A 63,570-nucleotide genomic window follows, 5' to 3' on the forward strand; every position below is an offset into this window, starting at 1 on the left:
GCCCCCACCATTTGTTCGACACCAAAGCTTCGCTGTGAGTCTGGTTCGAATGACCCAGCGCTACAAGTGGTATCCAACCAAATGACAATGTTATGAAATTGAAACAAGCGATATTAGTAGTTCACTCGACTTGTTGCAAGACGTTTCTCATACACCTGGAACGTATTACTTACTTCGCGCTCCAGACTCAAATACTCCGACAAGAATATCATTCATAACAGTCCCCTTATTCGACTATACAGACTCTCCAAGACAAGTTTGTTTGTTTATTTGTTTAAGGCCACAATCAGCAATATTCCAGCTTTGTGACGGTGGTCTGTAAATAATCGAGTCTGGACCAGACAATTCAGTGATTAATATCATCAGCATCGATCCGAGCAATTGGGATACGATGACATGCATCAACCAAGTCAGCGAGCCTGACCACCCGATACCTTTAATCGCCTCGTACGACAAGCATAGTCGCCTTTTACGGCACGCATGGGTTGCAGAAGACCTATTCTACCCCGGAATCTTCACGAGGCTCCAAGTGGGGAACCATGAAATATAAATTGTTATGGACGGTCGTCAAACCTTTGAAAAATGACTGCCAGAGATAAAACTGCCCTGAAACAAAAACCTCGCAGCCCAATACATGCAAAATATTGCAATTCCTCCGTGCACGTGGGTAGGGGTCATTCTTGGTTTTGTTCGACTTCAGTGGATGGAGTGAATGTGTAATCGCTCTGAGCCATTGGTAATGTTGATTTCCATTACCTACAGTTACGTGTAAGCTCTCTACTTTTGCTACATTATTTGTGATCGATTTTGAATGTGTCGTCTACAACTCTGGGTACGGCACTGCAGTGGTTAGTCAATTTTACAGTCTACGATAGACAACCTACGAGTCTATTTAGTAAAAGTTTAGTAACATTTACTAACATGTTAGTGTATGTGTGGACAGTGAAATTCATTGACTAAGTTAGTGAACTCTACTATTTCTGTCAGTGTGTTAACTGCAAGAAAGAATGATTCATTCACCCGAACGTCACCTCAATGAAACTACCAAACATGCACGCAACGTTTAGGACTTTCTTCATTTCTCCATTTACTTTAAGGACAAATTAAAGCCATTTAGTTTTTTCATGTTTAAAGATTCAGGGATGCATGGATCGCAGCTGAGTGTGAAATATATGTGATGTGATATGCGCGTGATAAATACGTGAAACGTGATTTTGTAAACACTATTCAACATGGAAAAAATAACTTCCACTTTCGTGTCTGCAAACTTTCTGATTTTTTTAAACGAAATGATGGAGGACACCTAAGAAAAAAAACCAACTGATGTATTTTGTCTACATAGTCTGGGTTGAAGAGGAGGAATGTGCCTGTCACTGTGACAACCAGGGTTTAACGCTGCAATATTTCAACAATACCACCGTGGCAACGAGGGGGTTAACGCTGCAATATTTCAACAATACCACTGTGGCAACAAGGGGGTTAATGCTAGAATATTTCAACAATACCACTGTGGCAACCAGGGAGTTAACGCTGCAATATTTCAACAATACCACTGTGGCAACCAGGGGGTTAACACTGCAATATTTCAACAATACCACTGTGGCAACAAGGGGGTTAATGCTAGAATATTTCAACAATACCACTGTGGCAACCAGGGAGTTAACGCTGCAATATTTCAACAATACCACTGTGGCAACCAGGGGGTTAACACTGCAATATTTCAACAATACCACTGTGGCAACCAGGGGGTTAACGCTGCAATATTTCAACAATACCACTGTGGCAACCAGGGAGTTAACGCTGCAATATTTCAACAACACCACTGTGGCAACCAGGGGGTTAACGCTGCAGTATTTCTACAATACCACTGTGGCAACCAGGCTTTAACACTGCAATATTTCCACAACACCACTGTGGCAACCAGGGTTTAACACTGCAATATTTCAACAACACCACTGTGGCAACCAGGGTTTAACGCTGCAATATTTCAACAATACCACTGTGGCAACCAGGGTTTAATGCTGCGATATTTTAACAATACCACTGTGGCAACCAGGGGTTGAGCGCTGCAATTTTTTAACAATACCACTGTGGGAATCACAACTGGTTTGAGGATGTTAGGATTCGAAGCAGGATCTAAACGTATGAACACGAGTGAACAGAAAATATGAATAACATCATTTCTACTCACCCTAACACAAAACCAGGCCGGCGCTATTCCATACTTCTTAATGAAAAGCTCCATTTTTGTAATATGTCCTATGTCTTTGGTCCTGGTGAACTGGAAATAGATATCATCATAATTATAGACTAATATAGGGGTGTCGTTGTGCCAAGGCTAACACATAGACTCCAATATGAACATGTTTTAGTGTGTATTGTTGTTTACAGCCGCACTCAGGAAATATTCCAGCTCTGTGACGGCGTCTGTAAATAATCAAGTTTGGTCCATCAAGCCTCTTCACGCGATCAGTTTATTTACAGTTTGTTTGTTTGTTTGTTGTTTAACGCAGCACTCATGTGATAGCAGTCTGGAAGTAGATTAGTCTGGACCAGACAATCCAGTGATTGCCATCATGAGCAATTGAAAATGTTCCAGCTCTGTGACGGCGTCTTTCAATACGGATGCGGATGCTGTATGGCGACATACACGTGGATTACAACTCCGCTAACCAACACATCAACATCAACTTACGTTAAAGCTATCGATCTGTCCTGGTTGCATTTCAAATCCTTTTTTATTTAGGTACAGTTCTTCAAGGTCGTTGTTGTCACCGTGCACCCTCAGATACACGTAACAGTCAGTGCCACTCTCAATCGATTTCGCAGTCTCTGTCACAACCTTGTATATGATCCGGACGAATACCTCTGCTGGAACACAGAATTTCAATATTACAAAAAACGGTTGGGTCATTCGTGACCAGTCGTGTTGTCCCGGAGCAGGCACAATGACGACTCGTACCATTGTCATCACAGTTATGGTCTTCGCGCAATCGTGCACAGCGGACAACCTAGTCAATTTGTTAACAACATCCGCCATTGTTAGTTGTAAGACCAATCGGCCATTTTTGCTGAAAATAGACCTCTGAGGTGTCTCGTAGCCAATGTAAGCCGGAACTATTTTTGATCGAACTCGTTAGCACATGACCGTCACGTGATGTAAACATTCTAGCTTACTGTCGACAGCTAGGAACGCCTTGTCAGACGGAAATACCACAGATTACAGGTAATCTGGTGGTTGTGTGTGATTACCTGTGGCGATAGATCACCTGTTTACTGTTAATCCATTTCCAACATTCATGGCTGAGTCTTCTTTGCGTTTAGGAAAAGGGGACGATTTTTGCCGATGGCGTTGTTCATTGTGAAAATGCAATTGTGACTGTCGTGTTGGTATATTTGGACACCAAATATAACTAATAAAGTATTAAGGGGTGATTCCTCGACCAAAGTGCGTAGTCAAACGCGCATTCTGACTTGTTTGTCGTGTTGTTCGATCTGTACATGTGGGCGAGTCGTCTTGCGAGAGAGAGGGAGGTGCCGAATGAGTCAGTGTCATAACATTCCGATATATATACACATAAAAAAAGTTAATCACCCCCGAGTATTATGTAGGATAATACACTACCATAATGCTTAATTTTGATGGCAATACTAATTATGATATTAATGTTGTTTAGTCCGAATAATTTGACCGTTAATGCGTGATGGTGACGTCCCAATTTCCCGTGCGTGCACGTGCGTCATGCCTCCCTAGCACTCAGCAAAAGCATCAAATCCTGGTACTGAAAATGGTGTAAACTGATTTGTGTAGTCGTCAAGTATGAAAACGGCAAAGGAGTTTATGTGAAGTACTAAGATGGACCATATTTGGTATGCATGGTGATTGGACGTCAATTGGGTTACCATTACTCACTGATCAGCCGTTTAGTGCGACAACACGCACAAACCAATTCAGTTAAGGACATGCCACGTACAGGACACCCTCCTGTGACGTCAAGATGTGAAAACAGGATATTACTGCGATTAGTGCGAAGAAATCCATGTGCGACGAGCAGCTACCTGAGGCGTAATTTGTTACCCAATAGACGTCTGTCTTGTCAAACATTGCGGAATCGTTTAATAGCTGCTGGAATGAGTGCCGGAAGAGTCGTCAAACGCCCCCTACTGGTACAACGTCGTCGAAGACTGCGTGTTTGGCACACCAAGGGTGGAACCTCAGAACATGGAGACGTATCCATTGGTCAGATGAAAGCAGGTTTCATCTGCATGTGAATGATGGACGAACAAGAGTGTGGAGGCACCAAGGTACAGCATACACCCCCAAGAACATTAAACCAACTGCTCCGTTTGGTGGTGGCGCCGTGATGATATGAGGGTGCGTATCCCACGATTGCAAGTAAGACCTTGTGACAAAACGGGGCAATCTCAATGGTGAACGTTACATCCGGGAAGTTCTGGAACCAGTTGTTGTTCCCCATTTTGACAACCACCCTCTGGCATCAAGACCCCTGTTCATTGACGATAACGCTAGACCCCACCGTTCAAGAGTTGTGACTGTATATTTGGCAAACAACGCCATTGCAACTCTACCTTGGCCTGCAATGAATCCAGGTATTAACCCCATAAAGCACATTTGGGACATTCTTGGGTGTAGAGTGCAGGCAATAGATCCTCCTCCACACAATCTGGATGAATTGGCAGCAGCTTTGCATCATGAATGGGCGCTATTTCCCTTTGAGATGATCCGTCGTCTGACTGGAGGGATGAGGAGAAGGGTTGAGGCTGTCATCCGGGCACGCGGTGGCCCCACCCGTTATTAAACTTTTTGACACGTGAATATCATTAATGTACGTTAATAGACATTTTTATTCATTATGTGCAATAATTTATCGTTGTTCCAAATTAGCAGTGCTATACTTATAGTTGGTGTTATGTTGTGGTAAAAACAGTACCGGTGTTTGGGCAACCATATCTCAATTAAAATTTCATTTTGTTTTGTTTGTTCTCAGATGGTTGCTCTTTACAAACATAATGCTTTATCCAACTCCACTCTGTCAATTTTGTCATGTTCGTGATTCTTGTTTACTATACAGAAAATGTCTGGGAGGTGCTTAACTTTTTTTTATGTGTATACATTGTAGTGTATCCTGTTTATGAACCTACCCGCTTTTGCGATCTTTGTCTTCCTGAAAATCTTCGTCATTCTGTTTTTCCCCTCGTTTCTCAGTCCCTTACGTTTGAAAGGACCTACGTTTCCCGCAGGTTTCTCGTTCTGCAAGGTTGATGAGGCTTTGTCTTGGAGCACAGGAGATTTTTGGACATTATGTGTGGGTGGTGCAGATTTGTCGGTGTCCTGTGTGGGTGGTGGAGATTTGTTGATGTCCTGTGTGGGTGATGCAGATTTGTCGGTGTCCTGTGTGAGTGATGTTGATTTGTTGATGTTCTGTTTGGGTGATGCAGATTTGTCGGTGTCCTGTATGGGTGATGCAGAGTTGTCGGTGTCCTGTGTGGGTGGTGCAGATTTGTCGGTGTCCTGTGTGGGTGATGTTGATTTGTTGATGTTCTGTGTGGGTGATGAGGATTTGTCGGTGTCCTGTGTGGGTGGTGCATATTTGTCGGTGTCCTGTGTGGGTGATGCAGATTTGTCAGTGTCCTGTGTGGGTGATCTTGATTTGTTGATGTTCTGTGTGGGTGATGCAGTCTTGGCGATGTCCTGTGTGGATGATGCAGATTTGTCGGTGTCCTGTGTGGGTGATGCAGATTTGTCGGTGTCCTGTGTGGGTGATGTTGATTTGTTGATGTTCTGTGTGGGTGATGCAGATTTGTCGGTGTCCTGTGTGGGTGATGCAGATTTGTCGGTGTCCTGTGTGGGTGATGCAGATTTGTCGGTGTCCTGTGTGGGTGATGTTGATTTGTTGATGTTCTGTGTGGGTGATGCAGTCTTGGCGATGTCCTGTGTGGGTGATGCAGATTTGTCGGTGTCCTGTGTGGTTGGTGCAGATTTGTCGGTGTCCTGTGTGGGTGATGCAGATTTGTCGGTGTCCTGTGTGGGTGATGGAGATTTGTCGGTGTCCTGTGTGGGTGGTGCAGATTTGTCGGTGTCCTGTGTGGGTGGTGCTGATTTGTCGGTGTCCTGTGTGGGTGATGGAGATTTGTCGGTGTCCTGTGTGGGTGGTGCAGATTTGTCGGTGTACCATGTGGATACAAGAAACAACATTATGTAGTGACTGATCATCTTGAGATGGTAGGGGTTGGGATTTGTATTTTAAAAATATTTGTTTCAGAAAATACTGTATTTTGTATCTCAGGTGAGAAATAGATGATCGCTGGACAACCTGTATGTTATGTAAAATGTAAGTCTTAAAGCAGTGACCGAAAAAAGTATATTATGTTTTTCACATTAATCACAGATTTGAGTGTTAACGAGTGTGGCGTTACGCAAACAAACCATAAATAAACCTGTATGACTATCTCAAGGTCATTGTCAAAGATGCAAAGACAAAAGCAACATTAAGATGCGAAACACGTCGTATGCCAAGTACAATCGTCTCCTTTACCTTATAAACTATTGCCAAAAAACATATATGGGGAAGGCTACCGGTAAAGGGGCCACTTGGTCGGTATTGAGTTAAGAGTGGGATGAGTCCGCACCAATAATGGATCAATAGAAAATACTCTCAAGCAAGCCAACAAAACACTCTCATGCCCTCTATCTTGCAGACAAGTCGCAATTATCCAGTTGTCACTGTTACAAGTGAAGCTGTATTGACAAACGACCCCCAACAGTGCTCAAGATGAAGCAGACTCTCTAATGATCCTGCGTGGACTTTTCTGTGTACATTTCGTTATTCAGGATACCGATTGCCGGTACCCCTCTTTAGACGACTTGATGAACTGGGACCAAAGGTTTATGTCTTAACGGAACCAGGTGACAAGAGGAGAGAGACTTGTTCCATTCAAGCCCTCTTCGTAGTACTTGGAAAAGACAGGGCTGTCGTGCCCTACATGGTTCAGTTTGTGGAGTTTGTGGAGACGACCGTGCCAAAGCTGATCTGGGAAAAGATGAAGTTCCTTCTGCTGATGTGATAAAAAGGTGTCAACGGTTCCTGTGTAAATTCCTATCTGCAAGAGACGTCAGCAAAAGATGCAGCAACTTTGAGATGGAAAAGTTGAAGAAACTGTCTCAGACAAAGTGGGTAGACAAGCTACCTCCAACATCAGGGACACTGGCACAGCACATCAAGAAGGCACACTTACAAGGTCGGACACAGGATAATGCTGTACATCCTATGATACTTGACCCATGTGATCTTGGATGGCGAAAAACAGACGTAAAACTTATGCTGATTCTCACAGAGGAGCTTGCTGTATCAGCAATTTTTGAACTTACCAAATGCAACTGTCGTGTCAGGAAGTGATCAGCGTGATGCCGGTGCAAACAGCATACCATTGGGTGCACTGATCTGTGTAAATGTGAGGCCAATAAATATTGTTTGAATGTGTTGCAACATGACATTGCTGAAGTGTCTGGATTAACAGATGAAGAGTTATCACTTGAAAATGAAAGCTATCTTCATAAGAAACTTACTTGATTAACTTTAACATAATGAATTCTGAACACAAGAAGTGTTATTTGAAAGTACGTTTGGCTGTTAATGGTTTTTGAATATGCTTTTGTTTGTTTGTCTGTTGTTTAACGTCGCACTCAGCAATATTCCAACTATATGACGGCGGTCTGTAAAAAATCGAGTCTGGGCCAGACAATCCTTTGATTGACATCATAAGCATCGATCCACGCAATTGGGATCGATGACATGCATTAACCAAGTCAGAGAGCCCGACCACCCGATCCCGTTAGTCGCCTCTTACGACAAGCATAGTCGCGTGTTGCGGCAAGCCTGGTTTGCTGAAGACCTATTCTACACTGGTATCTTCACGGGTTTTTGAATATTTCGGCGATACTTGTATATCTTGACATACTTGAATGAGGATGATGTTGAGCAAATCGGACTTTGTATGTTAACCTATAACAACTTATAGAATACTGCAAAAAATAAATACAATGAAATCCTGTTGTATTTGCTGTTTACAGTCTTTTTTATTAAAACTGAAATAATAAGAATGATATATTTGAGATCTGATTAAATTACAGAATCGATGATTGTTGTGCATTTTGTGTGTCAGGCAATGCATTTTGTTATATTTTCTTAAATTCACTAAAATTGTTGGTAATATGTCATCTGACACAATAACTATGCATGTTTAATTGGCATTCCTGAAAATTAACTCTCTTAATTAATTTTAAGAATCCAGTTCCAACTCCACATTTCATTTGTATATAACGACAGCTTAATACAAATCAAAGGCAGAATGGCAGCCATTTTGACATTCAAGATGGCCGCGAAAATGGCGGAGAATTTTTTTTAGGCCCAATGGAATTTTTTTACCTGTTGATATAAAGGCGTGATCATAAACGTAAACGTAAAATCAGACTTGAGCAAAAATGACAGGTACTTTACATTTCGCCCCATACCAGTTACTGAGTGTGGCGTTAAACAGTAAACAAACAATCAAAATCACGTTGTCCCAGGCACCAGGCGCAATTGTCTTGCACGACAATATGCTCGTTCTCACAAAGTACAGGACTGTACTCATTTCCTGAAAGCTCACAAAATAAAAACAAACTGCTGTGGCCGTCTCGGTCACAGTAATCCAGCACAATTAAGCCAGACAGACGTTTACGTCAACATGACGCTCTTACAGTACACTTTTCTAAAAAGATCATATCATTTCCATTGAAAATATATTGTGTCCTCGTGCTTTGCCTTTATTAGGGTGACATTTGGTTGGGCTTCGGATTGCTTCGTGAGAAGTGTTTTCGTGAAGCTTGTTAACACAAATACCCTATACTTACAAATGTTAGTAAGTCTTTGAATGAAATTTAAAGTGAGTGAATGAGTGAGTTTGATTTTACGCCGCTTTTGGCAATATTCCAGCAATATCGCGGCGGGGTACACCAGAAATGGCCTTTACACTTTGTACCCATGTCGGGAATTGAACCCGGGTCTTCGGTGTGACGAGCGAACGCTTAAACCTCTAGTCTACCCGACCGCCCCGAATGACGTTTAGAAGTGATGTACATAAGGAAAAGAATTTATGGATGTCAACTTCTTTATTATGAGGGACACAACGTTTCGGAGTATATAATTACTTCTTGATCAGGTGAATAAATGCTATAGAAGAAACTGACATTCGTAAAGACTTGGCAGTTAGAAGATTTCAAACGGAAATCGCTCTTTTAGAGAAGAGACTGACAAGATATGAAAGTACAGTTCAAACCAAAGATGATCTTATGGCGTTAGCTTTTCATGATATACCTTCAACGGAAGTTAAAGAGTTTCTTAATAAACTATGGAAGGAAGATATATGTAAAGCAGAAATGAAGTCTGTTGAAATATGGAGTGGGAAAGAAGTATGGTTTAACTCGTATGCAGAGAAGTACTGCAAGGACCAAGTGTGTGTGAAGGAGAGAAAGTGTAAAACTAAGCCGTCAAACTCTAATTGCACAACACCAAGCACCCATCCGTCTAATCGGGCCACCCGAAGTTATGCTAGTGTTGTGAAAACTAACCAGCAAGCTACTTCAAACCACTCTACTCGATTGAAGCGAGGTCAGAGCGCAAGACGGAACGAGGCCGCGATGTCGACGAGATCAAAACATACAGAATATTTGAACCACTTTAAATCAAATCGCACATACTATCATGGGAACCAGGAAAAACGTTTCCTGCGTGGTACAGGACGCGGAAGAGGACGTGGCAGAGAACAAGGAAGAGTCAATAATATACAGCATGGTGATTACAGCAGACAAAATAATGCACAACGTGAGGATCACAACAGATATTTTTTTAGGGTACAGCCACCAAACAAGGCACAGATTCAAAGAAATGTGACTGCTGCAGAAGAAAAACAACGCGTTGACCAAAAAATAATTAACATTTCTAAAAGACAACTCACTACAGCTGAAATAACTTTACTAAAACGGGGTCTAAAGTTCACGCCAACTCCGTCACAGAATCACAAAGAGCTTAAAGTGGACATTCATGCATTCAGTAGAAGACTGAGACTCATGGAATATTTTGAATGCGATGATCAAGAGGATGATATATCCGTTTCCGATAAAAATTCGATCACAAATAGACCATCATTAAGGAACAAAAGCATGTTCAATCCAAAAAAGAACCGGGATAAATACCTTGATGACTACTTAAACAACCTGGAGAAATATCCTCTACGGAACATCAGGAAGTGCCATCCCAACTTATCACTGGAAGAACGTAAAGCTGTGGAGGATCTTAAAAATGACTAATCGATTGTTATTAAGGAAGCAGATAAAGGCGGCGCAGTCGTAATAATGGACTCGGAATATTATGAATAAAAATTTATGAATTATTGCAAGACAAGGAATTTTACATTGAAACAGATATTACTGAAAAAGCTGTAATTAAGAAGATTAAAAACATAGTGATGACTTCTCTGGAGATCTACACCCTAAAGAAAAAGACAACTTAATAAACAGTGACCCGCAGACGGCTAGTTTCTATGGACTACCCAAGATCCATAAAAGTAAATTGATAAATAATGCTTTTGCCGAACAGAATGCGGAGTATATCGAAATTACCAGCTGTCCTGATTTGACATTCAGGCTGATTGTCGGAGGACCGAACAGCCCGACTCATTGCCTAAGTAATCTCGTCGATATCATTTTAAAACCATTAACAAAGCATGTACCGAGTTTTGTAAGAGACGATATAGACTTTCTTTCCCAGCTCCCCGATGCCGTACCTATTGATGCTACTCTAGCCACCTTTGATGTGAAGAGTTTATTTACCAACATACCCCATGATCTGGGATTGGAAGCAGTTCAGTTTTGGCTGAGAAAACATCCTGAGGCTATCGACACTGAATTTTCGGAAAGTTTCATCGTGGAATCTTTAAGATTAGTCTTAGAAAATAATACCTTCTGTTTCAACGGAAAATTCTATCATCAAAGAAAGGGAACGGCCATGGGAACGAAAGTCGCCCCAACATACGCTACATCGTACAGTTGTGATGGGTTACATAGAGGATATTCTTTACAGGAAGGTACACGATTCCATGTCAGAATCCATTGCCAAACATGTGCGCGATACTTGGAAGCGATTCTTGGACGGCTGCTTTTTAGTTTGGCTCTCAACCCGTGAAAATTTAGACATTTTTCTGGATATTATTAATAAGCTCCATCCTTCCATCAGTTTTACTTTGGAGTCTAGCGAGAGCGAAATTCCATTTCTGGACGTCCTTGTAGTTAAGGAAGATACTAAATTGAAAACTGATATCTACTACAAACCAACAGACACCCATCAATACCTACAACTCGGTTCATGTCACCCCAGGCATACACGAACTAACATTCCTTATTCACTTGCGCGGAGAGTATGTACCATCGTGTCGGAAATGGATAAAAGAGATTTAAGATTGAAAGAATTGATGGGGTATCTCAGGAAGCTAGGATATCCGCTTCGCGTCATAAATGACGCAATAGAAAAGACTTTAAAAATTCCAAGATATACTCTCCTGAAACCTAATGAAAAATCTGTGGGTGATCAAATTATACCGTTTGTGTCCACCTTCAATCCTAATAATTGTGATATCATGCCAGTCATAAGGGACAACCTCCCAATTTTACAGCAAAGCGATAAAATGAAACAAGGACTGAATAAATTTAAAATTATAAAAAGTACCAGGCAACCAAAAAATTTCAAGCAAATTCTTTGTCCATCCAAATATTCTTGTACAGAGAGTGTACCATGTGTAAGTAGATGTAACACACCAAGATGCGGCACGTGTAACATCATAAGTGAAGGTACTACTTTCCGCAGCAAAGATGTGGTGTATGTTATGAGATGTTCGGGATGCGGCGAAAACTACATCGGTGAAACCGGCATGGAATTAAAAGATAGAGTCACTGTACACAAACAGCAGATTAGAGACCCTAATGTTCGATGCTTAGGTGTCAGCAAAAACATTGATGATTGCGGAAACGGGAAATTTACTATTTTTCCGTTTTATAAATTGTATCCAAGTAACAAGCAGCTGAGACTGGAAACAGAAAAAATGTTTATCCAATTGATGAAACCAAAATTGAACTCTAGAATGTATTAATAGATTTGTCATTTCAATCGTAAATGTTGCACTGTTACTTTACAAATACTGTATATTTAATTCAAATGTCTCCCTACAATTGTTAAATTACTTGGTGTCGTCGCTGGAGTGTGTAAATACATTATGACGTCACAGTTGTAATATATGACGTCATCATAAGTATGACGTCATTATATGTCATTGTCAGTTACACTGATGAGCTGTCATGAGACAGCGAAAGTACTATGTATGAAACTGATATAAAGAAGATGATAGACTAACGTGGACTTTATTATTTTATTATATATTACATGTACACCAAGTGAACATTTACCTCATTTTTGTATATATATCTATATATATACCTGTCAGAACAACAATAGTAATAAGATAAGAAACGTTGAAACCTAAAAAGGGAAGCCATCAGTTAATTGGCGCAGATAGGTGATTAGCAATGGACAATTGGAAGGCAACACTTAACAGTAAATTAGCGCTGCTAGTATGGTCTTATATATATATATATATATATATATATTACTAGCAGCGCTAATTATATATATATATATATACCTTACATTTCTTTTCTTGTTCTGATATATATATATATATATATATATATATATATATACCATCAGTTAATTGGCGCAGATAGGTGATTAGCAATTGACAATTGGAAGGCAACACTTACATATGGTTGAAGGAACACTTAACAGTTAATTAACGCTGAAAGGATGTTCTTAAATTATCACTGATTGGTAATAAGCAATGGGCAAACGGGAGGCAGTTTCCAATGAAAAACGAATCACGCAAATGTCAAGGGTCCAAACATTAACTCTCTGAAAGACATCAAAACCTTTATGTGACAGTATTAAACCAATCTTATCAGTAAACTGGAACATGTGGAACATGGAACACTTTCCTTCCACGATATGTACTCTTGAAAATAGTCAACACCTATGCGCCATTTGTTTTGAGAGAATATATAACAGTATACATCACTCGTGCAATTGTGTCCCTAAGTTTGGTCTATTCTGTTATCTGGCAGTAGAGATTGTTATATGTTTACTTGTTGTTGTAAGTGGCAGCAATTGACTTCAGGTAGGGAACCTGTCCACATTAAAATTAATTGCTAGATTTAAATTAATTTGATATTTTTGGAAGTGGGGATGGAAGCTTTTTTTTATTTCTTTATTTTTCTATTAAAGTCGTCAAGTTGATGACTGGACACCTTTGTATGAACAATATATGACTGAAATAACAAAGATAATAAATACACATTGATTTGAATGGTAGCAGTCGGATGTATCTGTGTCAAACCTGTTTTCGTTTTCCCTGACCCAACTTGTACTCGTGCGTTTAAGAATTTATCCTCAAATAACGTTAATTTGTCTAGTTACCCACGAGCAAAGTTGTTGAAGAGTCAGCCTGGCAAGGGACAGGCATACCAATCTTTAATGGTTTGCATACACCCTCGTATTTTCAAAATAGCCAACACCATCTTGACAGCTGACAGCTAGATGACGATAGGCAGGCAAGCACCGAGTGTCGGTTGTAGACCACTTCGCGGCATGTCGTTAACATGAAATGGCCGCTTGACAGCTGATGTCGTTACACTACACGGCGTGTCGTAAACATGAAATGGCCGCTTGACAGCTGATGTCGTTACTGTACTCTAAACATTTCACTCGGGCAAATAATACCCATTTGTCGGGGGTTTAGTCGTGAGTCCGGTGGGGATGATTATATAGCAATTAATTTATTGTGGTCTTATATAGTTGCAGACAGACTTCAAGAAAATGTTCCTTCCCGAAAATTCTCTAACGATTTGTCATCAACCAAGGGAGGTAACTTTAAATCACACTTACCGTTACAATCTGGCCACCACAACACTTCACATTTTACGAGCGTTTCAGTCAATTGCTGCCACTGACAATCAAGGCGAGAATACTTACATCAATTTCTACTGATACATAACAATGTGAAGTTGAATCAGAAATTCATTTTTCCCCTGGTCATGAACCATATCCACGAATTCAAATTTTGACCAATCAGGAAAGAATTTTGTTTTGAAAAACATGTCCGTCATTACAAACATGAACTTTTTTTAAAGTGAAAATAACTCTATCGTCATAGATGTGTGAAGAGTTTCTAGTAAAACTTTCATTTGTCCTGCATACACATACATGTTACTTGTTGATCTCACCTTGTGAGTGAAGGCTTTCGCCCGTCGTTTCGCCCGTGCGTTTACCTCTACCAAGTTAATTCATGTTAAATACGTTTTCGTCAGATTGTAAGGTATGTTGTAGGTAATTGAAACCGGCTCACGAGTCTCAGACGCGTTCTCCAGAAACCATCGGTTTAATGAAGAGTGATACATCTCAACTTGTGTGTGCCTCGAATATTGACGCTGCCGTTCTAGTTCCATCTGAAATGTGAACAAAGGTAAACATTGTCGTGAGCTTATAAATTCTCGAAATTGTAAACCATTATATTAAGGTACATACCCTGGACCCATTCGTCTCCATACTATATTGTTATTTATGGTGATATCTTTTTTATGGTTCAATACTAGTTTTAAAATATACATCTGTGATAATCTAGTTATTTTATTGCCCTTTGACGACAGGTTTTATAATAACATTGTATGTATTATTACTGTCTAACTTGATTTAGTCACGATATGGCTGAAATATTGCCGATGTGACTATAAATATGCACTCACTAACTCACTCATTCGTCGCCATAGCGACAATGTACGTGACTCAAACAAGCGATATCAGCAGTTCACGACTCGACTTGTTGCATGACGTTTCTCATACAACAGAAACATATTACTGACTTCACAGTCCTGACTCAAAAATCAGTATCCAGCGATGATATCATTTATAACAGTCGCCATATCCGACTATACAGACTCTCTAAGACAAGTGGGGAATCATGAAATATAAATGTTGTGGTCGGTCATCATAAAGCTTTGTTAAAAATACTGTCCTGGAACAAAAACTCTATCGCCCAAAGACATCCAAGGTATTGCACGTGGACCATGCAATTCATCCGTGCACGTGGGTAGGGCCCTTCTTGATTTTAAGGTTTCAGTGAAAGGACGTCAAATCGCTATCAGCAACCAGTTGCTGCTTTTCTTTATCAACAGTTACACGTAAGCTCTCTACTTTTGCTTTAATGCTGTATTTGTCAATCTCATTAAAATCTGATCTTAGTTCTCGCTACAAAGATCTGAGGACATCCCATTACGGATCACGTCAGAACGACCTTTCATCCGGCCAATCAAAGCGTCGCTTACCAGATCATGAAAGTGACAGTCGGAATGAGTGTTCTAATCATGCAACCTCGAAAACGTTAACACGGGGTATTCCGAACGACAGTTACGGCCCCTACAGTCGGAATGAGTGTTCTAATCATGCAACCTCGAAAACGTTAACACGGGGTATCCGTCAATATTATCGTTTATCCCTCGCTTCCGTGGGATAAACATTTGAACGGAGGAGCCGTTGCACAGTACGCGGGAAGCACTGACATACAATCTCAACCATATAAACTAGTGTCCAAAAGAAACGATACCAACTTATTTTCAAAATTGTTTTTAACTAAGTGAATTGTCAAGTATGAAAACATGCCAATTCGTATTGCACATCCCAAACACAGTCGATAAAAAATACCGGGAACACGTGATCACTTCCGGGAAAAAACGTAAATTTCGTGAAAGTGACATTTCCCTCTCTAGCATGTTCTGCACGTGCAGAAAAACTGTATAAAACGGCTGATCAGACACGTTGATATCACAGCAACAAAAAGAACACAAGATATACCACGTTTGAGAGCCATCGAGAGAGAGAGAGCCGTTGGAATGGTCCAACAAGGAGCGTCACACGTCGACGTCGCCAGAAGGCTGGGCTGCGCACGCATCACTATCACCAGGTTGATGCAGCGGTTACGTCAGACAGGTCAGACGTCAGACAGGCCCAGGAGTGGAAGACCACGAGTAACCACGCCCCGTGAAGATCGTTACATCCGGGTATTACACCTGAGGAACCGCACCGTAACAGCGACGTCCACGGCGGCTACAGCACTGGGACACAGGATCAGTCGACAGACCGTCTACAGGAGACTACGGCAGTATGGTATCCGGCCACGTCATCCCTACCGCGGACCGCTCCTGACGCCTCGACACCGGAACAACAGACTGATCTGGGCGGGCCGAGTTCGACGTTGGCAACGGCGGGACTGGGCACGTGTTATGTTCTCTGATGAGAGCAGATTCCTCATCTTCAGAAACGATGGACGGCAGCTTGTATACCGACGATTTGGTGAACGTTTTGCGCCTAACTGTATCCAACAGGTCCGGCCGTTTGGAGGTGGAGGGTTAATGGTTTGGGGTGGCATATGTGGTGACGTCAAAACGATGCTTGTCGTATTTCGTGGAAACCTGAATGCACAGCGTTATCTTGATGACATCCTACGGCCTGTTTTGGTGCCCTTTATTTAGCAACAGCCTCGTGGACTCCTTTTCCAACATGACAGTGCAAGGCCACACACAGCAAGATTGACACATAACTTCCTTGCCAACGCCAACGTACAGGTTTTGCCATGGCCCACATGTTCACCGGACATGAATCCCATCGAGCACTTATGGGACCACCTCGATCGGCAAATCCGACGTCGCCGTGTGCCTACAGTCAACGTCCAGGACTTGGAACGATGTCTCCTCGAGGAATGGCAACGCATCACTCCCAACGTCATCAGACGTTTGACGTCATCAGTCCGTAGGCGTGTTCTGGCATGTATTGATGCTCACGGTGGACATGCCCGCTACTGACTTGACTTTGAGACGTGTGGTGTGACATTTCCCGTTGTTTCTGGGATCAGTGCTCAAACGAAATGTTCATTTTTCGACCCCACCCATCTTTAAAGGCTTGTCATATTGGTTGTACAGATTTTATTGAAATGAAATTTATGTACAGATGTTGTGAAAGGATTTCTCAAAAGCATAAAACCAATCCTAAACTTCTGCATTGTTTAGTTTTTCCTTTATGTCGTTGCAAACAGGTGGTAACTTTTCTTTTGGACACTAGTTTATTAGACAGTTCGGAAGGTTCGTTTGATTAGTTTTCCAAAATTTTATCGAGAACTGTGTCAACAAATTTAACAAGCGTTGTCTGAAATGGAAGTCGCCAGGTTACGAGTGCCGTATAGCTCGAGAAAGCTGCTTTCTAACTGGCTGATGTTGACTTCTCGCTTGTAATTTCAGTGGTCGGTCAAAGCTCGCAAAAGGTCGTTCTGACCCGTAATTGGATGTCCTCAGATCTTTGTTTAGCGGCAGCTAACTTAGATCTGATTTTTTTAGATTGCAGTATTTGTGATTGGAAGGTGTCGTCTACATCGTGTTGAACGTGACAGGGCTATTGACATGCTATAAACTGATAGACCTCCGCGAGAGGTAGCACATATACCCAAAGAAAAAGGTTAAACACATCCCAATATTTGTAACAGTAATGAAAGATATAATTACGGGAAGAACTGTTTTCTCAAGATGATGTTATCAGTCATGCGTGACGAAAGCCATGCATGGTATGCCCTCGAGTATCTTCCAAAGCAGAATATCCAAACGTTAAAATTGCTTTCTTAAGCTCGGTGTTAAACAGTTCTTCCATGACATTGTGTGACCATGACACAGAGGCGTTTATCAAACGCCACAAAATGGCAAAAATTCGGCATGCATAACGCAGGAATGGCTTGTAATGACATTGGTCGGAATTTGGAGTATCATCACACTGTCGTAAGCCGTTTAGTCCAGAAACATACTCCAACCGGTGATGTACAGGACCGTTCCAGATCCGGAACACCTCCTGTGACGACACATCGCGAAGGCCTTCTACGTCTCATACGTCGAGAACCCTTTTTAGCAAGTACTCGTCTGAAACAGCTGTGGATGCCCAAAATCGCCGTTTCAGCACCAGAACCGTCAGGAACCGGCCAAAGAAGCAGCAGGACTGAGGGCTAGACGAGTCATAAAGCGTCCCTTGATGAGAGATAACCATAAAGCTGCTCGTTTGGCATGGAATATTGCGCGACAGAACTGAAATCTGAGAACTTGGAGAAGGATCCACTAGTGGCCATACGAAAGTCGTTTTCTGCTCCACGTCACTGATGGAAGAACGAGAGTTTGGCGGCACCCAGGAACATTAAACAGACTGTTGTATACGGCGGGGGCACGGTAATGTTTTGGGGGTGTATCTCTCATGATTGCAGGTTGGATTTGGTCACCATAAGGGGCAACTTAGCCCCTGTTGAGAGTACATCCAGGACGTTTTGAGGCCAGTCGTCGTTCCTCATTTTAACCACCACCCTCTTGCTACTCGTCAGTACATGGGTGACAATGCCAGGCCTCACTGTTCGCATGCAGTCGCATCCAGGCCCATCAACAGATCCAACGTCTGACTGGAGGCGCGAGACATAGGGTGGAATGCGTCATCCGATTATGCCCGTATAATTTAAGGAACAGTTTCACATGAAACGTCAAACGAAACTCGTTTACTTTATCCTGCAACTCCATACATTTTTAGGTATTGTCTAAGGCCAAAGACAGTACCTGTGTTACCATGATGTTTTTGTCATGGTTCAGAAATAGGGGTATGCTTAACTCTTTTTCTTTCTGTATATGTTCAACGTACCCCAGTCTGTGATTTGTAGACTTCGGAACGTGTTTCTGCAGTCACAGAAGTTAAGGATCAACCCAGCACAGGGTACAGGATCGATTCATGAGAAACCAGACTTTTAGAAAACAAGCCTAAACAGCCAATTAAATCGCCCCAGGAGTTCAAGATACGCCGACGTGAAAGGCCACACCGGGGCGGTCGTGTAGCTTAGAGGTTAAATCGTTGGCCCGTCACGCCTAAGACCCGAGTTCGATTCCTGACATGGGTACAATGTGTCAAGCCCATTTCTGGTGTACCCAGCCGTGATATTGCTTGAATATTGCTTAAAGCGGCGTAAGACCATACTCACTCACTCACTCAAAGGCCACCCACAATGTTCGCCGAAATGGGCCAGGCGCTGAAAGAGGAGAGGGCAAGACTGCCTCAAACAGGCGTTAAACCCAACTCACCCACAAGTGGTGGAGCATCCGCGCGGAGGGCGGAAGGTCCGGGGTTCAAACTGTATATTCGATCATGTAAAATTAATGGATATAACGAACACGCTTATAACGCAATAACGGATATAACGAGTATATATGAAATTACAATAATTGAATATGACATTTCAAAGTGTTTTACAGTTACATTAAAATTTCATCTCTAAAGGTAAGAAATACAATACATGGCACTGCATTTGTCATTTTCCTGTATGAAAAAAAATTCATGTAAACATGTTCCTAAATTGTTATGACAAAATCTACGCATGATATGATATCAAACATTGAATATAATCATCTGTCGTGTACTTCATTGCCTAAAAACATACGGAAGAATACGCAAGATTAACATCATGATTAAAACTGTAAACTGTAAAACTGTGAACTGTTATTCCCCCCGAACGACATATCAAAGAAAATACCAAGTATGTGCATAATATTTAGGACATTCTTGATTTCTCTATATAATTTAATGGAAAAACACAATTGATCATTTTATTTTTATTTTCTGAGTAAATATCCAATAATTAGATTTTAAATTGTTCACTGAAACATCAAAATTTGCAGATTACGATGTACCAAATGATCAGTGATCGTTTTCAGTATTTTATTTTTTTTCAAAAATGAAAGCGGACAATATTAAAACTTTTATTATTTAAACACAAATTCAAAACGGTGTTCATGATGTATCTAGAATTCAAAGTCTGGGTTAAAGAGGAGAAACACGCACGTCACTGCATTATCTCTACACTATTTCAACAATACCATTATGGCAACCAAGGGGTTAATGCTAGAATATTTCAACAATACCACTGTGACAACCAGGGTTTAATGCTGCAATATTGTAACAATACCACTGTGGCAACCAGGGGGTTACTGCTAGAATATTTCCACAATACCACTGTGACAACCAGGGTTTAACGCTGCCATATTTCAACAATACCACTGTGGCAACCAGGGGGTTAATGCTAGAATATTTCAACAATACCACTGTGACAACCAGAATTTAACGCTGCAATATTTCAACAATACCACTGTGGCAACCAGGGGGTTAATGCTAGAATTTTTCAACAATACCACTGTGACAACCAGGGGATTAACGCTATAATATTTTAACAATACCACAGTGGCAACCAGGGGTTTAACGCTGCAATATTTAAACAATACCACTGTGGAAAACACCACCGGTTTGAGGATGTTGGGATTCGAACAGGAGTACGTACACGAATGAAAAGAGAATACACCTTACATCATTTCTACTCACCCTAACACAAAACCAGGCCGGCCAAATCCCATACTTAACCAAGCGTAGCTCCATTTTTGTAATATGTCCTATGTCTTTGGTCCTGGTGAACTGGAAATAGATATCAGCATAATTATAGACTAATATAGGGGTGTCGTTGTGCCAAGGCTAACACATAGACTCCAATATGAACATGTTTTAGTGTGCATTGTTGTTTAAAGCCGTACTCAGAAAATATTCCAGCTCTGTCTGTAAATAATCAAGTTTGGTCCATCAAGCCTTTTCACGCGATCAGTTTATTTACAGTTTGTTTGTTTGTTGTTTAACGCAGCACTCATGTGATAGCAGTCTGGAAGTAGATTAGTCTGGACCAGACAATCCAGTGAATGCCATCATGAGCAATTGAAAATATTCCAGCTCTGTGACGGCGTCTTTCAATACGGATGCGGATGCTGTATGGCGACATAAACGTGAATTACAACTCCGCCAACCAACACATCAACATCAACTTACTTTAAAGCTATCGATCTGTCCTGGTTGCATTTCAAGTCCTTTTTTATTTAGGTACAGTTCTTCAAGGTCGTTGTTGTCACCGTGCACCCTCAGATACACGAAACAGTCAGTGCCACCGTCAATCGATTTCCCAGTCTCTGTCACAACCTTGTATATGATCCTGACCAATACCTCCGCTGGAACACAGAATTTCAATATTACAAAAAACGGTTGTGTCATTCGTGACCAGTCGTGTTGTCCCGGAGCAAGCACAATGACGACTCGTACCATTGTCATCTCGGTTATGGGGAGGGGCGGTCGGTTAGCCTAGTGGTTAAAGCGTTCGCTCGTCACGCCGAAGACACGGGTTCGATTCCCGACATGGGTACAATGTGTGAAGCCCATTTCTGGTGTCCCCAGCCGTGATATTGCTGGAATATCGCTAAAAGCGGCGTAAAACCATACTCACTCACTCACTCACTCTCGGTTATGGTCTTAGCGTCAATTTGTTGTACCACATTCACCATTGCAGTGTAAGTTGTAAGATTAATCGGCCATTTCCGCTGGAAATAGACCTGTGATTTGTTCCATAGCCATTGTAAACCGGACTATTTCTGACCCGTCGACACTCGACAGCTATGAACGCCTTGTCAGACGGATATACCGCAGAATACAGGTGATCTGGTAGTCGTATGCGATTACCTATGGCGATAGATCACAAACACTTTGTTTAGCAGATTCAATTAACTTTTGTGGTAGATGCTATATAACCACGGTCACTACTTGTGTATGTCGAATATCTGACAATCTAGTCAATTTGTTGTACAACATCCGCCATGGTGTTGTATATTTACATGGATATAGTATTAACATAACGCGGTTTACATATACGTTGTTGTTCACACTCCGAACACGATCGGCCATTTCCGCTGAAAATAGCCCTCTGAAGTTACTCGTAGCCATTGTAAGCCGGGACTACTTTTGACCCGTCGACCTCGCTAGCACGTGACCGTCACGTGATGTAAACATCCTACATGTGCAGCGTGCAGTCAACACACACTCCGTCGCAGTGGTGACTCAGCATACCGCGTTATGTTAATACTATATCCATGTAAATGGGCGCTATTTCCCTTTGAAATGATCCGTCGTCTGACTGGAGGGATGAGGAGAAGGGTTGAGGCTGTCATCCGTGCACGCGGTGGCCCCTACCGTTATTTAACTTTTTGACACGTGAATGTCATTAATGGACGTAAATAGACATTTTTATTCATTATGTGCAATAATTTATCGTTGTTCCAAATTAGCAGTGCTATACTTATAGTGGGTGTTATGCTGTGGTAAAAACATCACCGGTGTTTGGGCAACCATATCTCAATTAAAATTTCATTTTGTTTTGTTTGTTCTCAGATGGTTGCTCTTTACAAACATAATGCTTTATCCAACTCCACTCTGTCAATTTTGTCATGTTCGTGATTCTTGTTTACTATACAGAAAATGTCTGGGAGGTGCTTAACTATTTTTTATGTGTATACATTGTAGTGTATTCTGTTTATGAACCTACCTGCTTTTGCGATCTTTGTCTTCCTGAAAATCTTCGTCATTCTGTTTTTCCCCTCTTTTCTCAGTCCCTTACGTTTGGAAGGACCTAGGTTTCCCGCAGGTTTCTTGTTCTGCAAGGTTGATGAGGCTTTGTCTTGGAGCACAGGAGATTTTTGGACATTATGTGTGGGTGGTGCAGATTTGTCGGTGTCCTGTGTGGGTGGTGGAGATTTGTTGATGTCCTGTGTGGGTGATGCAGATTTGTCGGTGTCCTGTGTGGGTGATGTTGATTTGTTGATGTTCTGTGTGGGTGATGCAGATTTGTCGGTGTCCTGTGTGGTTGGTGCAGATTTGTCGGTGTCCTGTGTGGGTGATGCAGATTTGTCGGTGTCCTGTGTGGGTGGTGCAGATTTGTCGGTGTCCTGTGTGGGTGATGCAGATTTGTTGATGTTCTGTGTGGGTGATGCAGATTTGTCGGTGTCCCGTGTGGGTGATGCAGATTTGTCGATGTCCTGTGTGGGTGATGGAGATTTGTTGATGTTCTGTGTGGGTGATGGAGATTTGTTGATGTCCTGTGTGGGTGGTGCAGATTTGTCGGTGTACCCTGTGGATACAAGAAACAACATTATGTAGTGACTGATCATCTTGAGATGGTAGGGGTTGGGATTTGTATTTTAAAAATATTTGTTTCAGAAAATACTGTATTTTTTTGTCTCAGGTGAGAAATAGATGATCGCTGGACAACCTGTATGTTATGTAAAATGTAAGTCTTAAAGCAGTGACCGAAAAAGTATATTATGTTTTTCACATTAATCACAGATCTGAGTGTTAACGAGTGTGGCGTTACACAAACAAACCATAAATAAACCTGTATGACTATCTCAAGGTCATTGTCAAAGATGCAAAGACAAAAGCAACATTAAGATGCGAAACACGTCGTATGCCAAGTACAATCGTCTCCTTTACCTTATAAACTATTGCCAAAAAACAAATATGGGGAAGGCTACCGGTAAAGGGGCCACGTGGTCGATTTTGAGTTAAGAGTGGAATCTTAATATACAATTAGATCCATCCAAAATAAAACAAATGAACTGAATATCTTTACAACTGACGGTGTAGTGTCTTGTCAAAGAATGGTATGATTACAATTTAAGAAATCGTGTGTTAACATTGTAACGTGTGTTGCCTTTTTATCATAAAACAATAATTATGAGGACGTTACCGTGTGCTCATCTGCATGTATCTTGTTATTAGCAAAGGTATAACCCTGCTAAATTGAAAAGAGTATAACATTGCTCAGACAACGCGCGCATGCGTAATGTTGGAAGTGGTCCTTTTATACCTATGACCGTCAGGTTTGCATTAAACATAATCAACTCTCAATAATAGACCATTATACTCGCAGTTGAACCATGGACTGTACAAATTGAATTTGTTAATTACATAATTCAGTTGTCCATAAAATGGATGCATTTAATAGGAATATGCAATTAAAAGGACAAACATTCACGTTTTATCATTTTATTATCAAGCTGACGTCAGGAACCTGGACTTCAATTATCCATCGTCAGTCTGGAATACCATCAGTATCAGTATTGAAAATTAGACGTTTCTCATACAAGCTGATACAATGTACTTATTTAATGTTTCTTTGTAATGATGCATGACTTTGCCGTTTGTGAGATACATAGGTAACTTTGAAATAATTATGAAAACAGCTTTCGCATCTTAAACATGTATCATTGACAGAAACTGCATGTATCTGGTATAAAAATTGTGTTATTTTGAATATTTATTGAAGAGGAGCTTTCTATACGACAAAATTATTTTTTTAGACAAGAATGCCTGAGACAAATACATCTTTTAATTTGAATGGACCAGTTGGTCGCTTTCTCTGCTTGTTCTGCAGCGTCTCTGCGTTCACTTCATGCTGCATAAAAGTGCGTCCGACTTTGTGTTACCTTTATAATTCCTCTAAACAATTTCAATTCTTAAGGCTTTAATGGACAGATTTTAAAATTATTACAGTCCATATGTGACAATTAAGCTTTATTTTCACTCATAAAGCACACTAAAAAGCACCGCCTTTTTTACATTCTCTTCTTTTTAGCTGATTCCTCCTAAACGGTGATTGACCCCTTGGTCCTTTACCGGTAGCCAATTAGTTCTTGACAAAGCTGTCCTGAACAAGATACACTGACCTAGATCTGCGACCGCCTTTCTTGACGTGTATAATATTTTATTTATCAACTAAGGTACCAAACAATCTGATATCCCAAAAATGCCTTCATAGATGGGACCTAGATATTGCCCTGAACATGACGGAATAGGCTTGACAAAAATTGTTCAAAAACAGTATTATTAATAGAATTATGCCAACAAACGTGTTGCTGTACAAAATGGGATATACAGAATATATATTTGCTATTTTTGTAAAGGAAAAAAAACAACCTTAATACACATGTTCTTTAATTGTGAAATTGTAAAACATGTCTGTAACAACCTTGCAAAAAGGATCAAAGACAAACCTGGAATAGAACTAGATGTTTCAAAATTGACAATTTTATTAGGATATCAAGACTGTCAAGGATATCAAAATGTTATTACACACAGATCATAAAATTATGGCCACTCTGTCAACAGCCATGCAAGTAAATCCTAGAACGTACACAATTCCAACAAAGATGTCTTTCCATCCAGACACAGGAATAGTTTTATTTGTTATTATTCATAGATATACTTTGTAGCTTGTAAGTACTTACGATTGTATGTGAACTATATTCTGTAAACTTGTTGTTTGTGTACACCAAAAACAAATAAAAAATAATTTTAAAAAAAACATTAAAAAAAGAACAAACTTCATGATATCCAAATCATAGACATATGTAGGCATTGGATCCTCTAATAAAAAAAATATAGAAAAAAGATACGATATTCATCAGACCCCATGAGATTTGACGAACAGATCATGAAAATTAGACCCATGTAGGCACAGTGTCTGTCTGATGCGATCGTCAAGTCATGAGCTTTCAGGGGCGGTCGGGTAGCCTAATGGTTAAAGCGTTCGCTCGTCACGCCGAAGACCCGGGTTCGATTCCCGACATGGGTACAATGTGTGAAGCCCATTTCTGGTGACCCCCGCCGTGATATTGCTGGAATATTGCTAATAGCGGCGTAAAACCATACTCACTCACTCACTCACATGAGCTTTCATGATAGATTAACTTACTGTATTTACCTCGGATGGAACAGACAGCCACATATCAACTTACCACATTTAAGAACATACTCGTCCGCATGATGTTGCCTTCCTCTTAACACCTTAAAAGCTGCTTCATCCGTTCCATCATTGTCGCACTTGGAACAGTTGGGGTCACGGGCGCACATAGCGAAACAGTGAAGTCTTGAGGACGGGTGGGCAATTTCAACTCTGCCCTCGTCATCAATCTTTCCTGGACTAACATTCCTTCCAAAATGCACCAGAATACCATCGTACATGTCTGCGCCTACTGTGAGATCACAGAACACCAGAAGCTGATAGAACAGACATATGATGTTGCTAAATTCCATCATCACAGAGACAAACACGCAGCATTGACATTCAACGCCTACTGGATGAAACGCAACGGCCCTATGAACATAACTTGTTCAGATGTTCTATTGCTGTACCCCTACAGGATGACGTTGTGTACTGGGTGTCACTTGCAACCGCTAATATTATAAGACGATTACCTGAGTGTTATCTGTTATAGGAGTTAACGTACCTTGAACTTTTCTAAATAACAGTCGATTACATTTCAGCTACAGAAGTAGATTCAGTGTATGATAGATAAGGGATCATCAAAACTTGAAGTGTCTCATTTAGAGATAAACTTGATACTCATGTACCGATGCTATCTCATTTTCTCGACATACTTAGGTGATTCTGTAGTTGGATCTAGATTTATCGCTCCAGTTGCATTATTGTATAGACAACAATATTCTTATGATATAGGATTTAATATCATGTAAGTAGATGTAATAAATAATGCATAATTTCTATGTATTGTCTATTGTATTTCCGTTTCATATGGTGTTTATGTAACGTGTATATACCAGAATATAACTAAAGTGTGATGCAGAAACAATGTCTGTATGGACAGTTCGGTGTCAGTGAATGTTTTAACTACAAAAACATAAATTGTTCAGCAGTACACGTAATGTATGTGAGAAATTGCTATTTAAATACGAAATATACCAGAAACAATGCATTTCAGTAAAAAACGTATTATGCCTACTAAAGTTGAAAAACATAAACATTTGGGGTAAGTTTTAAAAAAAATGCAAGTTGGAATGTCGCATTGTAGAAAGTGTCCTTGGTTAATTGTCTGAGGATATTTAAATAGACTCTTCAAAAAAAAGAAACACACAGGTAGTATTATTAGTGTTTTATCCTACACCACAAGATCTGACTTGGTTGTGATGCAGGGAAATCGCTACATGAATCTAATTCTTCAACCTCATCTTCTTCTAATTGTTGACCGTCTGAGGGAGCTGTTTCAACGGGACAACGCTTCACCGCACACAGCTCATGACACGGTTGACTACCTTCATAATGCCAACATCAACGTCTTGCCCTGGCCGTCGAGATCTACAGATCTCAACCCAATCGAACACCTCTGCGATGAACTCGATCGACGTGTACGTCAACGTCAGAACACGTCAGACACTCCCACAACTGACCAACGCGTTACAAGCAGAATGGCGCAAAATTCCGCAGGACAGAATTCGTACACTTATCCAGTCAGTGCCGCGGAGATGAGGTCTCAGTTGCAGGATGTATATGTGTTGGTTGGTTGGTTTGTTGTTTAACGCTGCACTCAGCAATCTTCCAGCTATATGACGGCGGTCTGTAAATAATCGAGTCTGGACCAGAAAATCCAGTGATTGATATCATGAGCATCAATCCACGCATTTCGGATCGATGACATGCATCAACCAAGTCAGCAAACCTGACCACCCGATCCCGTTAGTCGACTTTTACGACAAGCATAGTCGCCTTTAACGGCAAGCATGGCTTGCTGAAGACCTATTCTACCCCGGACCTTCACGGGTCTGTATATGTGTATAGACCACACTAAACAAACGTAGCACTACCAAATGAAGGATGTGAATGTATATAGACCACAATAAACAGACGTAGCACTACCATAACACTGACAATGAAGAAAAACGGACAACACTATGACAACAATTAACAACACCAACATTAAACTGACAATGAAAACACGAACAACACTATGACAACAATTAACAACACCAGCATTACACTGACAATGAAGAAAAAAGGACAACACTATGACAACAATTAACAACATCAACATAACACTGAACATGACGACACACGAACAACACTATGTTTGTTTGTTGGTTGGTTGTTTAACGTCGCACTGAATCAATATTAGAGCTATATGAGGGCGGTCTGTAAATAATCGAGTCTGTGAATGATATCATTACCATCAATCCCTCGCAATTGGGATACGATGTCATGTATCAACCAAGTCAGCGAGCCTGACCAACCGATCCCGTTAGTCGCCTCATAAGACAAGCATAGTCGCCTTTTATGGGTTGCTGAAGACCTATTCTAAACCGGATCTTCATGAATCCACTGACAATGAAGAAACACGAACGACATTATAACAACAATTATCAACACTAACAGCAGCAATGGAATAACACGGTAATAATGTTAACGACTTTAATAATCATAACAGAGTACTTTCAAGATGACATTTTAAACATTTAGGGAACGATGCGACTAGTAACAGGCTTAATTAACCGTTGCGTCGTGAATATCATGCAATATTAACCTTTTGCTGCTCTTGCGATGGCAGTTTAAAGAATAGTGAATCAAGGTCAACTGGAATGGTTGAGAAGAACTCTATGTTATGGGACGGCCGAAAAAGACAAAGCAGTATCGTTGGTAAAATGATCGCGTGAACAATATACAGTAAACTACGGTTATAACGAACACGCTTATAGCGAACTGACGGATATAACGAACTTATTTTTTAGTCCCGGCCATTTGTTGTATGTGTGCTGTTTATATGCTTATAACGGACTACGGTTATAACAAACTAAAATTAGTGGCCCCTTTGAGTTCGTTATAAAAGTAGTTTACCGTAGAGCCTTTCGAAAATCATTCGTTGTTAAGTAACCTATAGTTGCGTCGGAACTGTGGAGGATTGTTATGAAAAACAAATACAATTCACAATTTTAACGTTACTGTTCCCCTTTAGAAACGCACGAAGTATGTGAAGACTTTACCCCACCATCCTATATAATACAAGACTACCTCACCGTCTGACAATACAAGACTTCCATACCATCCCCAAATACAAAACTTTCACACCATCCCCGATTACAAGATTTCGTCACCGTCCCTGCATACAAGACCACAGTGTCCCGTTGATTGGGCGTTAAACAACAAACAAAGAAACAAACAAACACAGCTTATTCCAGCTATATGACGGCGGTTTGAAATAATCGAGTCTGCACCAGGCAATCCAGTGATTGGCATCGTGAGCATCATCTACTTGATCGATATATGATAACATGGATCAATCAAGTCACCGAGCCTGACCACCCGATCACGTTATGGTCGCCTCTCGAATAAGTAGCTAGAGTGGAAGGTCAGTTTGGTTTATAAATGACGTTCTGAAGAGAAATTTTGTATCGCAGCTCGAGGATCGCGTTACTGACTATTGGTTGAAAAGAATGCGTCATAAACGTGGTTTGTTTAATATGCTTCACTAAGAGGGTTATATTTACGTGTAATCAGCCACATTTGACAATGTTCCTCTTGTATTTTCACAAGGTTTGTGACTTTGTTGGTTGTTTTACGCCGCACTCAGCAATATTCCAGCTACAAATCGCCAGTGTGTAAATAATCGAGTCCGGACAAGACAATCCAGTGATTGATACTGTGAGGGGTACGATCACATGCCATCAACCAAGTCTCTGAGCCTGACCACCCGATCCATTTCGTCGCCTTTTACGACCGCAATAGGTTACAGGGACCTATTCTAACCCGGAATCCCACGGGATAATTTGGTTAATATATGAAAAATTGTTAACTTATTTGTTGTTTACCTAGAAAAAGGCCGGCAAGTAGTTGATCGCTATACATTCCTAGGCTTAGTATTGTTTTACGCCGCTTCTAGCAACATGTCAGCATTACATGAACTCATGTCAGGGAACCAGTACCTTCTGGATGAAGCTTAAGTTGGTTGGATGTTTTGTTGTTTAACGCCGCACTCAGCAGTATTCCAGCTATATGACGCACTCAGCAGTATTCCAGCTATATGACGGCGGTCTGTAAATAATCGAGTCTGGACCAGACAATCCAGTGATTGATCCACGCAATCGGGATCGATGACCGTGCATCAACCAAGTCAGCGAGACTGACCACCCGATCCCGTTAGTCGCCTTTATTCTCATTATTGAAACGTCCTCCACGTATTATCGTTGTCGATTTCCAATGACATTTCCGGGCATCAAATATTCAGGAAATCCCGCAACACCAAAATCAATTTCAATAAAGTATTAAAAATATACTTTATCTAAAATGACATTATATCTATCCTTCACACTTTGATTGGTATAAATGCAAACATGATCATGAATTTAGAACTGCTCAACTTCAAAAATAAATTAATTTTGCAGATTAACCCGGAGTAGCTGGGTTAACCACGTTGAATTAATTAGAACCCGCTCCGTCTCTTTTACTGTTGGGGCGGTCGCGTTAACGTGGTTGGTCGTCAAGCAGAAGGCCCAGGTTCGATTCAAAATGGGTATAGCCCGCGAAGATTCGGGTTAGATTAGGTCTACAGTAATCCATGCTTGCCTTAAAAGGCGACTATGCTTGTCGAAAGAGGCGATTAATGGGATTGGGTTGTGAGGATCGCTGACTTGGTTGAAGCATGTCATCGTATCCCGAATGCGTGGATTGATGCGCAGAATGTTAATCACTTGATTGCCTGGTCCAGACTCGGTTATATATAGACTGCCGACATATGGAATATTAAGTATGTGTCACTAAAATAGATTTGCAGGCATTTTTGCTCAAGTCATTTTTTTTAAAATCTTTTTTTTTGTTCATCCATTACTGAAGAATTAGAATTCCATTGAACCCAAACCTTTTTGACGCCATCGTGGCGGCCATCTTGGATTATAAAATGGAAACCCAAAAGACTTAAAATGCGTCTATGAAGGAATTCGAAAGTGCACGTGGTAAATGTTTATATACATTATAGTGTAGAATTTAATATATCAATAAAACTAGACAAATGTTCCAGCCTCCAACAGAAAGGTTGTTGTCATATAGTTTATAAATAATAACAATTTATTTTATTTTTGTTTTATTTTTTTGTATGTTCTTCACTTTCAGTGTCATGAAGTATGATGACAACAAGCATCGCCCAATGAACAGGTGGATACACTAAATTTACCATCATGCATCTGTTTTACCAAATAATCGTACATTTTACAATTATTATCCATTTGTGGTCAATTTACATATTTTACATGTCAGGTTTGTGTATTAATATGAATAGGTGTCAAGGAAATTCGTATATCTGCTGAGGTAAACATCCAGTTTGAATAGTTTCAGAAGTGGCAATTTTGACTTTTTACAGGTTAAGTTTGAATGAATATTATGAAAGCAATTCTTTTGAAAGTGCAAAGTTGCTGCGTTCTTCTATCCAAGAAGCAAGTCACGACCCATGGAATTTTACAGGATCCCTGATGAACAGCATTGGTACTGGCGTTCCTGCAGAACTTAAGATATTTGTGACGTGGGTCATTCAAGGCTCCAAATCAGCTAGCACGGAACGGTCATCAGATATTGATAGGTTTGCCAATATAATCGCACAACAATTTTAAATCAGATCACCTAGTCAGCTTCTCTCCAAAGTCGTCATGCATATTCCAAACGAAGAAACTCAACCTGCAGTTGTCCTGTCAACTTGCATTTCATCACATGCATCGCAGTAAAAAAGAGATCAATCTCCTAAATGCTGCATCAGTTGGCATATCATACAAGCGAGTGGGTGAAATCATCACATAGGTTACAGATACAATCCTTGAATCTATGGACGAGAATGATAGAATATACATTCGTCCAGGTATCTTCAAGGACTCCCCTTATGAGAGCTTCGTGTGGCAATGTTGATACGCATGAAGCGCGACATTCCTTTCATGGGACGGCAACGTCTGTGCATCAGGGAGTACACCCAACACTGACTAAAGAAACTGTTTCAATGACTTACCCTTGAGAGTTTCGTGTGACAATGTTGATGCCAAAGTTGATACGCATGATGCGCGACATTCCTTTCGTGAGACGGCAGCTTCTTTGTATCAGAAAGTACACCCAAGACTGACCAAAGATACTGTTTGCAAGACACTAACCCTATCATAAGAGACGAAGAACATGCTTAGAGATGTACTTTCAACTGTCTTTGAAATGAAGTGTCTAACATTTAATGGAAATCCTTAGCCGAAATCCAGCCCAAAGTTTATAGGATATGTGACTGGAGAAAACAGGTTGGCAGTTGAGTTAGCTTATCAAAAGGATCTTTTGCGGCTCATATCCAGGTATGTCTATCGACAATCATATTCAAGCTGTACTTTGTCATCAAAATCAACCTCCAGCAGCGGTACTGACAGTACTCTAGAAGAAGGAAAATAGGAAATCCCTGTTTAGTCCGGTAATTAAAGGTTTATTTTTCATGAAGGTTCAACAAAATTGACGGAAAAGGTTTTTTAACACATTTCACTGCCTTGATAGGTCTACTTTAAAAAAAAAAATAGTTTACCAAAATTTGATTTAGGGAAACACCCAAAATAGGTCAAATCCAAGATGGCCGCCATCAATACTAACGAAAATCGAAAAAGTAAAAAAAAAAGAATCAATCAAAATCTAAACATGGATGATGACTCTATTTATAATCAACTTCATAGGATCAAGACAGGGGAATATATATTTAACAATTTTGAAGTGAAATCTTACACAGAAATAAATTAGGGCTGCCCGAAATGTGAAAAAAATGCAATTGTTCCATATCGGACTACAAAATACTTAACACGGGCTTATAAAGAGGGAATAACCCTGCAATACTACAGTTTACAAATCAAACTTACTATCAATTTAAATGTCTAATGTTCAAGACAGTCTATATATTCACACTCATATACTGGACTTGAAGAGACGATTATTCAGTAATGTCAGAAACGTCATGACTTGGTTCATTTGAACATGTCATCCCTTTGCTTTGTCCACATGCTGAGGTACATTGTAGACAAAAAAATTCTGCATGAGCATGTGTTTTCATCACACTTTCAAGTGCAATTGTATCTGATTATTTTCAACAGAAATTTAGGAGTGACAGCTTGGTGCCTTGTGATTGGTTTCAATATAATGCCCTTGTTGCTCTTGTGAAGCGTCCAGCCCCATTCTGTCGCATCCATATTGTTGCCTAGCCAGGTCTGCACTTGGAGTCAGACTCGTTGGCTGGGCAATCTGGCAGCATCTGATGTCAGTGGAAGGTGTCGAAGGGGTAGGTAATTTGAGTTTGATACATACCTTCTCAGTGAATTTTGTCACACTTTCAGAATTCAAATCCAAGCCAGGCATACAGCCGTAGAGGATTGCAAGTGCCTCGATTACCAGCCTGCTCGATTTCTGCATGGTTTTCACCTGTCACCATGAAAACCTTTGAATATTCCTGAGACCATCCCTATGCCATATGGCCTCGATGTTGTGTTGGTCCATGACAAAGCATGTACAAAGAGCAAAGAATGGCTGAGATTAGGATCAAGGATCATCTGTAGGATGAAGATTTCAATGATCTTTGTACTTGTCTGAAGAAAGATGGCCTCATGGTATCGGGTCTGAAGTGATATTGCAACAGGATGAGTGAGTGAGTGAGTATGGTTTTACGCCGCTTTTAGCAATATTCCAGCAATATCACGGCGGGGGACACCAGAAATGGGCTTCACACATTGTACCCATGTCGGGAATCGAACCCGGGTCTTCGGCGTGACGAGGGAACGCTTTAACCACTTGGCTACCCGACCGCCCCTGCAACAGGATGAGAAGGTCTGTGTCATTCCCTACCACTACCAAAGGCTGTGTTTGAGCCAATGTCCAGGCAGACATTGCAATGTCATAGTCAGCATCTCCGGATGAGTGTTTAATCTGAAAACCCACCTTTTTCGATTTTTGACCCCAACAGACTGATGAATTTCTGTTTGTTTCTTTCATTTGCCAAAAGGGCTTTTTCTTCATTTTCAGAATCAGGTCTGCTGTGAAATCCACATCCACTCCAATCTCACTTCCAGTTCTTCTCTGATGGGTCTCATCCTTGGTCGAAAAACACCACAATAACCATCAAACACAATAAGAGCATTGCAGAAGTGGTTCCTCAAGAAATGAGCCTGCACAGCTTGTGACACTGATTTGCCGGACAACATCTGATCTGTACTACCCTCTGAATATACTTGAGTGATGATCTCCTTTAACCCAGATCCAGCCATCAGATTCCCAACTGTACCCACAAAACTCATCTAAGTATGGAATCCCCCCAAGACCAGGGCTATTTGATGCAAGGGGCTCTCAGCTGGCCGTGATTCGATGATCATGTATGCAATTCACCAAAGTTGCTGGTCAATTGTAATAACCGGTGTGATTCCATGTCGTCTGGCATGTTTGGAAATATACTCCAGCGTTGATCTGACACAGGATTTGTCACTTGGTGTCACGTTGATAATCAACAAGAATATCTCAGAGCTCTTCCTGGGGTATGGAATGTCAGAATGGAGCAACTGCATGCAACCGGAACACAGTGGTCAACACACACAGAAGTGGCGCACTCCACAAAATATCTAGTTTGCTATTCTTTTCATCAAGACAGAAGTCACCAATTGCCTTTGGATTTCTTTGTGAGAATAGTTTGACACTGTTGATTTTTTTAACATCATCCAAGTCCACCTTAACTCTTGGTACCCTCCGTTTCACCATCTCGCCCATGGCATGGATTGAGCCAGTGCCATCAAACCTTTTGCTGGCATGATCTATATAACCAGCCTTGTATTGCACGAATGTATCTGCAATGTCTCTGATTAGGTGAACACCATGAGTGGTCACCGAGAATTTTCTAAATTTACGAGGAGCTGAAACCGAGCTGGCTTATCATATCCACTAAATTACAATGACCATATTTGTGTTATAGTGTGATACTTTGTCAAACTTGTCGAGGAGGCAGAAATGATGGGGACATGTCGAATGCATTATTGCCTGACCCAATGACGCAGTATGGGGTTTACTGTTTCAGCTCTTGATGATGCTTGAAGGAGGATGCGTAATGCATGTGGGAGGTAATCAAGATTGGTGTCAATTAATGCCATCTGCTCATTGTCGAGATACACATCAATATGTTTCGACATGGTCTCTACCTGCGTATGAACGTATCCTCCCCCAACTTTAATCAAACTGTCCATGTCGGATTTGTCCACCTTTGCAACATTTTCATATGCTGTAAGAGATGCAATGTTAGGTTGTTGCCTGATTGTAGTTATGAATACCTTGTTCCCATAGTGATTCATGAATTCCCTTTTCAGCTGAGATGTAGTGTGTAGTTGATCATCACTCAGTGCACTCACTGACTTCATAATGTGATGCATATTGTCCAAAGGAATCGTTTCATCATCATTCTCTTCCAAGTAATAAATGGCAATCTCAAATGCTGTCATCTAGGACATACACTTCAGTCGACCAAGTCTCCGTTTCTTTGGTGGAGCCTCCTCATGTTCAATATAAGCAGGTATACTTGTCCTTCTCCGAAAATTCTTATTACAAGCATGGTGATGGATAGCTTCTTCAGCTGGTAGATCGTATATGGGCACGATACCTGACTGTACTATCTTGGCCCAATCATCTTGCCTGTTGACACAGTATGTTGCAGACATATGTTGAGTAACTCAAGAGCCATCGCACTGCTGAAGTACACTTCTATATGGATGTGTGTATGCAACATCCTGGTCAATACAAGTACCACATAGAAAACATGTGAGTTTTAAAATTTAAGGCTTAAACATATGATCGAAGAGTTTTCAGCTACTTTGATTGCCTTTGGATTTATATGCATACTTCGACACTGTCTATGTACCAACAGGCTACAGTTGTATATGATGTCTGGTGCATCTAATTTGTGCAGTCTGTTTGCGTTATTAATGCTACAGCAGCATTTTGCTGTCAACTTCACATAATCCTGGGGTTTGTCCAGGTTAACTGGTTCCATACATAGCAAACAAGTCGCCATCTGTGATCTACATAGGACACCTTCAGTTGAGAATAGTCACCTGCGAATAGTAACAGTTCATAGAAATATGGTTGACATGTGTACAGATACAAATGTTGCTTTTCCGATTATAGCAAATGATTTTTGTGCTAAATGTCTTGATTATATCTTCTGAATTAACTTTTAATAAAGTTTCTGAGAAGCTAATACCATTTGAGAAAAATAACTGCTTCCCGGAGTTTGGGTTATCTCCCTTGATTTTCCTTGAAACAAATGTTGATGTTAATTTTAAGGCTCTGTTTCAAATTTTATATTTATATTTGTTCATATTTTCATCAGTTATTCCTCTCTAGAGCCAATCCACTATATATTATACAAGTTTTCATTTTAGCTATAAAAGAAAAATAGCTTATACATACCTTTATGTTCTTGAGGTCTATCTTTAAAACATTGTATGCTCGGCTGCCATTTTGAAGAAGCTTTTTCAATTATATTTGTTTCTAATTTGATTACTTAAGTGAAGACAATAAAAGGTATGATTTTATATGTAAAACGTCAACATTATAATAAATCGGTTCATGTTCTGCAAGAATTACTGATATTAACAAATTTATGTACTTTTTCGTCATTTTGAAGCATTATTTAAAATTTCTATGTGAATTTTCCTTTCAAAATTGTTAAATATACATTTCTTTGCATTTATCCTGGCAAGCTAATAAAGATAGACTCATCATGAATGTTTTTATTGTTATTGGTTCCACGTTTATGACTATTATTACTTTTGTTGGCGGCCATCTTGGATTTGACCTATTTTCGGATGGTTCCCCATGTCCGATTTTGGTAAACTATTTTTTATTTTAATGTATAGGTGCCAAGGCACCAAAATCAAGCAATAAACCTTTTCCGTCAATTTTGTTGAACCTGGACCTTTTAATTACTGGACTAGTTTGGCGTGTCCTTAACTCCCCGACCCATGAAGATACGGGGTAGAATTGGTCTTCAGCAACCCATGCTTGCCGTGAAAAGCGACTATGCTTGTCGTAAAAGGCGACTAACGTGATCGGGTGGTCAGGCTCGCTGACTTGGTTGAAACATGTCATCGATCCCAATTGCGTGGATCGATGCTCATGATATCAATCACTGGATTGTCTGGTCCAGACTCGATTATTAACAGACCGCCGTCATATAGCTGGAATATTGCTGAGTGCGGCGTTAAACAACAAACAAACCAACCAACAAATTGCTAGGATCGATGGTCATGATATCAATCACTGGATTGTCTGGTCTAGACTCGATTTTTTACAGACCGCCGTCATGTAGCTGGAATATTGCTGGAGTGCGGCGCGAAACAACAAACCAACCATCGAAAAAGCCTTCAAACTGAAATATCTGAATGATGCACACAAGGAAAAGTGGTGGCTACTTCCGGGACCATTTCTTTTCAGATGCAAAACAGTTGAGTGCAGTGGTATCGATGAAGCATACATCAGGACTCTATAGTACTGTGATCTTCAATCAGATCATCAATGGATCTCATTACAACCATGCTGTTGGGGCCCATGTCAGAACACCTTACAGGAGGACGATTGCATTTGCTCATCGGGGATGACTTAAGCACGGAGAAAATGTGAATCTAGAAAGGCAGCTGAAACAATTTGAAGATGACAAGCATCGCCCTATGTACAGGTGGATCCGCATGTACATGCATCAAGTTAATATCATGTTGAACTTTCGTCCTCTGTGAAGGAACCAGATCTGTTCCTTTTTTCTGGCATCTTTAAGGCTGGATAATGCACAGAACATATTGGAGTTGACAACCAGAGCATACAATACACGCACCTCAGATCCTGATATATGGAAGCGACTTCTTGATGGAGAATTTGCAGTGGCACAGAACACAAAACCCCCTTCACCAGTATTGGTACAGACCAGGCTCCAATACACACAAAGAAAGTATTGAAAGGTGATGGTGGTCTGCTAAGCATAACAACAAAGTCAGCGACCCTTCTCAAACATTGTCTAGCAGCACCCGCACTTGGACGTCTGTATCAGGAAACTGAGAAGATGTTTGGTTTGGATGATCATGAAAAGAAACACCATCATCACTTGTGTAGCTCAAAGATTCTTCAGATGGAAGCATATGTAAAAGCACTATCAGCAAGCCTTGATGAGAACGATCCCTTTCAGGACACAGAAGCTACGAAACTCAGTTACAAAGACGATCGTAAGAAAGGAAGCTGAGCAGAGTCTCCTGAATATAGAATCTATGGGAGAAGAGGCCATGGCTAACTTCCTCAAACAGCGTATTTGTGGAAAAGTGAGTTTATGGAATCGGATGTCAAAAGTGCATTTTCTAAACTGGGATGACCTGTACTCCAAAGGGAAAGTTAAGACAAACTCCAAGGAATTCCATCTCGAGTCAACTGCAACACTTTTATGTAGATTCCTTGTTGCCATGTCACATCGTGACCTTGAACTGCAAACTGTAATCTCATAGTATGAGTTCTCCACCATCAATCCTATTCTTATGACCCAGGGTGGATCTGCCATTACTTGCAAAAACAAGAGGGATATTACTGACGGCCTTGAAGGTTTGGTAGGTGATGACACTCTCACAAATGCTGAAGTACAGAATTAAGGCAACCCTGGGTATGTTCCCATGGATGCAAGCGCAGTAGTGCAGTCACTGATGGATGTGGGGCAATTCAAATTATGTAAAGATTTGGGTGAAGCTTTTGTTTCATACGCCGGTACATTGTTTGATGGACAAGTCCTTTCCTTGTAGGAAAGTATTCGGTATTTGACAGATACTGGTGAAAACCTGCACATTTGTTGAGTCCGCACCAATAATGGATCAAGCAAGTCAACAAAACACTCTCAGGCCCTGTATCTTGCAGACAAAGTCATCAGCAGTCGCAATTATCCAGTTGTCACTGTTACAAGTGAAGCTGTATTGACAAACGACCCCCAACAGTGCTCAAGATGAAGCAGACTCTCTAATGATCCTGCATGGACTTTTATGTGTACATTTCGTTACTCAGGATACCGATTGCCGGTACCCCTCTTTAGACGACTTGATGAACTGGGACCAAAGGTTTATGTCTTAACGGAACCAGGTGACAAGAGGAGAGAGACTTGTTCCATTCAAGCCCTCTTCGTAATACTTGGAATAGACAGGGCTGTCGTGCCTTACATGGTTCAGTTTGTGGCGTTTGTGGAGACGACCGTGCTAATGTTGATCTGGGAAAAGATGAAGTTCCTTCTACTGATGTGATAAAAAGGTGTCAACGGTTCCTGTGTAAATTCCTATCTGCAAGAGACGTCAGCAAAAGATGCAGCAAATTTGAGATGGAAAAGTTAAAGAAACTGTCTCAGACAAAGTGGGTAGACAAGCTACCTCCAACATCAGGGACACTGGCACAGCACATCAAGAGGGCACACTTACAAGGTCGGTTGTGGACACAGGATAATGCTGTACATCCTATGATACCTGACCCATGTGATCTTGGATGGCGAAAGGCAGACGTAAAACTTATGCTGATTCTCAAAGAGGAGCTTGCTGTATCAGCAATTTTTGAACTTACCAAATGCAACTGTCGTGTCAGGAAGTGATCAGCGTGATGCCGTTGCAAACAGCATACCATTGGGTGCACTGATCTGTGTAAATGTGAGGCCAATAAATATTGTTTGAATGTGTTGCAACATGACATTGCTGAAGTGTCTGGAGTAACAGATGAAGAGTTGTCACTTGAAAATGAAAGCTATCTTCATAAGAAACTTACTTGATTGACTTTAACATAATGAATTCTGAACACAAGAAGTGTTATTGAAAGCACGTTTGGCTGTTAATGTTTTTTGAATATGCTTTTGTTTGTTTGTCTGTTGTTTAACGTCGCACTCAGCAATATTCCAGCTATATGACGGCGGTCTGTAAAAAATCGAGTCTGGGCCAGACAATCCTTTGATTGACATCATAAGCATCGATCCACGCAATTGGGATCGATGACATGCATTAACCAAGTCAGAGAGCCCGACCACCCGATCCCGTTAGTCGCCTCTTACGACAAGCATAGTCGCGTGTTGCGGCAAGCCTGGGTTGCTGAAGACCTAATCTACACTGGTATCTTCACGGGTTTTTGAATATTTCGGCGATACTTGTACATCTTGACATACTTGAATGAGGATGATGTTGAGCAAATCGGACTTTGTATGTTAACCTATAACAACTTATAGAATACTGCAAAAAATAAATACAATGAAATCCTGTTGTATTTGCTGTTTACAGTCTTTTTTATTAAAACTGAAATAATAAGAATGATATATTTGAGATCTGATTAAATTACAGAATCGATGATTGTTGTGCATTTTGTGTGTCAGGCAATGCATTTTGTTATATTTTCTTAAATTCACTAAAATTGTTGGTAATATGTCATCTGACACAATAACTATGCATGTTTAATTGGCATTCCTGAAAATTAACTCTCTTAATTAATTTTAAGAATCCAGTTCCAACTCCACATTTCATTTGTATATAACGACAGCTTAATACAAATCAAAGGCAGAATGGCAGCCATTTTGACATTCAAGATGGCCGCGAAAATGGCGGAGAATTTTTTTTAGGCCCAATGGAATTTTTTTACCTGTTGATATGAAGGCGTGATCATAAACGTAAACGTAAAATCAGACTTGAGCAAAAATGACAGGTACTTTACATTTCGCCCCATACCAGTTACTGAGTGTGGCGTTAAACAGTAAACAAACAATCAAAATCACGTTGTCCCAGGCACCAGGCGCAATTGTCTTGCACGACAATATGCTCGTTCTCACAAAGTACAGGACTGTACTCATTTCCTGAAAGCTCACAAAATAAAAACAAACTGCTGTGGCCGTCTCGGTCACAGTAATCCAGCACAATTAAGCCAGACAGACGTTTACGTCAACGTGACGCTCTTACAGTACACTTTTCTAAAAAGATCATATCATTTCCATTGAAAATATATTGTGTCCTCGTGCTTTGCCTTTATTAGGGTGACATTTGGTGTGGCTTCGGATTGCTTCGTGAGAAGTGTTTTCGTGAAGCTTGTTAACACAAATACCCTATACTTACAAATGTTAGTAAGTCTTTGAATGAAATTTAAAGTGAGTGAATGAGTGAGTTTGATTTTACGCTGCTTTTGGCAATATTCCAGCAATATCGCGGCGGGGTACACCAGAAATGGCCTTTACACTTTGTACCCATGTCGGGAATCGAACCCGGGTCTTCGGTGTGACGAGCGAACGCTTAAACCTCTAGTCTACCCGACCGCCCCGAATGACGTTTAGAAGTGATGTACATAAGGAAAAGAATTTATGGATGTCAACTTCTTTATTATGAGGGACACAACGTTTCGGAGTATATATTTACTTCTTGATCAGGTGAATAAATGCTATAGAAGAAACTGACATTCGTAAAGACTTGGCAGTTAGAAGATTTCAAACGGAAATCGCTCTTTTAGAGAAGAGACTGACAAGATATGAAAGTACAGTTCAAACCAAAGATGATCTTATGGCGTTAGCTTTTCATGATATACCTTCAACGGAAGTTAAAGAGTTTCTTAATAAACTATGGAAGGAAGATATATGTAAAGCAGAAATGAAGTCTGTTGAAATATGGAGTGGGAAAGAAGTATGGTTTAACTCGTATGCAGAGAAGTACTGCAAGGACCAAGTGTGTGTGAAGGAGAGAAAGTGTAAAACTAAGCCGTCAAACTCTAATTGCACAACACCAAGCACCCATCCGTCTAATCGGGCCACCCGAAGTTATGCTAGTGTTGTGAAAACTAACCAGCAAGCTACTTCAAACCACTCTACTCGATTGAAGCGAGGTCAGAGCGCAAGACGGAACGAGGCCGCGATGTCGACGAGATCAAAACATGCAGAATATTTGAACCACTTTAAATCAAATCGCACATACTATCATGGGAACCAGGAAAAACGTTTCCTGCGTGGTACAGGACGCGGAAGAGGACGTGGCAGAGAACAAGGAAGAGTCAATAATATACAGCATGGTGATTACAGCAGACAAAATAATGCACAACGTGAGGATCACAACAGATATTTTTTTAGGGTACAGCCACCAAACAAGGCACAGATTCAAAGAAATGTGACTGCTGCAGAAGAAAAACAACGCGTTGACCCAAAAATAATTAACATTTCTAAAAGACAACTCACTACAGCTGAAATAACTTTACTAAAACGGGGTCTAAAGTTCACGCCAACTCCGTCACAGAATCACGAAGAGCTTAAAGTGGACATTCATGCATTCAGTAGAAGACTGAGACTCATGGAATATTTTGAATGCGATGATCAAGAGGATGATATATCCGTTTCCGATAAAAATTCGATCACAAATAGACCATCATTAAGGAACAAAAGCATGTTCAATCCAAAAAAGAACCGGGATAAATACCTTGATGACTACTTAAACAACCTGGAGAAATATCCTCTACGGAACATCAGGAAGTGCAATCCCAACTTATCACTGGAAGAACGTAAAGCTGTGGAGGATCTTAAAAATGACTAATCGATTGTTATTAAGGAAGCAGATAAAGGCGGCGCAGTCGTAATAATGGACTCGGAATATTATGAATAAAAATTTATGAATTATTGCAAGACAAGGAATTTACATTGAAACAGATATTACTGAAAAAGCTGTAATTAAGAAGATTAAAAACATAGTGATGACTTCTCTGGAGATCTACACCCTAAAGAAAAAGACAACTTAATAAACAGTGACCCGCAGACGGCTAGTTTCTATGGACTACCCAAGATCCATAAAAGTAAATTGATAAATAATGCTTTTGCCGAACAGAATGCGGAGTATATCGAAATTACCAGCTGTCCTGATTTGACATTCAGGCTGATTGTCGGAGGACCGAACAGCCCGACTCATTGCCTAAGTAATCTCGTCGATATCATTTTAAAACCATTAACAAAGCATGTACCGAGTTTTGTAAGAGACGATATAGACTTTCTTTCCCAGCTGCCCGATGCCGTACCTATTGATGCTACTCTAGCCACCTTTGATGTGAAGAGTTTATTTACCAACATACCCCATGATCTGGGATTGGAAGCAGTTCAGTTTTGGCTGAGAAAACATCCTGAGGCTATCGACACTGAATTTTCGGAAAGTTTCATCGTGGAATCTTTAAGATTAGTCTTAGAAAATAATACCTTCTGTTTCAACGGAAAATTCTATCATCAAAGAAAGGGAACGGCCATGGGAACGAAAGTCGCCCCAACATACGCTACATCGTACAGTTGTGATGGGTTACATAGAGGATATTCTTTACAGGAAGGTACACGATTCCATGTCAGAATCCATTGCCAAACATGTGCGCGATACTTGGAAGCGATTCTTGGACGACTGCTTTTTAGTTTGGCTCTCAACCCGTGAAAATTTAGACATTTTTCTGGATATTATTAATAAGCTCCATCCTTCCATCAGTTTTACTATGGAGTCTAGCGAGAGCGAAATTCCATTACTGGACGTCCTTGTAGTTAAGGAAGATACTAAATTGAAAACTGATATCTACTACAAACCAACAGACACCCATCAATACCTACAATTCGGTTCATGTCACCCCAGGCATACACGAACTAACATTCCTTATTCACTTGCGCGGAGAGTATGTACCATCGTTTCGGAAACGGATAAAAGAGATTTAAGATTGAAAGAATTGATGGGGTATCTCAGGAAGCTAGGATATCCGCTTCGCGTCATAAATGACGCAATAGAAAAGACTTTAAAAATTCCAAGATATACTCTCCTGAAACCTAATGAAAAATCTGTGGGTGATCAAATTATACCGTTTGTGTCCACCTTCAATCCTAATAATTGTGATATCATGCCAGTCATAAGGGACAACCTCCCAATTTTACAGCAAAGCGATAAAATGAAACAAGGACTGAATAAATTTAAAATTATAAAAAGTACAAGGCAACCAAAAAATTTCAAGCAAATTCTTTGTCCATCCAAATATTCTTGTACAGAGAGTGTACCATGTGTAAGTAGATGTAACACACCAAGATGCGGCACGTGTAACATCATAAGTGAAGGTACTACTTTCCGCAGCAAAGATGTGGTGTATGTTATGAGATGTTCGGGATGCGGCGAAAACTACATCGGTGAAACCGGCATGGAATTAAAAGATAGAGTCACTGTACACAAACAGCAGATTAGAGACCCTAATGTTCGATGCTTAGGTGTCAGCAAAAACATTGATGATTGCGGAAACGGGAAATTTACTATTTTTCCGTTTTATAAATTGTATCCAAGTAACAAGCAGCTGAGACTGGAAACAGAAAAAATGTTTATCCAATTGATGAAACCAAAATTGAACTCTAGAATGTATTAATAGATTTGTCATTTCAATCGTAAATGTTGCACTGTTACTTTACAAATACTGTATATTTAATTCAAATGTCTCCCTACAATTGTTAAATTACTTGGTGTCGTCGCTGGAGTGTGTAAATACATTATGACGTCACAGTTGTAATATATGACGTCATCATAAGTATGACGTCATTATATGTCATTGTCAGTTACACTGATGAGCTGTCATGAGACAGCGAAAGTACTATGTATGAAACTGATATAAAGAAGATGATAGACTAACGCGGACTTTATTATTTTATTATATATTACATGTACACCAAGTGAACATTTACCTCATTTTTGTATATATATATATATATATATATATATATACATATATATATCTATATATATACCTGTCAGAACAACAATAGTAATAAGATAAGAAACGTTGAAACCTAAAAAGGGAAGCCATCAGTTAATTGGCGCAGATAGGTGATTAGCAATGGACAATTGGAAGGCAACACTTAACAGTAAATTAGCGCTGCTAGTATGGTCTTATATATATATATATATATATATATATATATATATATATATATATATATATTATATATATTACTAGCAGCGCTAATTATATATATATATATATACCTTACATTTCTTTTCTTGTTCTGATATATATATATATATATATATATATATATATATATATATATATATATATATATACCATCAGTTAATTGGCGCAGATAGGTGATTAGCAATTGACAATTGGAAGGCAACACTTACATATGGTTGAAGGAACACTTAACAGTTAATTAACGCTGAAAGGATGTTCTTAAATTATCACTGATTGGTAATAGGCAATGGGCAAACGGGAGGCAGTTTCCAATGAAAAACGAATCACGCAAATGTCAAGGGTCCAAACATTAACTCTCTGAAAGACATCAAAACCTTTATGTGACAGTATTAAACCAATCTAATCAGTAAACTGGAACATGTGGAACATGGAACACTTTCCTTCCACGATATGTACTCTTGAAAATAGTCAACACCTATGCGCCATTTGTTTTGAGAGAATATATAACAGTATACATCACTCATGCAATTGTGTCCCTAAGTTTGGTCTATTCTGTTATCTGGCAGTAGAGATTGTTATATGTTTACTTGTTGTTGTAAGTGGCAGCAATTGACTTCAGGTAGGGAACCTGTCCACATTAAAATTAATTGCTAGATTTAAATTAATTTGATATTTTTGGAAGTGGGGATGGAAGCTTTTTTTTATTTCTTTATTTTCTATTAAAGTCGTCAAGTTGATGACTGGACACCTTGGTATGAACAATATATGACTGAAATAACAAAGATAATAAATACACATTGATTTGAATGGTAGCAGTCGGATGTATCTGTGTCAAACCTGTTTTCGTTTTCCCTGACCCAACTTGTACTCCTGCGTTTAAGAATTTATCCTCAAATAACGTTAATTTGTCTAGTTACCCACGAGCAAAGTTGTTGAAGAGTCAGCCTGGCAAGGGACAGGCATACCAATCTTTAATGGTTTGCATACACCCTCGTATTTTCAAAATAGCCAACACCATCTTGACAGCTGACAGCTAGCTGACGATAGGCAGGCAAGCACCGAGTGTCGGTTGTAGACCACTTCGCGGCATGTCGTTAACATGAAATGGCCGCTTGACAGCTGATGTCGTTACACTACACGGCGTGTCGTAAACATGAAATGGCCGCTTGACAGCTGATGTCGTTACTGTACTCTAAACATTTCACTCGGGCAAATAATACCCATTTGTCGGGGGTTTAGTCGTGAGTCCGGTGGGGATGATTATATAGCAATTAATTTATTGTGGTCTTATATAGTTGCAGACAGACTTCAAGAAAATGTTCCTTCCCGAAAATTCTCTAACGATTTGTCATCAACCAAGGGAGGTAACTTTAAATCACACTTACCGTTACAATCTGGCCACCACAACACTTCACATTTTACGAGCGTTTCAGTCAATTGCTGCCACTGACAATCAAGGCGAGAATACTTACATCAATTTCTACTGATACATAACAATGTGAAGTTGAATCAGAAATTCATTTTTCACCTGGTCATGAACCATATCCACGAATTCAAATTTTGACCAATCAGGAAAGAATTTTTTTTTGAAAAACATGTCCGTCATTACAAACATGAACTTTTTTTAAAGTGAAAATAACTCTATCGTCATAGATGTGTGAAGAGTTTCTAGTAAAACTTTCATTTGTCCTGCATACACATACATGTTACTTGTTGATCTCACCTTGTGAGTGAAGGCTTTCGCCCGTCGTTTCGCCCGTGCGTTTACCTCTACCAAGTTAATTCATGTTAAATACGTTTTCGTCAGATTGTAAGGTATGTTGTAGGTAATTGAAACCGGCGCACGAGTCTCAGACGCGTTCTCCAGAAACCATCGGTTTAATGAAGAGTGATACATCTCAACTTGTGTGTGCCTCGAATATTGACGCTGCCGTTCTAGTTCCATCTGAAATGTGAACAAAGGTAAACATTGTCGTGAGCTTATAAATTCTCGAAATTGTAAACCATTATATTAAGGTACATACCCTGGACCCATTCGTCTCCATACTATATTGTTATTTATGGTGATATCTTTTTTATGGTTCAATACTAGTTTTAAAATATACATCTGTGATAATCTAGTTATTTTATTGCCCTTTGACGACAGGTTTTATAATAACATTGTATGTATTATTACTGTCTAACTTGATTTAGTCACGATATGGCTGAAATATTGCCGATGTGACTATAAATATGCACTCACTAACTCACTCATTCGTCGCCATAGCGACAATGTACGTGACTCAAACAAGCGATATCAGCAGTTCACGACTCGAATTGTTGCATGACGTTTCTCATACAACAGAAACATATTACTGACTTCACAGTCCTGACTCAAAAATCAGTTTCCAGCGATGATATCATTTATAACAGTCGCCATATCCGACTATACAGACTCTCTAAGACAAGTGGGGAATCATGAAATATAAATGTTGTGGTCGGTCATCATAAAGCTTTGTTAAAAATACTGTCCTGGAACAAAAACTCTATCGCCCAAAGACATCCAAGGTATTGCACGTGGACCATGCAATTCATCCGTGCACGTGGGTAGGGCCCTTCTTGATTTTAAGGTTTCAGTGAAAGGACGTCAAATCGCTATCAGCAACCAGTTGCTGCTTTTCTTTATCAACAGTTACACGTAAGCTCTCTACTTTTGCTTTAATGCTGTATTTGTCAATCTCATTAAAATCTGATCTTAGTTCTCGCTACAAAGATCTGAGGACATCCCATTACGGATCACGTCAGAACGACCTTTCAACCGGCCAATCAAAGCGTCGCTTACCAGATCATGAAAGTGACAGTCGGAATGAGTGTTCTAATCATGCAACCTCGAAAAACGTTAACACGGGGTATTCCGAACGACAGTTACGGCCCCTACAGTCGGAATGAGTGTTCTAATCATGCAACCTCGAAAACGTTAACACGGGGTATCCGTCAATATTATCGTTTATCCCTCGCTTCCGTGGGATAAACATTTGAACGGAGGAGCCGTTGCACAGTACGCGGGAAGCACTGACATACAATCTCAACCATATAAACTAGTGTCCAAAAGAAACGATACCAACTTATTTTCAAAATTGTTTTTAACTAAGTGAATTGTCAAGTATGAAAACATGCCAATTCGTATTGCACATCCCAAACACAGTCGATAAAAAATACCGGGAACACGTGATCACTTCCGGGAAAAAACGTAAATTTCGTGAAAGTGACATTTCCCTCTCTAGCATGTTCTGCACGTGCAGAAAAACTGTATAAAACGGCTGATCAGACACGTTGATATCACAGCAACAAAAAGAACACAAGATATACCACGTTTGAGAGCCATCGAGAGAGAGAGAGCCGTTGGAATGGTCCAACAAGGAGCGTCACACGTCGACGTCGCCAGAAGGCTGGGCTGCGCACGCATCACTATCACCAGGTTGATGCAGCGGTTACGTCAGACAGGTCAGACGTCAGACAGGCCCAGGAGTGGAAGACCACGAGTAACCACGCCCCGTGAAGATCGTTACATCCGGGTATTACACCTGAGGAACCGCACCGTAACAGCGACGTCCACGGCGGCTACAGCACTGGGACACAGGATCAGTCGACAGACCGTCTACAGGAGACTACGGCAGTATGGTATCCGGCCACGTCATCCCTACCGCGGACCGCTCCTGACGCCTCGACACCGGAACAACAGACTGATCTGGGCCAGGCGAGTTCGACGTTGGCAACGGCGGGACTGGGCACGTGTTATGTTCTCTGATGAGAGCAGATTCCTCATCTTCAGAAACGATGGACGGCAGCTTGTATACCGACGATTTGGTGAACGTTTTGCGCCTAACTGTATCCAACAGGTCCGGCCGTTTGGAGGTGGAGGGTAAATGGTTTGGGGTGGCATATGTGGTGACGTCAAAACGATGCTTGTCGTATTTCGTGGAAACCTGAATGCACAGCGTTATCTTGATGACATCCTACGGCCTGTTGTGGTGCCCTTTATTCAGCAACAGCCTCGTGGACTCCTTTTCCAACATGACAGTGCAAGGCCACACACAGCAAGATTGACACATAACTTCCTTGCCAACGCCAACGTACAGGTTTTGCCATGGCCCACATGTTCACCGGACATGAATCCCATCGAGCACTTATGGGACCACCTCGATCGGCAAATCCGACGTCGCCGTGTGCCTACAGTCAACGTCCAGGACTTGGAACGATGTCTCCTCGAGGAATGGCAACGCATCACTCCCAACGTCATCAGACGTTTGACGTCATCAGTCCGTAGGCGTGTTCTGGCATGTATTGATGCTCACGGTGGACATGCCCGCTACTGACTTGACTTTGAGACGTGTGGTGTGACATTTCCCGTTGTTTCTGGGATCAGTGCTCTAACGAAATGTTCATTTTTCGACCCCACCCATCTTTAAAGGCTTGTCATATTGGTTGTACAGATTTTATTGAAATGAAATTTATGTACAGATGTTGTGAAAGGATTTCTCAAAAGCATAAAACCAATCCTAAACTTCTGCATTGTTTAGTTTTTCCTTCATGTCGTTGCAAACAGGTGGTAACTTTTCTTTTGGACACTAGTTTATTAGACAGTTCGGAAGGTTCGTTTTATTAGTTTTCCAAAATTTTATCGAGAACTGTGTCAACAAATTTAACAAGCGTTGTCTGAAATGGAAGTCGCCAGGTTACGAGTGCCGTATAGCTCGAGAAAGCTGCTTTCTAACTGGCTGATGTTGACTTCTCGCTTGTAATTTCAGTGGTCGGTCAAAGCTCGCAAAAGGTCGTTCTGACCCGTAATTGGATGTCCTCAGATCTTTGTTTAGCGGCAGCTAACTTAGATCTGATTTTTTGAGATTGCAGTATTTGTGATTGGAAGGTGTCGTCTACATCGTGTTGAACGTGACAGGGCTATTGACATGCTATAAACTGATAGACCTCCGCGAGAGGTAGCACATATACCCAAAGAAAAAGGTTAAACACATCCCAATATTTGTAACAGTCATGAAAGATATAATTACGGGAAGAACTGTTTTCTCAAGATGATGTAATCAGTCATGCGTGACGAAAGCCAGGCATGGTATGCCCTCGAGTATCTTTCAAAGCAGTATATCCAAACGTTAAAATTGCTTTCTTAAGCTCGCTGTTAAACAGTTCTCCCAGGACATTGTGTGACCATTAGACGAAGGCGTTTATCAAACGCCACAAAATGGCAAAAATTCGGCATGCATAACGCAGGAATGGCTTGTAATGACATTGGTCGGAATTTGGAGTATCATCACACTGTCGTAAGCCGTTTAGTCCAGAAACATGCTCCGACCGGTGATGTACAGGACCGTTCCAGATCCGGAACACCTCCTGTGACGACACATCGCGAAGGCCTTCTACGTCTCATACGTCGAGAACCCTTTTTAGCAAGTACTCGTCTGAAACAGCTGTGGATGCCCAATCGCCGTTTCAGCACCAGAACCGTCAGGAACCGGCCAAAGAAGCAGTAGGACTGAGGGCTAGACGAGTCATAAAGCGTCCCTTGATGAGAGATCACCATAAAGCTGCTCGTTTGGCATGGTGTATTGCGCGACAGAACTGAAATCTGAGAACTTGGAGAAGGATCCACTAGTGGCCATACGAAAGTCGTTTTCTGCTCCACGTCACTGATGGAAGAACGAGAGGAACATTAAACAGACTGTTGTATACGGCGGGGGCACGGTAATGTTTTGGGGGTGTATCTCTCATGATTGCAGGTTGGATTTGGTCACCATAAGGGGCAACTTAGCCCCTGTTGAGAGTACATCCAGGACGTTTTGAGGCCAGTCGTCGTTCCTCATTTTAACCACCACCCTCTTTGCTACTCGTCAGTACATGGGTGACAATGCCAGGCCTCATTGTTCGCATGCAGTCGCATCCAGGCCCATCAACAGATCCAACGTCTGAACTGGAGGCGCGAGACATAGGGTGGAATGCGTCACCCGATTATGCCCGCTTACTTTAAGGAACATTTTCACATGAAACATCAAACATAACTCGTTTACTTAATCCTGCAACTCCATACATTTTTAGGTATTGTCTAAGGCCAAAGACAGTACCTGTGTTACCATTCTGTGTTTTTGTCATGGTTCAGAAATAGGGGTGTGCTTAACTCTTTCTGTATATGTTCAACGTACAGTCTGTGATTTGTAGACTTCGGAACGTGTTTCTGCAGTCACAGAAGTTAAGGATCAACCCAGCACAGGGTACAGGATCGATTCATGATAAACCAGACTTTTAGAAAACAAGCCTAAACAGCCAATTAAATCGCCCCCGGAGTTCAAGATACGTGTACGCCGACGTGAAAGGCCACACCGGGGCGGTCGTGTAGCCTAGAGGTTAAAGACCTGAGTTCGATTCCTGACATGGGTACAATGTGTCAAGCCCATTTCTGGTGTATGCAGCCGTGATATTGCTGGAATATTGCTTAAAGCGGCGTAAGACCATACTCACTCACTCACTCAAAGGCCACCCATAATGTTCGCCGAAATGAGCCAGGCGCTGCAAGATGAGAGGGCAAGACTGCCTCAAACAGGCGTTAAACCCAACTCACTCATAAGTGGTGGAGCATCCGCGCGGAAAGCGGAAGGTCCGGGGTTCAATCCCCGGCCGCGTCATACCTAAAGACGTTAACTGAAATAGGGTGAGGGGTCCCGGCCTTAAACTGTATATTCGATCATGTAAAATTAATTGATATAACGAACACGCTTATAACGGATATAACGAGTATATATGAAATTACAATAATTGAATATGACATTTCAAAGTGTTTTACATTTCCTTTTTAATTTCATCTCTAAAGGTAAGAAATACAACACATGGCACTGCATTTGTCATTATCCTGTATGAAAAAAAATTCATGTAAACAGGTGATTTTTAAAGTTCCTAAATTATTATGACAAAATCTACGTATGATATGATATTAAACATTGATTATAATCATCTGTCGTGTACTTCATTGCCTGAAAACCTACGGAAGAATACGCAAGATTAACATCATGATTAAAACTATAAACTGTAAAACTGTGAACTGTTATTCCCCCCGAACGACATATCAAAGAAAATACCAAGTATGTGCATAATATTTAGGACATTCTTGATTTCTCTATATAATTTACTGAAAAACACAATTGATCATTTTATTTTTATTTTCTGAGTAAATATCGAATAATTAGATTTTAAATTGTTCACTGAAACATATCAAAATTAGCAAATTACGATGTACCAAATGATAAGTGATCGTTTTCAGTATTTTATTTTTTTTCAAAAAATGAAAGCGGACAATATTAAAGCATTTAATTATTTAAACACAAATTCAAAACGGTGTTCATGATGTATTTAGAATTCAAAGTCTGGGTTAAAGAGGAGAAACATGCACGTCACTGCATTTTTGCTACACTATTTCAACAATACCATTATGGCAACCAAGGGGTTAATGCTAGAATATTTCAACAATACCACTGTGACAACCAGGGTTTAACGCTGCAATATTTCAACAATACCACTGTGGCAACCAGGGGGTTAATGCTAGAATATTTCAACAATACCACTGTGACAACCAGGGTTTAATGCTGCAATATTTCAACAATACCACAGTGGCAACCAGGGGGTTAATGCTAGAATATTTCAACAATACCACTGTCACAACCAGGATTTAATGCTGCAATATTGTAACAATACCACTGTGGCAACCAGGGGGTTAATGCTAGAATATTTCAACAATACCACTGTGACAACCAGGGTTTAACGCTGCAATATTTCAACAATACCACTGTGGCAACCAGGGGGTTAATGCTAGAATATTTCAACAATACCACTGTGACAACCAGAATTTAACGCTGCAATATTTCAACAATACCCCTGTGGCAACCAGGGGGTTAATGCTAGAATTTTTCAACAATACCACTGTGACAACCAGGGGATTAACGCTATAATATTTCAACAATACCACAGTGGCAACCAGGGGTTTAACGCTGCAATATTTAAACAATACCACTGTGGAAAACACCACCGGTTTGAGGATGTTGGGATTCGAACAGGAGTACGTACACGAATGAAAAGAAAATACACCTAACATCATTTCTACTCACCCTTACACAAAACCAGGCCGGCCAAATCCCAAACTTAACCAAGCGTAGCTCCATTTTTGTAATATGTCCTATGTCTTTGGTCCTGTTGAACTGGAAATAGATATCAGCATAACACTAGACTAATATAGGGCGGCGTTGTGCCAAGGCTAACACATAGACTCCAATATGAACATGTTTTAGTGTGCATTGTTGTTTAAAGCCGTACTCCAGCTCTGTCTGTAAATAATCAAGTTTGGTCCATCAAGCCTTTTCACGCGATCAGTTTATTTACAGTTTGTTTGTTTGTTGTTTAACGCAGCACTCATGTGATAGCAGTCTGGAAGTAGATTAGTCTGGACCAGACAATCCAGTGATTGCCATCATGAGCAATTGAAAATATTCCAGCTCTGTTACGGCGTCTTGCAATACGGATGCGGATGCTGTATGGCAACATAAACGTGGATTACAACTCCGCCAACCAACACATCAACATCAACTTACTTTAAAGATATCGATATATCCTGGGTGCATTTCAATTCCTTTATTATTTAGGTACAGTTCTTCAAGGTCGTTGTTGTCACCGTGCACCCTCAGATACACGAAACAGTCAGTGGCACCTTCAATCGATTTCGCAGTCTCTGTCACAACCTTGTATATGATCCGGACCAATACCTCCGCTGGAACACAGAAATTCAATATTACAAAAAACGGTTGTGTCATTCGTGACCAGTCGTGTTGTCCCGGAGCAAGCACAATGACGACTCGTACCATTGTCATCTCGGTTATGGGGAGGGGCGGTCGGGTAGCCTAGTGGTTAAAGCGTTCGCTCGTCACGCCGAAGACACGGGTTCGATTCCCGACATGGGTACAATGTGTGAAGCCCATTTCTGGTGTCCCCAGCCGTGATATTGCTGGAATATCGCTAAAAGTGGCGTAAAACCATACTCACTCACTCACTCACTCACTCTCGGTTATGGTCTTCGCGTCAATTTGTTGTACCACATTCACCATTGCGGTGTAAGTTGTAACATTAATCGGCCATTTCCGCTGGAAATAGACCTTTGATTTGTTTCATAGCCATTGTAAACAGACTATTTCTGACCCGTCGACACTCGACAGCTATGAACGCCTTGTCAGACGGATATACCGCAGAATACAGGTGATCTGGTAGTCGTATGCGATTACCTATGGCGATAGATCACAAATACTTTGTTTAGCAGATTCAATTAACTTTTGTGGTAGATGCTATATAACCACGGTCACTACTTGTGTATATCGAATATCGGACAATCTAGTCAATTCGTTGTACCACGTCCGCCATGGTGTTGTATATTTACATGGATATACTATTAACATAACGCGGTTTACATATACGTTGTTGTTCACACTCCGAACACGATCGGCCATTTCCGCTGAAAATAGCCCTCTGAAGTTACTCGTAGCCATTGTAAGCCGGGACTACTTTTGACCCGTCGACCACGCTTGCACGTGACCGTCACGTGATGTAAACATCCTACATGTGCAGCGTGCAGTCAACACACACTCCGTCGCAGTGGTGACTCAGCATAACACCACTGCCACAGGCTAATTTGCATATCACGTGACCGGACTTTTCTCTTGTTTGTAAACAAACGCGCTTTTTCAGAAATCAGTATAGAATGGACTAGTGCAAGTATTTTGGGGCGCTTTACATATTGTTTTGCATAATTATATAAGTATGCTACTACAGCTGCAACAGTTTGTTGCATGACAAATTATATTTATACATCAAAGTGACCGTTTCGCTAGCTCTCCGTTGGGTTTCGATGACAGCACGTGGAGCCGTACAACCAGTGTGAACAAAGTATAACTACGCAGAAACAAGTGGATTTTCACGTTTTAGGATACTTTCTTAAAGAACCGTAACCGTTCTTTGACATTTCTTTATGAAAATGTGTAGACTTGTCAAACATGAAACGGATGAAAAGCATATGCAATATCTTGAATGGACTGTGAAAGATGTGACGAATCGTCACATGGCGCTGGCCTGTGGCAGAGGTACTATGCTAGCTGGCTTCCGGCCGCAAGGAACTCTGGGTAGGAGAGTGGCAGTCAACAGTGAAGAACGCTTTGTCATCAGATGGAAACCCCGCTGACAATTTGTAATCTGGAAGTGTTATGTTTTCATATTTGGCAATAGATCACAAATACCTTTATGGGCAATTTCAATTACAATTTGCAGCCTTAGCCATGATCACTCTTGTGCAGGTGTACACGTGCTGCTGTTAACACTCACCATGTTGGAACTATGCTTTGAAATCGTAGTTAAGGCGACTATGCTTGTCGTAAGAGGCGACAAACGGGATCGGGTGGTCAGGCCCGTTGACTTGGTTGTTGCTTGTCATCGATTCCAGTTGCGTGGATCGATGATCATTATATCAATCACTGGATTGCCTTGTCCAGACTCGATTATTAACAGACCGCCGTCGGTCGGGTAGCATAGTGGTTAAAGCGTTTGCTCGTCACGCCGAAGACCTGGGTTCGATTCCCGACATGGGTACAATGTGTGAAGCCCATTTCTGGTGTCCCCCGCCGTGATATTGCTGGAATATTGCTAAAAGCGGCGTAAAAACGTACTCACTCACTACAGACCGCCGTCATATAGCTGGAATATTGCTGAGTGCGGCGTTAAACAACAAACAAAAATCTGTTGAAATGTTTAGGATAACAATTTCGAATTAAGTAACTAAGTATATAGAAGACTTATGACGAATAAACCCAGGTGAAGGACGACGAGCAAAAAACGTGCATCCGCAAGCGTGTTTTGTTTGAGACCTGTTTACTGTATGGGGTACAAATTGCCCCATTTCCTACAATCACGGCCATGTCTTCTTTGCGGTTATGAAAGTGATGCGGTTTGCCGACTGTGTTGTTCAGTTTGAAAAAAACCAACAATTGTAGCTCTCATTACGGTACATTTAGACACAAAATATTTTCACGTAACATTGATTGGAAGAGGGGTAAGTTATTTTAAGCACGGAAAAGGACAAGAGGTGGCGAATGAGTTAGTGTCATAATTTTCTGACATGCGCATTGAATTGATTCCTGTTTGTGAACCTACCTGCTTTTGCGATCTTTGTCTTCCTGAAAATCTTCGTCATTCTGTTTTTCCCCTCTTTTCTCGGTCCCTTACGTTTGAAAGGACCTAGGTTTCCCGCAGGTTTCTCGTTCTGCAAGGTTGATGAGGCTTTGTCTTGGAGCACAGGAGATTTTTGGACATTATGTGTGGGTGGTGCAGATTTGTCGGTGTCCTGTGTGGGTGGTGGAGATTTGTTGATGTCCTGTGTGGGTGATGCAGATTTGTCGGTGTCCTGTGTGGGTGGTGGAGATTTGTTGATGTCCTGTGTGGGTGATGCAGATTTGTCGGTGTCCTGTGTGGGTGATGTTGATTTGTTGATGTTCTGTGTGGGTGATGCAGATTTGTCGGTGTCCTGTGTGGTTGGTGCAGATTTGTCGGTGTCCTGTGTGGGTGATGCAGATTTGTCGGTGTCCTGTGTGGGTGGTGCAGATTTGTCGGTGTCCTGTGTGGGTGATGCAGATTTGTCGGTGTCCTGTGTGGTTGGTGCAGATTTGTTGATGTCCTGTGTGGGTGATGCAGATTTGTCGATGTCCTGTGTGGGTGGTGCAGATTTGTCGGTGTCCTGTGTGGGTGGTGCAGATTTGTCGGTGTCCTGTGTGGGTGGTGCAGATTTGTCGGTGTCCTGTGTGGGTGGTGCAGATTTGTCAGTGTCCTGTGTGGTTGGTGCACATTTGTCGGTGTCCTGTGTGGTTGGTGCAGATTTGTCGGTGTCCTGTGTGGTTGGTGCAGATTTGTTGATGTTCTGTGTGGGTGGTGGAGATTTGTCGATGTCCTGTGTGGGTGATGGAGATTTGTCGGTGTCCTGTGTGGGTGGTGCAGATTTGTCGGTGTCCTGTGTGGGTGGTGCAGATTTGTCGGTGTCCTGTGTGGTTGGTGCAGATTTGTCGGTGTCCTGTGTGGGTGGTGGAGATTTGTTGATGTCCTGTGTGGGTGATGCAGATTTGTCGGTGTCCTGTGTGGGTGATGTTGATTTGTTGATGTTCTGTGTGGGTGATGCAGATTTGTCGGTGTCCTGTGTGGTTGGTGCAGATTTGTCGGTGTCCTGTGTGGGTGATGCAGATTTGTCGGTGTCCTGTGTGGGTGGTGCAGATTTGTCGGTGTCCTGTGTGGGTGATGCAGATTTGTCGGTGTCCTGTGTGGTTGGTGCAGATTTGTTGATGTCCTGTGTGGGTGATGCAGATTTGTCGATGTCCTGTGTGGGTGGTGCAGATTTGTCGGTGTCCTGTGTGGGTGGTGCAGATTTGTCGGTGTCCTGTGTGGGTGGTGCAGATTTGTCGGTGTCCTGTGTGGGTGGTGCAGATTTGTCAGTGTCCTGTGTGGTTGGTGCACATTTGTCGGTGTCCTGTGTGGTTGGTGCAGATTTGTCGGTGTCCTGTGTGGTTGGTGCAGATTTGTTGATGTTCTGTGTGGGTGGTGGAGATTTGTCGATGTCCTGTGTGGGTGATGGAGATTTGTCGGTGTCCTGTGTGGGTGGTGCAGATTTGTCGGTGTCCTGTGTGGGTGGTGCAGATTTGTCGGTGTCCTGTGTGGTTGGTGCAGATTTGTCGGTGTCCTGTGTGGGTGATGCAGATTTGTCGGTGTCCTGTGTGGTTGGTGCAGATTTGTCGGTGTCCTGTGTGGGTGATGGAGATTTGTCGGTGTCCTGTGTGGGTGGTGCAGATTTGTCGGTGTAGCCTGTGGATACAAGAAACAACATTATGTAGTGACTGATCATCTGGAGATGGTAAGGGTTGGGATTTGTATTTTAAAAATATTTGTTTCAGAAAATACTGTATTTTTTTGTCTCAGGTGAGAAAAAGATGATCGCTGGACAACCTGTATGTTATGTTAAATGTAAGTCTTAAAGCAGTGACCGAAAAAGTATATTATGTTTTTCACATTAATCTCAGATCTGAGTGTTAACGAGTGTGGCGTTACACAAACAAACCATAAATAAACCTGTATGACTATCTCAAGGTCATTGTCAAAGATGCAAAGACAAAAGCAACATTAAGATGCGAAACACGTCGTATGCCAAGTACAATCGTCTCCTTTACCTTATAAACTATTGCCAAAAAACAAATATGGGGAAGGCTACCGGTAAAGGGGCCACGTGGTCGATTTTGAGTTAAGAGTGGAATCTTAATATACAATTAGATCCATCCAAAATAAAACAAATGAACTGAATATCTTTACAACTGACGGTGTAGTGTCTTGTCAAAGAATGGTATGATTACAATTTGAGAAATCGTGTGTTAACATTGTAACGTGTGTTGCCTTTTTATCATAAAACAATAATTATGAGGACGTTACCGTGTGCTCATCTGCATGTATCTTGTTATTAGCAAAGGTATAACCCTGCTAAATTGAAAAGAGTATAACATTGCTCAGACAACGCGCGCATGCGTAACGTTGGAAGTGGTCCTTTTATACCTATGACCGTCAGGTTTGCATAAACATAATCAACTCTCAATAATGAACCATTATACTCGCAGTTGAACCATAGGCTGGTCAACGAGAGGTGGCGAATGAGTTAGTGTCATAATTTTCTGACATGCGCACTGAATGGATTCCTGTTTGTGAACCTACCTGCTTCTTTCGAACCATGGTTTTTATCTGTGATTGGTGTGTTCGTTGAAATCGTCGTCATTCTGTTTTTCAAAGTTTCAATCCCGACTTCTGTCTGTTCTGAAACGGATACCATTTCCTTAGTAGAAGTACCAGCCACCATTACGTTTCCTGCGGGTGTTTCGTCCTTGAGTCTAGGTATAGTCTCCCTGTCTGACGGCGAAAACTCCGAGGCTGACCGCTCCATCATTAAGGTAGAGGGTTTGACTTGGAGCTTTGGAGATTTATGGACATTCTGTGCGGGTGGTGGTGATTTGTTGATGATGACCGGCAAAGATGGTCGAACCATTTTAATTCGCGATAGGTGTGTGTCATTGTCACTGCTCCCGCTCCCGCTGCCACTTTCTGCGGATAAAATAAACAACAACATATTCATTATTTACTGATCATCTAGAGGAGGTAGGGGTTGGGATTGATCAGATCCCATGAGATCTGACGGGTAACTGATCATGAAAAATATACATATGTAGGCACAGGATCTGTCTGATAAGATTGTTTAGTCATGAGCCAGGATAGCAATACGTGATGCATTTGTAATACGAGCTTGGAGTGAGTGGGTTGTGTTTAACGCCGCATTTAACCGCATTCCATATGAGCTTGGATGTTGCAACAAATTGCTATATATTTACTTACTACATTTAAGAAAATACTCTTCGGAATGAGGGTGTGAACCGATCAACACCTTCTGGAAGGCTGCTTCAAAGGTTCCATCATTGTCGTAACGGACGCACTTGGAACAGTGGGGATCACGGGCGCACATAGCGAAACAGTGAAGTCTTGATCTAGAGGACGGGAGGGCAATTTCAACTCTGCCCTCGTCATCAATCTTTCCTGGACCAACATTCTTTCCAAAGTTCACCAGAATACCATCGTACATGTCTGCGCCTACTGCAAGAACAGACAGCACCAGAAGCTGATAGTACAGACATATGATGTTGCTAAATACCATCGTGTCAGAGAGCAATGACATTCAGCGCCTACTCTGAGAAAACCCAGCGGTCCTATGAATATATTTTGTTAAGATACTCTATTGCTCGCTGTTGTTGTACGCCTTCAGGTTGGCGTTTGTGTGGTGGGACACATCACGTCAACTCTTATATTCCTATCGAATATTCCTAGTCATAATACAACAATTACCCGCTGTTCCTGGTCGTTAATTTTAATTCTATTCATTTCAATAGGAGTTACGTACCTTGAACATGTCCTAACAACCACCCATTATAACCCAGCTACAGAAGTAGATTCAGTTTATAATAGGTAAGGGGGAATCAATACTTGAAGTGTCTCATTCAGCTATAAATGTGATTATCTTTTATCGAGTGATATTTAAATTTTCTCGACAAAGTATAGTTATTTTGCTGTTGGTTCTGGATTTCTCGCTACCGTTTTACTATTTGATAGACAGATATTCTTAATATGATAAATGATTTCCTACCATGACGATTTAAGAAATAATGCAACATTTTGATGTGATCTGTCTCCGTTCGATATGGTGTTTATGTGACGTGTGTATACGAGAATAAAACAAAATGATGGTCTAGAAACAATGTCAATGTATGCAGATCGGTGGAAGATAAAGTTTCATCCACAAACACAGAAACATTTTAGTAGCTCACGTAATATGAATGAGAAATCCCAATTGTTCATGCAAAGTATTTCTGAATCACTGAAGTTGAAATAAATAAATTATTTTTTCGAGAAGGTGGAACGTCCAGATAAAGTGAGTGAGTTGTGTTTAACGCCACTTTTAACAGTATTCCAGTTATATCGCGGCGTGACAGCTTAAGGTGGGAGGAAAGCCCAAAGTGATGCAGGTCTCAGACGTTTACCTCTTCGGTGAAACCCACGATCACGGGTATGGTGCTGACAAACCTAGAAACATAATCAGGGCGAACCGGGATTCGAACCCACAATCATAGGTTTCTGGCGTGCCCAAGGGACGCAACTCTGCACAGCGAGCGGCGCCTTACACGGCTGGGCCTCCCGTGCCCCCCGTCCAGATAGATCGCATTGTGGAAAGAGTTATGGCCTCGGTTAATTGTCTGAGGAGTTTTAAATATATTCATCAAGACAAATCGTCAAATTAAGGTATAGGGATCATTTATATTCCACTCTTTTAATTATAGTTGTTAATATAGTTAATTATGTGGGATAATCGTACAGTTGCCCAGAAAACAGTTCCAGATAAGCTACAACTTGATTCTTTAAGGACCGCAGTGAGTAGGCAACATTATTAGAAAACAAATGTAATATTATACACATAGATATGATATAAAAAAGGCTATATATAGTAATGTTGAAGGTTACAGGTTGTGTATAATGTATATATACCAGAATATACAGACGTAACACTGCCAGATGCAAGATGTCTATTGTGTGTATATGCTAAAATAAACAGACGTAACACTGCAATTACCAGGATGTATATGATATGTATATACCAGAATAGACATACGTAACACTGCAATTACCAGGATGTATATGATATGTATATACCAGAATAGACAGACGTAACACTGTAAGTTGCAGGATGTATATGATGTGTATATACCAGAATAGACAGACGTAACACTGTAAGTTGCAGGATGTATATGATGTGTATATACCAGAATAGACAGACGTAACACTGTAAGTTGCAGGATGTATATGATGTGTATATACTAGCATAAACAGATGTACACTGTAAGTTGCAGGATGTATATGATGTGTATATACCAGAATAGACAGACGTAACACTGTAAGTTGCAGGATGTATATGATGTGTATATACTAGCATAAACAGATGTACACTGTAAGTTGCAGGATGTATATGATATGTATATACTAGCATAAACAGATGTACACTGTAAGTTGCAGGATGTATATGATATGTATATACTAGCATAAACAGATGTACACTGTAAGTTGCAGGATGTATATGATATGTATATACTAGCATAAACAGATGTACACTGTAAGTTGCAGGATGTATATGATATGTATATACTAGCATAAACAGATGTACACTGTAAGTTGCAGGATGTATATGATATGTATATACTAGCATAAACAGATGAACACTGTAAGTTGCAGGATGTATATGATATGTATATACTAGAAGGAACAGACGTGACGCTACAGGATGTATATGAAATGTATATTCGAGTTGTCACACCGTCAGTTGGAGGATGTATGTTATCAGTTGTTAGCTGCCGTTGTGGAAAGCGATCTCAGGGATGGTACGATGGTCTACCAGCCACCCTCCTATGCTGACCCACGTCAGTCGTATATGTATATGAGCACGGTCGACCCTGTCCCTCAAAAGTCGCATCAATTCGCAGTGCCGAGGTGCGTTCCGGGAACCTATGTCCCTGAGTACGAATCCACAATTCGTCAGCATTCCTGCTCGTGGTTTTAACATAATTGATCAACCTCTAAAACCTCCATCATTTCCGCCTATCTCCCGCAGCAACTACACACGTGTCACTATAATACTGTTCAAAGCGGCCACTCACTCACTCTTCATAAAAGATCGGAACTCAACTCCCAGCTCACTCAGTCACTCGAGTAGGTAATCTGTTTAAAGTGTACGTACCAGGTATATACGGCAATCGTCTTTTCGCTACCTCAATGAAACAACATCATCGAACTACAAGAGTGACTCATGTAATACTTGATCCGCCAGTTGCCAAACTTCCAATCTTTCGGATATTATACAAGTCAGCCCGAAAGAAAAATAAGTTTTTCTATATTTCCTGGACAACCAATTGCCAATCATATAAAGATTTAAATTCGTGAACCATAGATGACAATTAAACTGAATATTTTCAACAATGTATCAATAACTATTGCTACACGTCAATTTGGGCGAAATACGTTCGGCCTAAGTGTGGAAAAATACATTATCACTGGAAGTATGAATGAAACATGACCTGTTATTGAATGTGGAGAACTTACTTTCACTGAATTATTTGGATGTTCAGGCGATAGGGTAACAGAATATACAGTCACTATAAACATTTATGGAGCACCACCTGAAGCATCCAATTCCGAAAAATAATGACAGACCCTGATCTGAACACCTTTTGGATTACCTTGGGAGACCCTCCAGTTTAGGGGCGGTCGGGTAGCATAGTGGTTTAAGCGTTCGCTCGTCACGCCGAAGACCCGGGTTCGATTCCCGACATGGGTACAATGTGTGAAGCCCATTTCTGGTGTCCCCCGCCGTGATATTGCTGGAATATTGCTAAAAGCGGCGTAAAACCATACTCACTCACTCACTCACTCCAGTTGAAAACATGAATGAACTGACCCGAATTCTCAACCAGGAATGACAGCGGATTCCAATGTTGAAATTCAGACGTCGGATCAGCAGTATGAGGAGACGCCTCGAAAATGTCATCCATGAGATGGTACTCCAGATACTGATTGCACAGATGCTGATTGTCAGCTCTGATTCCAAGATTGACAATAATTTGTTTGTCACTGCATAATGTGACATAATTCGTGGTATGAGCTGGTACTGATACTTTTCAGCGTTGTTGAAATGAGTGAGTCAGTGAGTATTGTTTTACGCCACTTTTAGCAATATTCCAGCAACATCACGGCGGGGGACACCAGAAATGGGCTTCACACATTGTACCCATGTCGGGAATCGAACCCGGGTCTTAAACGTGACGAGCGAACGCTTTAACCACTAGGCTACCCCTGTTGAAATGAAAGTCTTTAGACTTCTACGTATAACGCCAATAAATCGGTACTGACTGGTAATGCTAGCTTCATTCTGTGTGTGATAGTAGTGATCCTTACAGTGATCCATGCATACGCCTTTTCATCACTATTTTGCCTTTTTTTGCCCCA

General features: G+C 41.0%; 2 protein-coding genes across 2 annotated transcripts; both read right to left on the reverse strand.

Annotated features, from left to right (window-relative positions):
- Positions 1-2,259: 2,259 nt before the first annotated feature.
- LOC125379221 (putative uncharacterized protein DDB_G0290521) lies at positions 2,260-6,217 on the reverse strand. The gene is made up of 3 exons (XM_048395460.1): positions 5,164-6,217; positions 2,751-2,871; positions 2,260-2,281 (listed from the first exon to the last, which is right to left on the reverse strand). The coding sequence occupies exons 1-3, from the start codon at positions 6,215-6,217 to the stop codon at positions 2,260-2,262; spliced, it is 1,197 nt and encodes a 398-aa protein (XP_048251417.1).
- Positions 6,218-20,665: 14,448 nt separating this feature from the next.
- On the reverse strand, positions 20,666-59,680 carry LOC125379222 (proteoglycan 4-like). Its single transcript, XM_048395461.1, has 8 exons — positions 59,365-59,680; positions 58,825-59,076; positions 56,107-57,798; positions 53,508-53,683; positions 25,880-26,141; positions 22,630-23,211; positions 21,145-21,265; positions 20,666-20,687 (listed from the first exon to the last, which is right to left on the reverse strand). Exons 1-8 carry the CDS (start codon positions 59,678-59,680, stop codon positions 20,666-20,668), a joined length of 3,423 nt encoding a protein of 1,140 aa, XP_048251418.1.
- Between the last annotated feature and the right edge of the window lie 3,890 nt (positions 59,681-63,570).

Source organism: Haliotis rufescens, unplaced genomic scaffold, assembly GCF_023055435.1.
Source record: "Haliotis rufescens isolate VD_foot unplaced genomic scaffold, xgHalRufe1.0.p SCAF_14, whole genome shotgun sequence".
In the NCBI taxonomy this organism is placed as follows: domain Eukaryota; kingdom Metazoa; phylum Mollusca; class Gastropoda; order Lepetellida; family Haliotidae; genus Haliotis; species Haliotis rufescens.

Bases quoted from the DNA above. Each gene is read 5' to 3' on its own strand.
- LOC125379221 (XM_048395460.1), bottom strand. From the start codon at position 6,217: ATGTTGTTTCTTGTATCCACATGGTACACCGACAAATCTGCACCACCC. The intron at 2,872-5,163 runs GTAGGTTCATAA...TCTGTGTTCCAG, and splicing joins GACAAAGATCGCAAAAGCGG to CAGAGGTATTCGTCCGGATC. The intron at 2,282-2,750 runs GTACCTAAATAA...ATCTATTTCCAG, and splicing joins AACAACGACCTTGAAGAACT to TTCACCAGGACCAAAGACAT.
- LOC125379222 (XM_048395461.1), bottom strand. From the start codon at position 59,680: ATGGTATTTAGCAACATCATATGTCTGTACTATCAGCTTCTGGTGCTG. The intron at 59,077-59,364 runs GTAAGTAAATAT...TTTTATCCGCAG, and splicing joins AGAGTATTTTCTTAAATGTA to AAAGTGGCAGCGGGAGCGGG. The intron at 21,266-22,629 runs GTAGGTTCATAA...TCTGTGTTCCAG, and splicing joins GACAAAGATCGCAAAAGCAG to CGGAGGTATTGGTCAGGATC.